We start from the raw sequence: 71254 nt of genomic DNA, 5'->3' as shown, positions 1-71254 counted from the left end.
TAGTAAAAGAGTTTTTTTAGATCACATAATTATCAGGTCTAAATTCAACCGACACAATATTTTTACTTATATTCTTTGGTCTAATAAACTATACCAAAATATTTTGGAGCTAAAATAATTTATTATACCGGTATCATTAACACTGTTATTAATGGATAATTTACATATACATAGAAATATTATATTAATAATATTTCTATAATTTAAGTATAAATACGGTACTCCAAGAGTACTCTCACGTATATCTTTACTAGGATAGAAAATTATGTATTCTAATTTGTTAGGATCGTAAATTATGCCTTTTAAGATAGAAAATATTTGATATAGTTTCATATCAAAAGTTGTATATATATGTATTCATGACTAATAGAAAAACAGGTTGAATTTTCTGTATGGTATCAGAGCATACTATAATACCGACAAACACAAAAGGAACCTAGGCTGCTTAACCATGGCAGCAGAATCAGGAAAGAATTCTGTAAATGTACTAGAGACTTCAGAAAAAGGAATTAAGAAAACTTACTCGCCATATAACCTCAATGCGAGTGACAACCCAGGAAATGTAATCACGCAAGTGCAGCTGCGTGGAGAAAATTATGAAGAATGGGTTAGAGCTGTGAAAATATCACTTCGGGCTCGGAGGATTCATCGATGGAACTCTCACGGAACCAGAACAAGGTGCATCTGATCTTGAGGATTAGTGGACAGTCCAATCCATGATTGTATCATGGATCTTGAACACGATCGAACCAAGCCTACGGTCGACCGTCACAGACACTGTGGGAAGATATCAAAGAGCGGTTTTCCGCTGTGAACGGACCACGAATACAACAACTAAAGTCAGATTTGACGAGATGTAAGCAGGAAGGAATGGCCATGACGGCGTATTATGGGAAATTGAAAGTACTGTGGGATGAATTAGCGCAGTGCGAGCAAATTTCCAAATGCAAGTGTGGTGGATGTAAGTGCGGGAATGGATCTCAACTTGAGAAGCGAAGGGAAGAAGAGAGGGTCCACCAATTTTTGATGGGCCTAGATGATGCGAGTTACGGAACAGTGCGATCAAATATTCTGGCAACCGATCATTTGCCATCACTGAATCGTGTGTACGCAATGCTAGTCCAAGAGGAGAGAGTGAAGACGATGGCTAAGGCATCAGAAGAGAGAGGGTTGGTTGTGGGACTCGCAATGCAGGCAGGGAATAGGACAAAAGGACGAGAAGATCTGAGCCAAAAATCAACAATATGTTCTCACTGTGATAAAAGTGGGCATGATGTTAAAGGATGCTTTCAGATTGTAGGATATCCAGAATGGTGGGACAATCGACCAAGGAATGAAGGAAGAGACGGTGGCAAAGACTACGGACGATAAGGCACACGTACTCAAAGAATTCCACCGCGTGCACATGTGGCACACACGGATGGAAGTGGCAGGCATGCTACCAACATGGAAGACACGAGACGTGAGATGTCAGGATTGACCAATGAACAATGGCAAGTATTGGTAGATATGATAAACAAGCAAAAACCAAATGACTCCGAGAAAATGACTGGTAAGAGAATTTTTTATTTATGGATCATTGATAGTGGAGCTTCCAACCACATGACTGGAACCCTGAAAAATTTATGTGAAAAGAAAACTATACGCGGGTGTCCAATAGGTTTACCGGATGGAGAGCAGGTGATAACGTTCAAGCAAGAAACAGTGATACTTGAAGGAGGACTTGAATTGAAAAATGTTCTCTATGTATGTCAATTAAAATGCAACTTACTCTCAGTTTCTCAATTAATAGATGAAGAACACTGTCTAGTACAATTCACTGATAAATTTTGTGTCATACAAGACCGCATTTCGAGGACGCTGATTGAAGCGGGTGAGCAGAAGGATGGGCTCTATTGGTATCGTGGGGCACACAAGATTCAAGCTTGTCATACCAGAACAGAAAATCAACTAGCACTTTGGCATAAGAGACTAGGGCATCCATCCTTTCAAATTGTGTAAATGCTTCATAATGTAAGTGGAAAATATACAGCCAATGAGATTTGTGAAATTTGTGAAAAATCTAAGCAAACAAGAGATAAGCTTTCTTTGAGTGACTATCAAGCTTCCAATATTTTTTATTTAATCCATTATGACTTGTGGGGACCCTATAGAACTCCCTCCTCATGTGGTGCTTCATATTTCTTAACTATTGTGGATGATTGTTCACGAGCGGTTTGGATATATTTGTTGAAAGAAAAGGATAAGGTATCAATCCCATTGAAAAAAAATTTCACTTTGATTGCACGCCAATATAACAAATATGTTAAAATGATGCGATCTGATAATGGAACGGAATTCATGTGTTTAAAACAATACTTCCTACAACAAGGCATTGTTCACCAATCATTATGTGTTAATACACCGCAACAAAATGGATGAGTGGAGCGCAAACATCGACATATTCTCAATGTTGCTAGATCTTTACGTTTTCAAGGCAATCTTCCTATCCAGTTTTGGGGAGAATGTATCTTAACTGCTGGCTATTTAATTAATCGTACGCCATCCTTAGTACTAAAGGGCAAGACTCCGTATGAGGTTTTCCATGGAAAAATTCCAAATTATGAGCACTTGCGACTTTTTGGCTTTTTGTTTTATGCTCAAAATCAGAATAAGCAACGGGATAAATTTGCCAGCCGTAGTCGAAAATGTGTGTTTGTTGGGTATCCTTTTGGGCAAAAAGGATGGAAATTATTTGACTTGGAAAAAGAAGTTTTCTTTGTTTCTCATGACATTCATTTTGTTGAAGATGTATTTCCCTTTAAAGCGAATCAGGTTTTGGAACCAAGGATTGAAGATATTGGACCTCCTGTGACAGAAACAATTGTTGAAGAAGACACACACAATGAGACCAATACTCCACACTTGAATGACTGTGCTGGGGACTCCCTTATTGAAGAACCTATTGACCAACAAGGTGGACATGAGCTCAATGAAGAGATTAAAGAGTACACTGCTGACGATGCATCGGAACCAAGTGTAGTAGAAACAACGCCGATTTCTGATCTACCACTAGTCACGATGGACGTTCCACTTGGTCGGAGTCACTGCATGAAGACACCCTCAGTCAGGTTGCACAATTTTGTCTCTGCTGCTACGATACCAATAGGCCCTACTGACCAACCTCCCTCTCCATCAAAATCCTCAGGTGTGTCCTATCCTATACATAATTTTGTGAATTATAATTCCTTTTCCAAACAATACCACAGTTTTCTTGCCTCTCTCCAGACAGAACAGGACCCTTTATTTTTCTCTCAAGCAGTTAGAGATGAGAGTTGGCGCGAAGCGATATCCCAAGAAATTCGTGCACTTCAACTCAATGACACTTCGAAGCTCACAATCCTTCCTCCAGGAAAGAAAGAACATGGGTGTAAGTGGGTTTATAAAGTTAAATACAACTCTGACGGGACAATAGAGAGGTTCAAAGCAAGGCTGGTAATTTTGGGAAATAATCAAGTGAAAGGCTTAGATTACAATGAAACGTTTTCTCCAGTGGTAAAGATGGTAACAATTCGCACAACACTCGTAGTGGCAGCAACCTAGGATTGAGAATTCCACCAAATGGATGTCCACAATGCATTTCTTCATGGAGAACTTGATGAGGACGTTTACATGAAGCTTCCTCCTGGTTTTCAGGTGTCTCAACAAGGACTGGTTTGTAAACTTCAGAAATCTCTCTACGGACTGCGACAAGCTCCACGATGCTAGTTTGCAAAACTTTCATCTGCTTTCCTTCGATATGGTTTCAAGCAATCCCCAAAGGACCATTCCTTGTTTAGCCTTCGCCACAATAGCGTGCAATTGGTAGTTTTGGTATATGTTGATGACCTTGTCATTGTAAGAAATGATGGTACTGCAATTCAACATTTCAAAGAGTATTTACACACATGTTTTCACATGAAAGATTTAGGCCGGCTGAAATACTTCTTGGGATTTGAGGTTGCCAGATCTCCGACTGAAATCTTTCTGTGCCAAAGAAAATATGCTTTGAACATAATCACCGAAACAAGAGTTCTAGGTGCTAAGCCTGTAGCAACACCATGCAAAGAGAATCATCGACTGGGGTCAGCTATAGGTTCTCTTTTATCCGATCCTAGCATATATCGTCGACTTGTTAGAAGACTGATTTATTTGTATTTTACTCGGCTTGATCTGGCCTACAGTGTTCACATGTTGTCCCAGTTCATGCAAAATTCACGCATCGAACACTGGCAAGCTGCTTTGCGTGTTGTACATTATTTAAAGGGACATCTTGGACAAGGAATTCTTCTCCCACGAGAAAATGATTTGCGGCTCTATGGATGGTGTGACTCCGATTGGGCTAGTTGTCCACTCACTCGCAAGTCAATCACAGGCTGGTTCATCCAGCTTGGTAACTCACCAATATCTTGGAAGACTCAGAAATAACAAACAGTGTCTGCCTCCTCTACGGAGGCTGAACATCATTCAATGGCTCAAACAACAAAAGAATTGAAGTGAATTAAAGATATACCCTCATCATGCCTCCATTCGTCTCTATTGCGACAGTCAAGCAGCTCTTCACATTGCTAAAAATCCAGTTTTTCATGAACGCACAAAGCATATTGAAGTAGATTGTCATCTTGTTTGAGATGAGATCGTGCACCAACGCCTCCTTCCATCTTATGTTCCCACTCAAACTCAGTTGGCCGACCCTTTTACTAAAGCTCTTGGTGCCAAAAAGTTTGAGGCAATATTGGTCGAGTTGGGCATTAAAGACTTGCATGCTCCAACTTGAGAGGGGTATTAATGGATAATTTAGATATACATAGAAATATTATATTAATAATATTTCTATAATTTAAGTATAAATACGGTACTCCAAGAGTACTCTCACATATATCTTTACTAGGATAGAAAATTATGCATTCGAATTTGTTAGGATCGTAAATTATGCTTTTTAAGATAGGAAATATTTGATATAGTTTCATATCAAAAGTTGTATATATATATATATATATATATATATATATATATATATATATATATATATATATATATATATATATATTTATGTATTCATGACTAATAGAAAAATAGGTTGAATTTTCTACAACTATTATATAAAACAAATGATTAAATAAAATAAAAAAAGTAAAAAATATGTGCTCAAATAATTACTACTCTAGATAATTATATCTTAAGAGTTAATTTAAACCACATGATTCACTTTATCTCTCCCTTATTACTTCGATCTTTCTCTATCATCATCATTTTTATTTATTTTTATCAGAGAGAGAGAGAGAAATTGCAAGTGCATAAGATCATTCAAGTAATACCATGCTAAGTGGATATCGTTCCCATGGGGATTAAATGATTGAGCAAACAACGTCCAATTGAATCTCAAATTAAATCGATCAAATATTGGCAAGAGGATTGTGGATCTTAAAGAAAAGAAGAAACAGATAAGAAGAAAGAATTAGGATTGTAGAATGTAACTGAAAAAGGGCTCAGAAAGTTAAGAAAGAATTCAGGAATAAGGAATGTTAAGTGGTTTTGAAGATGTTTAGTGTAAGAACCGCGATTAATTAATCGTTTAATTAAATAATTAATTGTCCAAAATAGGTTCCAAAAATTTAGAATGTTAATTTGACAATATAAATATAATTTTTGGACTCAATAGATTTTTCTGAGTTGGAGAATGTAATTTTCTGTGAAAAACCGCATAAGACTGCGAACCGGGAGATTAACTGGCTGAACCAGTTTAAGTCTGTCCAGTACTGAGCGAGAATAATAAAAACAGTAGAAAACCTTAGGAAAACATTTAGAATTGAAAACCCGGTATTAATTTTAAAGGTTTGGCCCAAAGTTGGGCCAAACGGACCAAAAATACTAACGAGTTGGACTGGGTCCAAGTTGGGCCCAAACCCAACATATATATAGCCTTAAGTGAGGCCATTTCAGCCTCACCACACTTCACAATAACACAACACAGCAGCTGCACCCTAAGTTAGAGAAGAGAGGTGAGGGTTACAAGAAGCACTATTCACATTCATCTTCTTCCTCTCGTAACTTGAGCTACGGTGCTCCAATTCGTGTGCTGTCAACGACTACCGAAACTCTCGCCAAGCCCGTCACTTCTAGCTAAGTATTGTGGTAAGCTTCTTGCAAATCTATGCCTAGTTTACTGTCCTAAGGAATTTGAAAATTTAGGCTTTTGTTTTGAGAGAATTTTTGTGTTTTGATTGATTAGGTGATCTCTAAGATTGGTGATGAGCGGAAATTTTATATGCTTTTTGACATTATTTTCATATAGTTTTTAGTAGTTTTTAGTAGTTTTTATTTAGTTTTCATTAAGTTTTTATAGGTTTTAGTGTTAAATTCACATTTTTAGATTCTACTATGAGTTTTTGTGTTTTTGGACAATTTCATATATTTTTCTGGCTGAAATTGAGGAGCTGGAGCAGAAGTCTGATTTAGAGACAGAGAAAGCACTGCAGATGCTGTCCAAATCTGACCTGCCTGCATTCGGAAGATCTTTTCTGGAGCTACAGAAGTCCAAATGGAGCGCTCTCAATGACTATGGAAAGCTGACTTCCAGAGCTTTCCAGAAATATATAATAGTTCATACTTTGTTTTGGATTAGAAGGCCCAAAACTGGCGTCTAATGCCAACTTTCTGCCCCTTCCAGGCATCTAGCGCCCAAAGAGTAGAGCCCAGCATCCAAAGGCCCAGAGAGGACCCCCTAGCTGGCATTCCATGCCCAAGGAGCCTCATAGCACATGGATCTCATTAAAACTCAGCCCATACACTCACCAAGTGGGCCTTAGAAGTGGATTTTAGCACTAAATAGACTGTTTTACCCTTTCTAGTCATTAGTTTAGTATTTAAGGGATTTAATTCACAATTTTCATGAAGATCATCACTTTTCTCATTATTTTTGTTTTCACTATTATTTTTACTTTTAGTATGAGTTTCTAAACCTCCTAGGTTGAGGGGAAGGAGCCCTGCTGAGTCCTATGAATTAATAAAAGTACTATTTCTTCTTCTTCGATCCGTGTTTGATCTATCTCTAAGATGTATATCCGATCTTCATCGTGATGAACAGGGCGATCTGACAAATTGGCTCTGTTCATCATAGTAAGACGAACGTGCCTGACAAACACCCGCATCTACTTGGGTTCGTGTCTGTACCTGGAAGAAAAGCACAAGCCAACAGCTATGTTTATACATCTCTCAGACGGTTAATCCACGATTTCGTTGGGGACTTATCGATACACCAGTTCAGCCGATCTTCGGGGAGATTAGGGTCTTCGTGGTATAGGCTAGAATCCAAAGAAGCAGTATTCTCTGATCCGGAAGATTCGACCTTGTCTGTGGCGTTTTGAGTAGGATCGCTAAGAGAATGGACTGCTATGCGCTTCACCCTTCGTCAGATTGAGTAACCACGGCCAATGGCCATGGCCGTGTTCAACCTGTAGCAGAGGAGATCAATGACCACGGGCAATGGCTTTGATCACTTACAGCCTGCCATAGAAGAAGATCATTCACAAGTAAAGAAGACAGTAGTACCAGAGTTACTTCAGAAAGACAAAGCAACTCTAACTCTCAACTCTATTCCCATCATATAATTCATAATAGCTAACTTCTTAATAGTCAACTTCTTCTGATTCCGCCAATCACGTGCGCTGACGCATGTATACGCACAGATTGTCATGTGTACACACACATGGCTGTGTGCTTCTTGTGCGTACGCATAGCAGGTTGTGCATACGCACACTCCAGTGTGTGCTTCTCCTCCACTCTCATCAAGCCATTCCAACCTATTATACTTGAAATCACTCATAAAAAATATCAAGGCATCGAATGGGATGAAAGTGGAATAAAATTGGTTAAATTAAGCACAAAATAGCATGTTTTCACAATTAAGCTCAATTTAGGAAGAGAACACAAAAGTATGCTATTTGGATGAATAAATGTTTATATGATGAAATTCACTCAAATCAATCCAAAATTTATCATCAAATACGGATTCATCAATTTTTCCATACTTAAACAATAGCATGTCCTCATGCTAATCACAATCAAAGGAGAAGGATCAAAGGGCAAGCAAATTATTCAATGCAACTACTTATATGCATGCAACTGTACTAAATGCTCTCTATCTATATCTATGCTATGGTTCCTATTAAGTTTGGCAAGAACAAACAAAAGAATTTTAATCAATCCAAAGTAGAAACTTAGGGCCAAGACAAGAAAATATGGCAATATAATCAATGTCCAAAGATTTGATTTGGAATTTTCAAAAACTAACAAGCAACTTGCAAGAAGATACAATATAAGAGAAGGAATCATAGAATCGAGCAATTGAACCCCTCACCGGATGTGTATACACTCTAGTCGCTCAGTGTTTAGGGCTTAATCACTCAATCCTCCTTTAATAATGTTTTCTAAGATTCGTAAGTCATCTAACAATCAACTAATATTTGATGCATGAATGCAAATATCATGAGGTCTTTGGAGGGTTGTAATGGGGCTAGAGTTAAGGAAGGATTAATATGGTTAAGTGGGCTAATAGATTGGATCTTTGATTATCTCAAATATCTCACCTAATCCTATACCAACCTATGTACACAAAAGAGAACAATCTAATTCCCATTTGCCTCTTTTTCTGACATCCACTCATACATCTTTTTTTTTTTCTAATTCACACACATATGCATCCTTTATTTACATTATTATCATCACTCATTCCTTTTCTTTTCTTATTTTTTTTCAAAAGATATATATACCAAAATTTTTTTTCTTGTAACATAAAAAAGAGATGCATATGTTTAAGTAAAAATGCATGAGTGTTTACCTATTCTTCCAAATATTCTCAATGAAAACCCAAAGCAACTTTCTATCAATGTTTTCCACAAATTCCCCCCACACTTGATTAACACACCCTCCTCAACCCAAACTAATCAAAGATACAATTCATGGACATAATGGCCTTTTGCTTAGGGTGAATGATGTTCTTAAAATTAGAATAAAGGGGAATTAAAAGGCTCAAAATTGGGTTACAATGGTAAATATAAGGTTGGCCATATGGGTTAGTGAGTTCAATTTTAAAAATAGCCTCAATCATATTAAATGTATTCAAAACATCAAATATAGGACATAAAGACTTAAGCAAATCTAAGATTACAATCATAAAGGAGTATAATCACACAAGAACAAAAATTGTAGTGGAAAATGTGCAACCATCCATTAAAGCTCAATTCTCACTAGGTCTTTTGTTCAAGCTCTTTTCTATGTTCCATAAAAAGAATACTTCAAGCAAGTTCAAAAACAAGTTTTCAAATCTAATCAATGGAACGCCCTAAAAGGGATTTCTTGAAAATTCCTTGTTGTTTTTAACCAAACTTATTTCCTATACTAGGTAACATGCAAATATTTATACTATAAAACTATAAGCAACTAAGATATATACAAGTAAACTAAGCAAAGTATAATGCAATGAAATGAAATAATAAACAAATATTCACAAAAACATAGCTACTAAAAACTATAAAATAGTGCAAAGTGTTGAGAAAGAAAAATTTACACCCCGAAAATTGCGGATCCTCCCCACACTTAAACGTTGCATGGTCCTCCGTGCATGCACTCAATCCGGGGGTGAAGAGGTGTGAGGCTCCACCTTCAACTGGTGGGCACTGGGGCTCGGGTTGCTGTAACAAACAACATAAATTGAGGAGGAGGTTATATGAGTGTGGATGTGATAAAAGACAATGTGTGCATTCTAAGTGTGCACGGTTTAGAACACACACATTGGTCGGGTAGAACAATAACCACACAATAAAAAAAATAGCATGTGTTCCTCAATTAAGTGGCCTAGGTTGCAAGTAAAGATAAGCAAAAGATTAAAGCACAAGCAAACCTAGGTAACCATGACTAAAGTGAAATGAATTTAAAGATTTTTTTATTGAAATTATGTAAGTGAAAGCGCTAAATTGATATGAAATAGCACAACAAACAATAACCAATGCAATGATGAAAAGCACCTACTTGTTCATCTTGAAACATAATAAAATAGTTACATGGTAAATGTACTTGCTGCAAAAAGTGACAAGTTTAATAACAATCAAGTCAAGTCACTCAAATAAATGCAAAGCATTAAAAACAAATAAGTACTGGTGATGGATGAATTTGATATGAAAATCATGATGAACAAGTAATTCAACTCAATTCACTAAAGTAAAAGTGCACAATCCATGGTTAAGTTGCCAAACAAGGATAAAGTTTAATGCATATGGTAGCTACAACATATGAATCAAACTCACAATGCAATTAGGAAATCAAATAAGGACTTAATGCTCAGTGCACATACTCATCAAGAATCATGCCAAATTTCAAGCAAGAAGCAACCCAATCAACATTAATTAAATACTTGCAATTTATTCAATTAACAACAATTAGACTAAAACTAATATACTACTAAAATGAAAAAAAATTAAAATGCAATGAAAGCTAAGTAAAACAAGTAGAAAAGCAGGAGAAAAGCAAGAGAAGGGAGGGATGGAAGGGGTGAAAGTGTGTTAGGGCTTAATTTAAAGTGCAATAAGAATTTGTCCAAAACAGCACTTGTGCATACGCACAAGAATGTGTGCGTACATACACTAGGTGGAAAAAGGAAGGTGTGCGAACGCTATCAGTAGAGAGGAAATTAAGAGGTGTGCGTGCGCACCGAGGTGTGCGCATGCACATGGGCTTTTTTTGGGAAAGATCATGTGTACGTGCGCACACAGGTCCGTGCGCACGCACAGGAGTTAAAAGGGCTAGGGGTTCATACGCACAGGCTGTGCCAGCGCTCCCAACAGAATGGGTGCAAGGGAGTGTGCATACGCACACAGGGGAATGCGCGTGCACAGTGCGTGCGAGCGCTCCCAATAGAGGCTTGGCAAGGTAGTGTGCGTACGCACCCAGTTGTGCGTACGAACACGATGCGAAATTTTGTTGTTGCGTGCGCGCGCACAAGGGTGTGCGCACGCACATGCCCTGTTTTTCCCAAAATTTTTCTTCAAAATTTAAGGCTTTAAGGCTTAACTCAACAAAAGCTCAACCCCAAAACATTCAAAAACCCATAAATTCATGATCCATACAAAAATCAACCTACTAAACTCAAAATCAAATAAATCCTAAGCTAACCAAGATAAACAAATATGCAATAAACCAAAATTATAAACAAAGAGAAAGGGTAAGAAAGATGTTACCATGGTGGGTGTCTCCCACCTAGCACTTCTATTTAGAGTCCTTAAGTTGGACTTTTTTGAGAAGCTCTCATCAAACCTCTTTGAAATCCCACCCAAGCTTGTATTCTCCAAGGCTTTTGAGATTCCAAAGCTTGTGCACCCAATTCTTGTTGTAAATTCCTTTCATTCCATCTAGGTAACAACCATTTGAAATTCCCAATTCCTATAACATAACAGCAACAAAACTCACAATGCAATGGGTGAGAATTTATAGGATAAAAAGAAAATAAAAAATCAAAGGTAATAAGAACAAATAAAATGAACTCCTAAAACTAGCAAAAACAAGCAATCAATAAAAAACAAACTATTCACATATTCACATATTAACATATTCACAATAGCAAAAAATAAGAAAGCAACATATGCACAATCAACAAAAAATAAGCTATTCACAATATTCACAATATGCACAATAACCAACAATATAACACCATTGCAACTCCTCGACAATGGCACCAAAAAAATTTGACAATGGCCTAAAGTGGGCTAGGAGTTTCATAAAATAGATTTTTGTTGCAAGTATAGCTTCGAACCAACAATTGACCCTAATCAAATTTTAATTCTAGAAATTGTCACAATCCAAAGTAAATATAAACCGAGAGTATTTAGACTCCCGGGTCGTCTTCCCTAGGAGTTGCAATTAAGTGATCAATCATTGGCTATGGGGGATTTTTGAGGGTTTTGATTATAAGAGGAAAGAATTTAAAATGGCAAGTAATTAAATGGAAAGCAAGTAAAAGCAATGAAAATGGAAATTAAATGGCAAAAAGGGGCTCTTGGCAAGAATTGGGGAATTAAGGCTTCCTATCCTAGTTATCGACCACAAACATAGTAATTGTGTAGAATTAATCCCAATTAGTCAATCTTAACATCAAGAATTAGTCAAAAGGGCATAGTTGATCCCAATCCACAAATCCTAGCCAACTCTATTAATGGAAGGCTTAGAGTTAGTGGAAACTAAATCAATTAACAATCCTAACACAATGTGGAATGGACATCCACAATTCAAGTTCACCCAATTACCCAATTTCCCAACCAAGAGTGTGAAAAACTAGGCAAAAATCCAACCAAGCATTTTATCAAACACTTGAAAGGCATAAAAAGAAAGCATAATAAAATAACAAAGAATAATAAATTCTACAACTACCAAGCAAGGAAAGTAAGAATAAAAACTTAATTAAACAATAAAGGAACATAAAACATAAATTGTATTAAATAAAAATTAAAATAACAAGAGTGCTCATAAACATAAAAAGTAACCAAATTGAGAAATTAACAAGACAAAGTAAGGAAATTAAGGCAATAGAACAAAGAAAAGTAGAAGAAACTAGATGAAAACAAGAATTAAAAAGAGAAATTACAAGGAAATTAAACTAAGAACCCTAGTTTCTAGAGAGAAGGGAGAGCTTCTCTCTCTAAAAAATGACTTACATATTGCTAAACTAACCCTAATTTCTCTCCCCCTTTCACATGGAATGATGGCCCTTTGATATAGCACTGAATCAGCTTCAGAAGGTCCCAAAATTGGGCTCTGGAGGCCCAGAAATCGCCCCCAGCGATTTGCATTAAGTGAGTCACGTGCGCTGACGCGTGCGTACGCACACTTGCTGATTTTTCACTTGTGCGTATGCACAGATTGTCGTGCGTACGCACACATGGCTATGTGCTTCTTGTGCGTACGCACTCCAGTGTGTGCTTCTTCTTTGTTTTCTTCATGTTTTCTCCCAATTGCATGCTTCTCCTCCACTCTCATCAAGCCATTCCAACCTATTATACCTGAAATCACTCATAAAAAATATCAAGGCATCGAATGGGATGAAAGTGGAATAAAATTAGTTAAATTAAGCACAAAATAGCATGTTTTCACAATTAAGCTCAAATTAGGGAGAGAACACAAAAGTATGCTATTTGGATGAATAAATGTGAGTTTATATGATGAAATCCACTCAAATTAATCCAAAATTTATCATCAAATATGGATTCATCAATGCCTCCCTATATGGCCGTCATGAAAAGCCTACTCTCAGAGAAGAAGGCCTTGAAGGGAGTTGAAACTGTGGTCTTGACCAAGGAGTGCAGTGCACTGATTTAGAGGAGGTTGCCCAAGAAGATGCTAGACCCTGGAAGCTTCCTGATTCCCTGTACCATTGGGACTATTACTTTTGAGAAAGTACTATGTGATCTTGGTTCAAGCATAAATTTGATGCCTCTGTCTGTAATGAAAGAGCTGGGAATCCAAGAAGCACAGGCAACAAGGATAACCCTACAATTTGGCTGACAAGTCTCTAAGGCAGGCATATGGGCTAGTAGAGAATATACTGGTCAAGGTTGGAGAGCTATTCTTCCCAACAGATTTTGTAATACTTGACATGGGAGAGGATACAGATGATTCTATCATCCTAGAAAGGCCATTCCTAGCCACCGGAAGAGCCCTAATTGATGTTGAGAGAGGTGAATTGGTGTTGAGGTTACATGAGGACTACATGGTTTTCAAGGTTTCTAAACCTCCACCAATCTCAGACAAAGGAGGTACTTGCATGAGTCTACTGCACAAGTCTTCTTCTTTAGTGGGAACTAATACTATTCCCCCTGACATCAAACCTAAGTTTGGTGTTGGGTATGCTTTGTCCACCAAGGAGGGAGACCCCAAGAAGAAGCTACCTAGAGGCTAGAGGAACAAGAAGATTCCTACTGAGGACTTCTCACATGGCATGAAGGTGGTGTTCACTAAAAGTCCAATTATACCTCACATAGTGAACAGAATCCTGTCCCTTAAGTATGTTGAGCTAATCCGTGATAGCACAAGAAAGAAGTTCACAATGAGGGGTGAAGATCTGAGCTCTTATAACCCTCTCCTTAGAGGAGCTGACCGTCAAGCTAGTGACGGTAAAGAAGCGCTTGTTGGGAGGCAACCCAACCATAAGTATCCCTTAGTTTATTTCCGTTTTATCTCTGTTTTGATTTCAGTTTTAAGTTCATTTGATTTTCCATTTTTATTTTCATAGTTTTCCTAGGTTTTCTAATGTTTATGATCATGTGTAGTACTCAGAACAGGGGCAGGAAGACTTAGATAGAAGAACAGAACACCCTGGATTAAAACAGGCTTGGGCGCTAAATGCCAGGCAGGGTGTTTAATGCCAGAAGAGGAGTAAAGTAGGGCGCTAAACGTTGGTGTTTAGTGCCAGAAGAGGAGCTATGGTGTGGGCGTTAAACGCCCAAAATGGACATTTTCTTTAAGTTTTGGCACCCCTTGGGGTGCTAAATGCCTGCCTCGGCGTTTAGTGCTAGATGTTTTGGCCAATGGTTAAACCCCAAATCCCAACTACCTTCACCATTCAAAGTTATCCATTCTCTCTCCTCCTTACCCACTTTTCCATCCACAATCATCCATCCCATCAACCATCAAATCCCTTGATTCTCTCAACTCACCTCACACTCCACCCAATCCACTCTCATCTATCCTAACAATCTCACCTCCCAACAACCCAAAATTCAATTCCTCCCCCCACCCTAACCCCATGGCCGAACCCTCCCTCTCCCCCACCTATAAATATCTTACTCCTCTTCCACTTTCACCACACCTCAAATCACCCTCTTCCTTCCCACTACCCCCTCTATACATTTCCCATTTCCTTTCCCCTCTTTTCACCAAGGCCGAAGCCCTCTTCTCCATTCTCCTCTATCTCTTTTATTTTTATTTTGAATTTTTTCCCTTTTCTTATTTTCTATTTTTATTTTGCTCGGGGACAAGCAAACATTTTAAGTTTGGTGTTGGGTGCTCTGCTTTTCTCTTTATTTTACTATCTCCATGGCACCCAAAACCGGAGAATCCTCTTCAAGAAAGAGAAAAGAGAAGGCTCCCACCTCTGACTTATGGAACTTCACCCGGTTCTCGTCTAAGACACATGAGGATCACTTTTATGAGGTGGTGCACAAGAAGAAGGTGATTCCCGAGATTTGCTTTTATCTAAAGTGGGATGAGTATCCGGAGATCCAGTACCAGATTCTGAGATGGGGTTGGAAAGTTCTGGCCAACCCTGTAACTGAGGTTAGAGCACTGATGGTGCGGGAGTTCTACGCCAATGCTTGGGTCACTTACAAGCATGTTCGTAGCGTGAACCTAGAGCCGAAGAACTGGCGTAGCATGGTCAGAGGGCATATCATGGATTTTAGCTCTAAGAGTGTGAGGGTGCATGGGACTGCAGTTACCACCATCCGGAGAGGACCCTCATTCATACACTCGGAGAGTCAACACTGACCAAAGGTTGTATTAGATTCTCGCTGACATTTGCCTCCCCGAAGCTTAATAAAGGAAGGATTCTAGAGGTCAACCATACCAGCTGGGTAGGAATGACCTCAGGCCAGTTGCTCGAGGATGGTTGGAGTTCATCCGACGCTCCATCATCCCTACGAGTAACTGTTCTGAGGTTACAGTTGAGCGAGTACTGATGATCCACTATATCATGCTCGACAACGAGGTGGAGGTGCATGAGATGATCCCTCAGGAGTTCTACAAGATAGTTGACAAGTCCTCTACCTCTGCGAGACTAGCTTTCCCTCACCTCATCTACCATATTTGTGCAACAGCTGGAGTCACATTGATGGAGATACCCCGATCAACATTGATAGACCGATCACAAGGAGGGGTATGGAGCACGTTCACACTAAGGAGCCCGGGCATGGACCACAACAGGAGCCAGTTCCACCGCCTCTACAGGATCTACCGGAGATGCCTCAGAGATTCTATTTTCTCCCCGTGACTACTGGGACTAGTTGACAACATCCATAGGAGAGCTGACATCATCTGTTGATCAGTTGAGGATAGAGCATCAGGATCACTCTGCTCTCCTCCACCAGCTGATGGAGGAGCAGATGAGCCAGGGGCATGGCATAGAGGAGTTGAAGCGCTAGAGAGGATTTCCTCGGAGGGTGCAGCAGCCACCATGACTGAGGTGGTTGAGTTTCATTCTCCTTTCCCTTATCTTATTTTTGTTTATCAGTATTTCATTCTATTTTCTGGTTTCTATTCTGAGTTTCATGATCACTAGTAGGATTTCCTTGCTTTCTAGTTAGTTATTTATTTTAGTAGTTTATGTTTATCTTTAAAAGATGTCTCATGTATTACTCACTGAGCTTAAAAATAAAAATAAAAAAGGAATAGTAAAATGCATGAGATTTTGAGTTATATATATACATTGAGTTGTTCCAGTCACTTTGATGTGGTGGCACTATATTTATTTCTGAATGTATGAATTGACCGTACATGTTTGATATTGGAGTTGAGAATATTGGTTCTTGAGGACCAAGGACTTAGACAAGCATTATTGATTCTCTGCAATGAGTAAAAGATTGATTCTTAAAACAAAACAAACAGCAAAAAAAATCAAAAGAAAAAGGTCCAAGGCTTTGAGCATCAATGGTTAGGAGGGTCAAAAATTGATCTAAAGCTCAAAAGAGTGGTTTTTCCTAACCATATGCTTGTGGTGGAATGTGTCAAGTAATCCTTGAGACAAGACACCAAGAGTCGTGACCTATTGCTGTTATAGAGTATGCCAAAGGCTCTGAGCACCACTGTCTGGGAGAAATAAAAAGAAAAAATTAGAACTCAAGGAGTTCCCCAGTTAAGTGCTTGTGGTGTTCTTGTATCAAGTTAAGCTTGAAGACAAAATATTTAGAGTCACGGCTAGGCTCAAGGTGCAAAGCACCAAAGAAAAGAAAGATAAAGCTGTGTTCAAGAATCAATTAGAGCCTAAAGAAGAGAATCCATAATATCATCTAAGTTCTAGTTTTAAAGAATATTAATATTTCTTAGCTTCAAAGGATAGTGAGATGCTGAAGCTATTCAGAGATAGAGTGTCATTAGCCATACTCAGTAACTAGACCTGAGCTTAAATGACAACTCAAGTCTTAGGCATTTTCTCTTCTCAGTCCTATATTATTTTTGGTTGCTTGAGGACAAGCAACAGTTTAAGTTTGGTATTGTGATGCGTGAGCATCTTGTACCCTTTTTTTCCTTTTATTTTCTAGTTGTTTTTAGTTAGATTTTTTTAGTTTAACTTTATTTTAGTGCAAAAATCCTCTTTGGATGCTACTTTGAGTTGTTTTAGTGTTTTTATGATTTCAGGTGAAATTCGGAGCAATTTGGCAGAGTTTTGAGCTGAAAAGGAGAAGCTGGCAGCATCCCCCCTGGGCGCTAAACGCCCATCTGGCATTTAGCGCCAGTAGAGCCGCAATTTAGAATCGTTGTGCTCCCTCTAGGGTGCTAAATGCCAATCTGGCGTTTAGCGCTAGGCTAGGCAATCCGAATTCACCCTCTTTGGGCTTCTCAAGCGGATTTAGCATTTATTAGTTATTTTATATTTTCCTTTTGTAAACTTTATTTAAAAAAATATCTTTAGTTTTAGGATTTATTATTTTATTTTATTTTCGGAATCAAATTAGGTTAGATATAAAAGAGAAAAGATTCACCCTTTAGGGGAGCATCTTGGATCTTCTCTCTTCTGCACATTCACTTTTCAGAACCCTAGTTTTTCTCTGTAAGTAATGAGCCACTAAACCTCCTCAGTTAAGGTTAGGAGCTCTGTTTATTTCTATGTATTAAAACTATAGCTTTTCTATTTTCATTAATGTATTGATTCAGTTTCAAAGATTGTTTTCGTTCTTAATCTTATGAATCCAGGTGGAACAAGAGTATGACCCTTATTCTACATGAGTTCTTGTGATTCTCGAGAAAGTTATCTCGCTTGAACAACAGCTTGAAAACAAATTCCTCCTAAATTGCTAATTACATGAATTAATTGGGATATGTGACATATAATCCTCTTAGCTTTGGATAAATAAGGTTTTTGTGGCCATAAACTAGTTTTTGAACTTAACCCTCTAATCGAAATTAAGTGACCACGAAAGTGGTGGTTAATGAAGGTTAGAGGAGACTGATTCACTAAGATATTAGGGTTCAGTCATTTACAGTTTGCCATGGAATGAATCATGCATTCTTAAAATAGTTGGTAAGAACTTTTAATCCGGAAAAGTAAACATCTCTGAAACCTTAACTGTTTTCTCTCACTGTTTTACACCAAACTTTTTAATTGCTTTCTTACTCTCTTATTTACTATTCTATGTGATTTCAACCAACAAACAATCTTTTCTGTCTGCCTAACTAAGACAATTGGATAACCATTATTTCTTAGTCCGATAATCCTCGTAGGATCGACCCTCACTCACCTGAGGTATTACTTGGATGACCCGGTGCACTTGCCGGTTAAGTTGTGCGAGTTCACAATTTGCGCACCAAGTTTTTGGCTCCATTGCTAGGGATTGTTTGTGATTGACAACTACTAGTTGTCTGGTTGCTTAGATTAGGTATTTTTCGTAGTTTTGTTTATTTAGTTTTTTTCGTTTAATTTTCAATTTTAGTTTTATTTATTTTTCTTAATTTCTGATTTTAAGTTTGGTGTCCCTTTAATGTTTTCCTCTTTTTATTTTCAAAAATTTTAGTGTCTTTCTCTTTTTAGTTTTAAAAAATTTTTTAGGTCACTTTCTCATTCTTATTTTCGAATCTCTTTGTTTAATTGCTTGCTTTGTTGGCTTTTTTTTTTTACATAGGATATCTCACTGGGAGCTCTCTATACTTTGACATAGAGACTCCCACTTTTTTTGGTCTCATGTTTGTTTATGAGCAGGAACAGGAATAAAGAGTCCCTTCTTGAGTTTGATTTTGAACCTGAGAGGATCTTGAGGCGGCATTTGCAACAAGCTAGAGCTTACAAAGCCAGAGAGAATCTCAGGGAAACTTTTGAGAAGAAAGTTATAGACGCTAATTGTGGAAACCCGAATGATAATGAGCATGCAAGGAGGACGCTGGGCTCATACATTGCACCCACTCTTGACTTCTATAGGTGCAATATAACTGTACCTTCCATTGGTGCCAATAAATTTGAGCTCAAGCCACAGATGATCACTCTAGTGTAGTAAAATTGCCAGTTTCACGGATTCCCATAGGAAGATCCTAATTTATTCATCTCTAACATCCTACGGATCTGTGACACTGTGAAGAAGAATGAAGTGAATTCTGAGGTCTACAAGCTCATGCTCTTCCCATTTGCTGTGAGGGATAGAGCAAAACAATGGCTTAATTCTTAGCCCAGAAAAAGCCTGGACATGTGGGACAAGGTGGTCATTGGATTTCTGACCAAAATTTTCCACCTCAGAAAGCTTAGGGTGGATGTCCAGACCTTCAGATAGAAAGATGGAGAGTCCTTCTATGAAGTCCGGGAGAGATACAAGCTGATGATTAGGAGATGTCCTCCTGACATGTTTTTTGAATGGACCAGGTTGCAGATATTTTATGATGGCCTCTTTGAGATGGCCAAGATGTCACTGGACAACTCTGCAGGTGGTTCCTTGCACATGAAGAAGACACCTGAAGAGGCTAATGAGCTTATTGATATGGGTACTAACAACCAATATCTATACACTTCTGAGAGGAACCCTGTGATTTCTGGAACTACTCAGAAGAAAGGAGTCTTGGAGGTGGACACACAGGATGCCATCCTAGCTCAGAACAAGATCATGCCCCAGCAGATTACTTGGATGACCTAGTGCACTTGCCGGTTAAGTTGTGTGAGTTCATAATTCGCGCATCAGCGCCAAACTTCACCTGGCTTAAGTTTGGCGCCAGAACCCTGATCAAGAAAGACACCAGCGTGATCTTTTTGATATTATTTGATTTAATTAGGTTTTAGAATTTATTTTAAATTAAGAAAAGATATTTTTAGGTTTTAGAAAATATATTTTATATTAATTAGGATTAGATATAAAAGGAGAAGAGATTTTTTGATCTAGCTCTTCTTCTCCTCTTTTTCTCCTATTCCGCACTTTACACTTTTTCTCTACTAGGATTTTTCCGTATCATGAGCAACTAAACCTCCATTATTAAGGTTGGGAGCTCTGTTTGCTTTGATGGATTAATATTATTTGTTCTTCTACTCTTTGATTAATGCATTGATTTACATTCAATAATTGGTTTCGTTCTTCATCCTACGGATTAGAGTATATTGAAAAATAACTCTATTCTAAATTGAATTCTTGTTGAATCTTGGAAAAGTTATATCACTTAAATTATAGCTTGAAACTGATTTCTCATAACTCTCTAATTATTTGGATTTAACGCGATATGAGACATATAATCGGCTTATTTTGGGTTTTTAGGATTTTGTGTGGCTATTAAACTAAAATTTGAACTTAAACCCTCTAATTAGATTAAGTGACCAAGAAATTGATGATTGATTGAGTTAGAGGAGGATTAAATTACCAATGAATTGGAGTCTAATCACTTAAAGTTTGCTATGAATTGAATCTTTGCATGATCAAGGTAAAAGACAAGAATTGTTAATCCAAAAATTTAAATATCTCCAAAACCTTAACTATTTTCCCATATAATTTTCACAACCTCTTTGTTATATGCTTTTTTAATTTTTTTTAATTATTGTTTAATGCAATGAACCCAAATCACCCTTTTTTTTCTTGTCTGACTAAGTTGATCACTCAATTATTGTTGCTTGATCCATAAATTCTCGTGGGATCGATCCTCACTCACCTGAGGTATTACTTGGTATGACTCGGTGCACTTGCCAGTTAGTTTGTGGTTTTCGAAATCTGCACCATATATATGCATAGACTCTTGGAGATGCACGCACGCAGGGACTGTCTAGGGTTCACTACCAGACATGTCGAGTTTGGCTATATAATAGACAGATGAGACTCATCAACCATAGGGCAGGCATGCATCATATGCACTAGTATGTTTTGTTTGAGTATGCGATTGTTTTGGCTTGCCTATTTGCTTAACTGTAATTAACTGCTACCTGATCTAATTGTTGTATCAGTCTCCTTAGATATAGTCACTATATTTCTGATTTAGTAAAAACTTTAGGATTTAATGGGTTGTTAGAGTTTTGGAATACCTCTGGCTTTCCAGGACATTATTTATTATCTATATGGGCGCCTTTACCATATTGAGAACCTTCGGTTCTCATTCCACACATATTCTATTATTTTTAGTTGCAGGATGTGAGGCACCATGCTGAGCGTGCTAGAGACTCACTTGAAGCGAAGATCTACGAGTTTTGGGGACTTAATTGTGTATCTAGTTTATATATATGTATATATGTTCTCCACTTTGTATGTATTTGTATTTTGTCCTTCCTAGAGGTTGACTTGGAGAAATAGGATTTATATTTTGTCTTTTGGTAAACTTTTGGGTTATATATATGTATATATATATTCTGACCGGCCTTTGCTTCATAGGTCGAGTCTGGAGCTTGCTATATGTATTTTGTTGGAACTCTCTATATATTTGTATATATTTTGTCTCTTCTACCTTCCATTATTCCACTTTATATTCTTAACGTATTGAGTGCGATGTGGTTTTCTGTTTGTTTTGTCCAATTTTTCTTCAGGTCTCCTAGTTAAACTATTCTTCATATATATATATATATATATATATATATATATATATATATACGTATTTTACTTTTATAGTTCGTAATACTCCACCACCTCTGATTTACGAACTTAAGCGTAAAGCTTTGTATGGTAGGGTGTTACAAGGTGCATCACGCCCTACATCAGAAAAACAGAAAATCCAAGATAGGTGAGAACCCAAAGGTTCCTAGAAGCGTAATAGTTCCAAATAAAGACTACATAAAGAGACATGAACCCACTAGGCAATCCTAAATCTCTAACTTCACCAAAGTTCAAGCTTAGGATTTTAACTAATTCCAACGGGGTTAGGTCACTAAAATCTTGGTTCTGTAACTATCTCTAGTCTTAGTCGTTTCCAATGCGTCGTCATCACTCGTTAGTCATATTTATTCCCAATGTCACAATTTCTCAGTTCAGTATTCAGTGCAGCAGTAACAATCACAAAATAGTCAATGCAAGACAAACACAATCAAAGAGCAAGTACAACAAATATTACATTTAGTAATTAAATAGAAATATACAGTTAGGCAAACCAAAACGAATATACACACTCAAGAAATAGCAAACAAATACACATGATGCGTGCCTGTCCTACTGGTCGTGAGCTCACATGTTGGTTATACTGCCAAACTCGACACATCTAGTAGCTAACCCGGATATTGTCTTTCTGTCGAGCATCCCCAAGAGATAATTATCTCAAGCATGTATATATAAAATAGTCTCATAGGAGAGTGCCTATCCACCTTCTCTTGGAGGCTAGCTAATCCGGGGATTGCATGCCCGACCACACTTACGAATAGAAAGAATGTGGGCGGGACAAAATCACCATCCCCACATCTACACCGCAACATTGAGTAAGCAGGATAATACCACCATCCTTGCATCTACCAGGTGCAGGTGTCTTATCAATACGCAAGCAGCACAATACCAACGTTCTTGCCAATACAATTTTCATATTATATTCAGCTATAATTTCCAACTCATTCAATTTAATAAGTTATGATGTTCATTAACCTCAATTTTTTTTATCAATTTACTAATTTTTTTATTTCGTGAGCGGGATAGCGCCACCGTCTTCACCATGGGTGGAACGAACCACCATCCCAACCACATTTTCATTCGGTTAACCAAGTATTTATCCGAAAATTAATCAATTCAATTCATTAGAAATATCTCCACTCTTTTCAAAGCTTAAAAATTTGTTATCAGATGTCACATGTAGGTTACAGGGGTTACAAGCTTTTTATGAAGGCTAAACAGTCAAAAATAGCATTTTTGCATAAAACAGGTCGTGTGCAGATGCACAGATCAGCAAGCTTCCTAGAATGGTGTATACACACAACCCTGTGCATAGGCACAAGTTCATTTTTTTCGTCTTGTGCGCACTCACACATTAGAAAGTTTTTTTGTGTGCTGCAGAATCTCTTATTTTCAATTTTTGACACCGATTTTTAAACTTCTATAACTTTTGCTGCAAAATTCATTTTCCTCCCATTCTTCAACAATTTTAAAGTACACATCACCAAATTTAATTCAATGTAAGGTTCATTCAAATCCGAACTCTGAGCACCAAGTTATGTCCCGTCAAAGTTAGTCAAAATTCTAACTTTATCCAAAATTCTGCATAATCCAGTTCTTAACCATTTCTACCAAATCCTTATATCACTATAAAAAAAAGGCCTATAATCACGGTAAAAAATCGTGACCATAGCTAGTGAAAAGGGTGACCATAGATCTATAGTCACGGTTTTGGACCTATGGTCACGGTTTTTTACCGTGGCCTATTCCGCCATGGCCATAGGTCTATGGTCACAGTTTTTTTACCTATGGTCACGGTTTCTATGGTCACAGTTACAATTTTCAAATTCTGACACTTTACGCCACGGTTTTTAACTGTGACCATAGGGCAATCTATGGTCACGCAAAAAAATCGTGACCATAGCCATATCTATGGTCACGGTTTTGGCCGTGACCATAGCCTCTATGGTCACCCTTCCTTAAAACCGTGACCATAGCCTTATCTATGGTCACGGCAAAACCGTGACCATAGCTTCTATGGTCACCCCTCCTCAAAACCGTGACCATAGCCTTATCTATGGTCACAATTTTGGCCGTGACTATAAAGCCTATGGTCACCCCTCCTCAAAACCGTGACCATACCCTCTATGGTCACCCTTCCTTAAAACCGTAACCATAGCCTTATTTATGGTCACGGTTTTGGTCGTGACCATAACCTCTATGGTCACCCCTCCTCAAAACAATTACCATAGTCTTATCTATGGTCACAGTTTTGGCCGTGACCATAGAGTCTATGGTCACCCCTCCTTAAAACCGTGACCATAGCCATACCTATAGTCACGGTTTTGGCCGTGACCATAGCCTCTATGGTCACTCCTCCTCAAAACTGTGACTATAGCCATATCTATGGTCACGATTTTTTACCGTGACCATAGCCTATTTTGTTTTATGATATTTAATTTTATTTTTTAAAGCATAATCACATTCCAAAATGATGATAATCACAAAATAAATCTAAAAATAAAAAATGATAATCAACAATTAAGATAAATTGTGATTAAAGTAACTAACTAACATATCAATAAAATCAATAAAATTATACATAAATTAAGTTATAAGTAATAACATTTTTAGATCTATACTACTATATAGTATAAGTAATTCAGCTCCATGTGCATTGGGCTGGTCTTAGTCTAATATTATACAATGCGTGCGTGAGTGTGTTGATTGATGGTGTTAAGGTTGTCTACACATGCCAGCCTCTTCTTGTTAATTAGGCCTCAAAGTGGGAGCATGATCGCCACCATTGTAGCTTCTGAATCCAGACACCATTGCTGAGAGTTGGTACCAGACTCTGTCATGAAAAATACATCAGTAGTTGCACATGCAATAAAGTCCAAAGCAGCAAGCTGCATTAACATCAAACCTTCATTGTTAAGTATTAGTAATCATGCTTCAACTGAATTTGAAAATTATTAACATGAATATTTATTACCTGAGAAGAAAAATTCTTAAAAGGTTCAAGTTCGTTGGGAGCAACCGAGCAAGGAAATCTTCCTTTGTAATAGCATTGACATGAATTATTTATTGCAAAAGTATTTAACTCACTTGGGGTACATCTCCATTCTTCCTTTCAAAACTAAAGCTCAGTGATATGTTCAGCAACAATTCAACATACGACAACAAATTCATCTCAAATCATAATTTGCAACAACAAATTCAACTATGATAGTTTTCAAATCCCTAGTTTATCAAATTCAACAAATTCAACTATATTTTTTATCAATTTTTTTGAAAATGCTCTTGGTCTTACTTTAAATAATTACCTCTTTTAAAATCTCTAAACTCAAAACAGATTCTAAATATAAAACTAGTCACATTAACCATCTCTTAGCCACATAATTAATTATTAATCAAAACAGCAACTCGTAATCACTTTAATACATTCATAAACTAATAGTACAAGTAAAAGATTCAATTCAACATACAAGCAAGTCACAATAAGACAAACAGCACAATCACAAGGAAATAAAATAAGCAAACTTTTCAGAGTAATTCAGAACCACATCCAGCTTCAATCATAATTCAGAGTAATCACACTAACTAACTTTTCTCAAATATATTTCATTCAATAATTAACTAATCATATTTCAATTTAATGACAATTAAGCAACCTTACACTCCCACTTTTGTATCTAAGCCTAGAACTCTTCCAATATCACAATTCTAACTTCCATTTCATTAAACATATTTATTAGAATTAGTAGTATAGTTCTAAGAATTCGAAATCAATAATTCACAAAATTACACATACATATTCATAATAGTTCATCAACTTCCAACAGCATTTCAAGCATACCCTCATCATCATCAAATCACATAACCAACACAAATCATCATCCTCAAACATAACTACAAATCAATCTCATCATAATTTCATCACATTCAACCATATTCACAATCACCAATAATCTCAATTTCATCAATTTTCATCAATTAACCAAACAAGACATTTATGAATTATTTGCAATTACTCACTAAACTTCATTGGTATTCATTAATTAAAACAGTTAATTTTAAAATAAATCCCCTACCTCAAATAACCAGAACTCGAAGAATTCCTTAACCGCGACAAATTCCTTTTTCCTTTCTCACAACAGCAGTAGCCTCGAACAAAACCAGCAGCAGCCACAACAGTTCCAAAACCAATACGAGTTACAACAGCAATTTTGAAGCAAAGTAGCATAACTAAAATAAGAATATGTGACTATGATTAGAACAAGAACATGGCAAAGGAACAAGTTTGAACCAGAACAAGAATGAGTGTTACAGTTTTAGAAATGGAGGAATCGGAAGCAGAACAAGAAGGCTGATACTGTCTTCTGACTCTGATGACGGTGCACGACTCACCAGCGACCGTGGTAGCAACAGCGAGGACAGTGCCTCCTCTGGCTCGCACGGCTTTCTCTTCCTCTCTCCCTCGTGTCGTTCTCTTCTCCATGGTGGAATCCAACAGGGACGGCGGCGACACCAACTGCGACGAGTTGGCTGCGATGGAACCCTTGGCGGCAAGACGCGACGAATTTCAACGCACGACTCCTCTCCTCTCGGACGCGTCACAGCAACGACAACTCATCGGCGGCAGCGGCTTCCTCTGGTGAGCACGAATTGACGATGATGGAGGCTCTGCTCCCTCTCGGTGCTGCTCTGTCTCAACGTCTCTCTCTCTCCTCATTGCGAACAGTGGCGGCAACGACGTGGAGAATGGCGGTGAGTTGGGAGCGACGATGGCGCAGTGGCAGCACGACGGTGGTGGCGAGGCGGCTGGACAATGGCGGCAGCGTGGCTCTTCCTCTCTTTCGATCACAGTTCTCCTTCTCTGCTGCTGTGTTACGTTTGAATGGGATTAAAGGGAAAGGGGATGCGGCTGAGTGTGGTGAGGAGGGATTAGGGTTAGGGTTCTTCAATTTGGGAATTAGGTTTCTAATTCAATTTGAAAATTAAAGTTAAAAATTAGGGATTTTATAAAGGAATAAAAATAGATATGAATAGATATTTTAATAAAATTGGAGGGTAGAGTAATTTTAAAATTAAATATATTCTATCAAAAATATTTAAGAACATTATTTATTAACATATTACTAAATTTAATTAATTATTTTTAATTTAAATTATAAAATAAACATATTAATCACATTTTATAAAACATAGTTTATTATCAAAATATTAATTATTCAAATTAAATGATATAAATTTTTTTTCTATCACCGGAATTTTTTTTTACCAAAGATAGGAGACTCGAACCCGCAACCTCTTAATTGAGTATGGGGAGACTATGCCATTTGAGCTATAACTCATTGGCTATCACCGGAACTTTAATTTCAACAAATATAATCAATTTAATTATTCAAAAACATGGGATGTTACACCAACTCACGACAAAGAAAGCATTGATGGCCGAAGCAGAAAGACGAGCTTGCGACGGTGACAGAGCGAGACAAAGGACGACGAGCTGCGACAGCGACGACAAGGGCGACAATGGCGAGGCGGGATGGATGGCGGCAGCAGCGCGGCTCCTCCCTCTCTCATTTAATTAAAAGTATTTTATTTAATATTTTTATTTATAAAATTAAATTTAAAATGTTAATATTTAAATTAAATTATATAAAATTCGAATTAGTTTTCAATTATTAAAATTTTTAAATTTTAATTAATTTAAATTCAAATTATCAAAACTCAATTTAGCTACAAAAATATTCTTGAATAGTAATTAGGCTTAAGATTAGGTTAGAACTAAGGTCATCCTTTCGTAAAACTGTGACCATAGACCCTTTTAGGTCACCCTTCAAAACCGTGACCATAGACCCTTTAGGTCACTAAAGAACGAAACTCTCACGCGATCTAGAATTTTCACAAATAAATTTCCGTTGTAAGTATAGCTTCTAGACCGACAAGAATTCCTTTCTTACAAAAGTTTGGTTGTCACAAGTAACAAAACCCAATAAAATTTATAACCAAAGTATTGAAACCTCGGGTCGTCTTCTCAAGGAATTGCAGGGAGGTATGATTTATTATTGGTTATGTAAAAAGTTATGTTTTTGGGTTTTTTTAAATAAGAAACAAGTAAATTAAATGACAAGAAAAATAAATTAATAATTAGAAAAATCTCTTGGCAAGGTATGAGAAATTGAGGTCCTATCCTAGTTATCCTTATCAATTGTGATGAAAATTAGATTTTACTCCCACCTTGTTATCCTCTAACTATGAAGGTAAGTCAAGTGGATGAATCAATTTGATTCCTCTGGTCCTAGTCAATTCCTATGGAAAGACTAGAGTTATTGGAATACAAATCAACTAGCAAAGATAACAATCATCAAACACAAGGAGTTTGATAACTCAAGTGTCTCCAATTACTTAACCAAAGAAAAAAGAGAGAAAATCTACTTGAATAAAAATGCCTTCAAATGGGAAGCAATAGTAACATAAATAAAAGAAAGAAATCTTAATTATGAAATATCTCAAATTATATTAAATAGAACATTCAAATCTTAACATGGAAAAGTTTATAAGCCAATTTAGGAACATTAACAAGTAAAAGCATTGGAATAAATAAAAGTAGAAAATAAATTAAAGGAACTTTGAACCTGTGATTGTAGAAGCAATCCTAAAATAAGAGAAATCCTAATCCTAAATCCTAAGAGAGAGGAGAGAACCTCTCTCTCTCTAAAACTACATCTAAAACCTAAAATTATGTGAATATGAAAGTTGTATGAATTTTTCAATGATGAATGGATGCATTCCCCCACTTTATAGCCTCTAATTTGTGTTTTCTGGGCCGAGAACTGGGTCAGAAACAGCCCAAAAATCGCTGGGGCGAAATCTGCTACGCTGATTTTCGTCACTGCGACGCATCCGCGTGGAGCACGCGTTCGCGTCGCCTATCTGTACGGCCATGGTGCACGAAATTGTGATCTCAGGCAACGGCGCCAGAAACTCTGTACGCACGTCTTAATAAATCATTTTTCATTCACAACTTCGATACAACTAACCAGCAAGTGCACTAGGTCATCCAAGTAATAAATCTTACGTGAGTAAGGGTCGATCCCACGGAGATTGTCGGTATGAAGCAAGCTATGGTCATCTTGTAAATCTCAGTCAAGCGGATATAAAATAGTTATGGAGTTTTTGAAAATAAATAATAAAATAAGGATAGAAACACTTATGTATATCATTGGTGAGAATTTCAGATAAGTGTATAGAGATGCCTTTCGTTCCTCTGAACCTCTGCTTTCCTGCTGTCTTCATCCAATCAGTCTTACTCCTTTCCATGGCTGGCTGTATGTAAGGACATCACCGCTGACAATGGCTACTTTTAATCCTCTCTGGAAAATGGTTCGATGCGCTGTCACTGCATGGCTAATCGTCTGGAGGCATCACCCTTGCCAATGGCTGCATCCTATCCTCTTGTGAAAATGGTCCAAATGCACTGTCACAGCACGGCTAATCATCTGAGGTTCTCGATCATGCTGGAATAGGATTTACCCTCCTTTTGCGTCTGTCACTACGCCCAGCACTCGCGAGTTTGAAGTTCGTCACAGTCATTCAATCCCAGAGTCCTACTCGGAATACCACAGACAAGGTTTAGACTTTCCGGACTCTCATGAATGCCGCCATCAATCTAGCTTATACCACGAAGATTCTGATTAAAAGATCCAAGAGATACTCATTCAATCTAAGGTAGAACGGAAGTGGTTGTCAGGCACGCGTTCATAGGGAATGATGATGATTGTCACGTTCATCACATTCAGGTTGAAGTGCGAATGAATATCTTAGAAGCGGAATAAGTTGAATTGAATAGAAAAATAGTAGTACTTTGCATTAATCTTTGAGGAACAGCAGAGCTCCACACCTTAATCTATGGAGTGTAGAAACTCTACCGTTGAAAATACATAAGTGAAAGGTTCAGGCATGGCCGAATGGCCAGCCCCCAAAACGTGATCAAAGATGATTCGAAGATCATAAGATGTCTAATACAATAGTAAAAAGTCCTATTTATATTAAACTAGTTACTAGGGTTTACAAAAGTAAGTAATTGATGCATAAATCCACTTCCGGGGCCCACTTGGTGTGTGCTTGGACTGAGCTTGAATGTTACACGTGTAGAGGCTCTTTCTGGAGTTGAACGCCAGGTTGTAACGTATTTCTGGCGTTCAACTCTGGTTTGTGACTTGTTTCTGGCGTTTAACTCCAGACAGCAGCGTAGAACTGGTGTTTAACGCCCTTTTACGTCGTCTAAACTCAGCCAAAGTATGAACTATTATATATTTCTGGAAAGCCCTAGATGTCTACTTTCCAACGCAATTGGAAGCGCGCCATTTTGAGTTCTGTAGCTCCAGAAAATCCACTGAGTGCAGGGAGGTCAAAATCCAACAGCATCAGCAGTCCTTCTTCAACCTCTGAATCTGATTTTTGCTCAAGTCCCTCAATTTCCGCCAGAAAATACCTAAAATTACAGAAAAACACACAAACTCATAGTAAAGTCCAGAAATATGAATTTAACATAAAAACTAATGAAAACATCCCTAAAAGTAACTAGATTCTACTAAAAACATACTAAAAACAATGCCAAAAAGCGTATAAATTATCCGCTCATCACAACACCAAACTTAAATTGTTGCTTGTCCCCAAGCAACTGAAAATCAAATAGGATAAAAAGAAGAGGATATACTATAAATTCCAAACTATCAATGAAACATAGCTCCAATCAGATGAGCGGGACTTGTAGCTTTTTGCCTCTTGAATAGTTTTGGCATCTCACTTTATCCATTGAGGTTCAGAATGATTGGCATCTATAGGAACTCAGAGTTCAGATAGTGTTATTGATTCTCTTAGTTCAGTATGATGATTCTTAAACACAGCTATTTTATGAGTCTTGGCCGTGTCCCTAAGCACTTTGTTTTCCAGTATTACCACCGGATACATAAATGCCACAGACACATAACTGGGTGAACCTTTTCAGATTGTGACTCAACTTTGCTAGAGTCCCCAATTAGAGGTGTCCAGGGTTCTTAAGCACACTCTTCTTTTGCTTTGGACCTTGACTTTAACCGCTCAGTCTCAAGTTTTCACTTGACACCTTCACGCCACAAGCACATGGTTAGGGACAGCTTGGTTTAGCCGCTTAGGCCAGGATTGTATTCCTTTAGGCCCTCCTATCCACTGATGCTCAAAGCCTTGGGATCCTTTTTGTTACCCTTGCATTTTGGTTTTAAGGGTTATTGGCTTTTTGCTCTTGCCTCTTGGTTTTAAGAGCTTTTGGCTTTTTCTGCTTCCTTTTTCTCTTTTTTTTTTCTTTCTATTTTTTTCGCTATTTTTTTCTGCAAGCTTTGTTCTTTGCTGCTTTTTCTTGCTTCAAGAATCATTTTTATGATTTTTCAGATTATCAAATAATATGTCTCCTTATCATCATTCTTTCAAGAGCCAACATATTTAACATTCTTAAACAACAACTTCAAAAGACATATGCACTGTTCAAGCATTCATTCAGAAAACAAAAAGTATTGTCACCACATCAATATAATTAAACTAAGTTCAAGGATAAATTCGAAACTCATGTACTTCTTGTTCTTTTGAATTAAAACATTTTTCATTTAAGAGAGGTGATGGATTCATAGGACATTCATAACTTTAAGACATAGTTACTAAATACTAATGATCATGTAATGAAGACACAAATATAGATAAGCACTTGACATAGAGAAAACGAAAAAATAGAGAAAGAACAAGGAATGAATCCACCTTAGTGATGGTGGCGTTTCCTTCTTGAGGAACCAATGATGTCCTTGAGCTCTTCTATGTCTCTTCCTTGTCTTTGTTGCTCCTCCCTCATTGCTTTTTGATCTTCTCTAATTTCATGAAGGATGATGGAGTGCTCTTGATGTTCCACCCTTAATTGTCCCATGTTGGAACTTAATTCTCCTAGGGAGGTGTTGATTTGCTCCCAATAGTTTTGTGGAGGAAGGTGCATCCCTTGAGGTATCTCAGGGATTTCTTGATGGTGAGCTTCTTCATGTGCCTGTTGAGATCCATGAATGTGCTCTCTTGTTTGCTCCATGCTTTTCTTAGTGATGGGCTTGTGAGATGAATCTTTCCATCTCCCATGGCTCAGAGGTGGAAGCATTTGTCTTCCCTTTCTTCTTTCTTGAGGTGCCATTAATGGTTATGGAAAAACAAAAAAAGCTATGCTTTTACCACACCAAACTTAGAAAGTTGCTTGCCCTCGAGCAAAAGAAGAAAGAATAGAAGAAGAAGAAGAAGATATGTAGGAGATGGAGGGATGTGTGTATTCGGCCATATGGGTGGGATTGGGTGGGTGTATGGATGTGAGTGGTAAAGTGGTGATAGGGAAGAGAGATTGAGGTGATTGGTGAAGAGTTTTGGGGAAGAGTGTTTATGGGATTGTGTGAAAGAGGGGTGAGAAGAAGTGAGTGGATGTAGGTGGGGATCCTGTAGGGTCCACAGATCCTGAGGTGATCCTATGGGGTCCACAGATCCTGAGGTGTTCAAGGATTTACAACCTTGCACCAAATTAGGCATGCAAAATGCCCTTGCACACAACTCTGGGTGTTCAGCGCCAGATTGGTGCTTGTTCTGGGCGTTAAACGCCCATTTGTTGCCCATTTCTGGCGTTGAACGCCAGAACCATGCTTGTTCTGGGCGTTCAGCGCCAGCTCTTCTCCAGGGTGCAATTATGGCGTTCAAACGCCCAGATGCTGCCCATTTTGGGCGTTCAGCGCCAGAACCATGCTCTGTTCTGGCGTTGAACGCCAGCCAGATGCTTCTTACTGGCGTTTAAACGCCAGTGAGCTCCTCCTCCAGGGTGTGATTTTTCTTCTGCTGTTTTTGATTCCGTTTTCAATTTTTATATTTATTTTGTGACTCCACATGATCATGAACCTACAAAGACATATAACTAATAAAAATATAATTAAATAAAAATTGGGTTGCCTCCCAACAAGCGCTTTTTTAATGTCAATAGCTTGACAGTGGGCTCTCATGGAGCCTCACAGATGTTCAGAGCATTGTTGAGACTTCCCAACACCAAACTTAGAGTTTGGTTGTGGCCTCCCAACACCAAACTTAGAGTTTGACTGTGGGGGCTTTGGTTGACTCTACAGTGAGAGAAGCTTTTTATGCTTCCTCTCCATGGGTACAGAGAGAGATCCTTGAGTTTTAAACACAAGGTTGTCCTCATTTAATTGAAGGATCAATTCTCCTCTGTCCACATCAATCACAGCTCTTGCTGTGGCTAGGAAGGGTCTTCCAAGAATGATGGATTCATCCTCATCCTTCCCAGTATCCAGGATTATGAAATCAGCAGGGATGTAAAGGTCTTTAACCTTTACTAACATGTCCTCTACTTGTCCATAAGCTATTTTCATGGATTTGTCTGCCATTTCTAATGAGAAATTGGCTTCCTGTACCTCAAGGGTTCTCAGTTTCTCCATTACAGAGAGTGGCAAGAGGTTTATTCCTGACCTAAAGTCACACAGAGCCTTCTCAAAGGTCATGGTGCCTATGGTACAAGGTATTACGAACTTTCCAGGATCCTGTTTCTTCTGAGGCAATCTCAGTTGATCCAGATCATTTAGTTCATTGGTGAACAAGGGAGGTTCATCTTCCCAAGTCTCAATACCAAATAATTTGGCATTCAGCTTCATGATTGCACCAAGGTACTTGGTAACTTGCTCTTTAGTAACATCCTCATTCTCTTCAGAAGAGGAATACTCATCAGAGCTCATGAATGGCATAAGGAGGTTTAATGGAATCTCTATGGTCTCTAGATGAGCCTCAGATTTCTTTAGTTCCTCAGAGGGAAGCTCCTTATTGATCACTGGACGTCCCAGGAGGTCTTCCTCCTTGGGATTCACGTCCTCTCCTTCCCTTACAGGTTCGGCCATGGTGATCAATTCAATGGCCTTGCACTCTCCTTTTGGATTTTCTTCTGTATTGCTTGGGAGAGTACTAGGAGGGATTTCAGTGATCCTTTTACTCAGCTGGCCCACTTGTGCCTCCAAATTTCTAATTGAGGACCTTGTTTCATTCATGAAACTTACAGTGGCCTTAGATAGATCAGAGACTAAGTTTGCTAAATTAGAGGTATTTTGTTCAGAGTTCTCTGTCTGTTGTTGAGTGGATGATGGAAAAGGTTTACTATTGTTAAACCTATTTCTTCCACCATTATTAAAGCCTTGTTGAGGCTTTTGTTGATCCTTCCATGAGAGATTTGGGTGATTTCTCCATGAGGGGTTATAGGTATTTCCATAAGGTTCACCTATGTAATTCACCTCTGCTATTGCAGGGTTTTCAGGATCATAAGCTTCTTCTTCAGAAGTTGCCTCTTGAGTACTGTTGGATGCAGCTTGCATTCCATTCAGACTCTGAGAAATCATATTGACTTGCTGTGTCAATATTTTATTTTGAGCCAATATGGCATTCAGAGTATCAATTTCAAGAACTCCCTTCTTCTGAGGCGTCCCATTACTCAAAGGATTCCTCTCAGAAGTGTACATGAACTGGTTATTAGCAACCATGTCAATGAGTTCTTGAGCTTTTGCAGGCGTTTTCTTTAGGTGAATGGATCCACCTACAGAAGTATCCAATGACATCTTAGCTAATTCAGAAAAACCATCATAGAATATATCCAGGATGGTCCATTCTGAAAGCATGTCAGAAGGACACTTTTTGGTCAGTTCCTTGTATCTCTCCCAAGCTTCATAGAGGGATTCACCTTCATTCTGTCTGAAGGTTTGGACATCCACTCTAAGCTTACTAAGCTTTTGAGGAGGAAAGAACTTGGCTAAGAAAGCCTTGACCAGCTTATCCCAAGAGTTCAGGCTATCCTTAGGTTGAGAGTCCAACCATACTCTAGCTCTGTCTCTTACAGCAAAAGGGAAAAGCATGAGCATGTAGACTTCAGGATCTACTCCATTAGTCTTAACAGTATCACATATCTGCAAGAATTCAGTTAAGAACTGAAAAGGATCTTCAGATGGAAGTCCATGAAACTTGCAGTTCTACTGCATCAGAGAAACTAATTGAGGTTTCAGCTCAAAATTGTTTGCTCCAATGACAGGGATGGAGATGCTTCTTCCATGTAAATTGGAATTAGGTGCAGTAAAGTCACCAAACATTCTCCTTGCATTATTATTATTTTCGGCTGCCATCTCCTCTTCCTGTTCGAAAATTTCTGAAAGGTTGTCTCTGGACTGTTGTATTTTAGCTTCTCTTAGTTTCCTTTTCAGAGTCCTTTCAGGTTCTGGAACTGCTTCAACAAGAATATTCTTGTCTTTGCTCCTGCTCATATGAAAAAGAGGGACAGAAAAATAATAATAATAATAGGGATCCTTTTTACCACAGTTAGAGGTCCCTGTGTGAATAGAAGAAAAGAAGAAGAGAAAATCTGAACTCAAAGAGAGAGAGGGGGTTCAGATTTTTGAAAATAATTTTTGAAAAAGAGTTAGTGGTTTTCGAAAATAGTTTTTTGAAAAAGGTTAGTAATTTTTGAAATTTTAAAATCAAAAGTTAAAATAATTAGTTAATTAAAAAGAAATTTTGAAAAAGAGGGAAGATATTTTCAAAATTTAGAGAGAGAGAGTTAGTTAGGTAGTTTTGAAAAAGATAAGAAACAAACAAAAAGTTAGTTAGTTAGTTGAAACAAATTTGAAAATCAATTTTGAAAAGATAAGAAGATAAGAAGTTAGAAAAGATATTTTGAAATCAGATTTTTGAAAAAGATAAGATAAGAAGATATTTTTGAAAAGATATGATTGAAATTAGTTTTGAAAAAGATTTGATTTTTAAAATCACAATTAATGACTTGATTCACAAGAAATCACAAAATATGATTCTAGAACTTAAAGTTTGAATCTTTCTTAACAAGTAAGTAACAAACTTGAAATTTTTTAATCAAAACATTAATTGATGATGTTATTTTCGAAAATTAGGAGATAAAGATAAGAAAAAGATTTTTGAAAAATATTTTTAAAATTTTCGAAAATAACTAAGAAAAATGAAAAAGATTTGATTTTTGAAAAAGATTTTTAAAAGATAAGATTTTTAAATTGAAAATTTGATTTGACTCATAAGAAACAACTAGATTTTAAAATTTTTTTGAAAAAGTCAAATCTAATTTTCAAAATTTTAAGAGAGAAAAAGGGGAAGATATTTTTTTAATTTTTGAAATTTTTAATGATGAGAGAGAAAAACATGCAAAATGATGCAATGCATGAAAGTTATGGATCAAAGCAAGAAATGCATGCACGAATGCTATGAATGTCAAGATGAACACTAAGAACACTTTGAATGTCATGATGAACATCAAGACTTATTTTTAAAAATTTTTATATGCAAAGAAAACATGCAAGACACCAAACTTAGAAATCTTTCATGTTTAGACTCTATGGATGCAAAAATGCACATGAAAAACAAGAAAAGATGCAAAACAAGAAAACATCAAGATCAAACAAGAAGACTTACCAAGAACAACTTGAAGATCATGAAGAACACCATGAATGCATGAATTTTTCGAAAAATGCAAGATGAACATGCAATTGACACCAAACTTTCAACTTGACTCAAGACTCAAACAAGAAACATAAAATAATTTTTTGATTTTTATGATTTTATGAAATTTTTTTGTATTTTCTTTTAATTTTTTTTTCGAAAATCATTTTGAAAAAGAAAAATAAGGATTCCAAAATTTTTTATATGAATTCCAGGAATCTTATGCTCTTTAGTCTAAAGCTCCAATCAAAGGGTCAGGCATGGCTTAATAGCCAGCCAAGCTTTAGTATGTAACTCAGACATGACACGCCTGACATTCCCTACCCAGAAGGATTAGACATGGCTTTACAGCCAGCCAGACTTCAACATGCTTCATGAAACACTAGAATTCATTCTTAAAAATTCTGAAGAAAAATATATTTTTTTGAAATCATTTTTATTTTAAAATTTTTTTTTCGAAAACAAAGGAGAAAATTTTTGAAAGATTTTTGAAAAATTTTTTGAAAACTTTTTGAAAAGAAAACGAAAGGAAAGTTACCCAATCTGAGCAACAAGATGAACCGTCAGTTGTCCAAACTCGAACAATCCCCGGCAACGGCGCCAAAAACTTGGTGCACGAAATTGTGATCTCAGGCAACGACGCCAGAAACTCTGTACGCACGTCTTAATAAATCATTTTTCATTCACAACTTCGATACAACTAACCAGCAAGTGCACTAGGTCGTCCAAGTAATAAACCTTACGTGAGTAAGGGTTGATCCCACGGAGGTTGTCGGTATGAAGCAAACTATGGTCATCTTGTAAATCTCAGTCAGGCGGATATAAAATAGCTATGGAGTTTTCGAAAATAAATAATAAAATAAGGATAGAAACACTTATGTATATCATTGGTGAGAATTTCAGATAAGTGTATAGAGATGCCTTTCATTCCTCTGAACCTCTGCTTTCCTGCTGTCTTCATCCAATCAGTCTTACTCCTTTCCATGGCTGGCTGTATGTAAGGACATCACCGTTGACAATGGCTACTTTTAATCCTCTCCGGAAAATGGTTCGATGCGCTGTCACTGCATGGCTAATCGTCTGGAGGCATCACCCTTGCCAATGGTTGCATCCTATCCTCTTGTGAAAATGGTCCAAATGCACTATCACAGCACGGCTAATCATCTGAGGTTCTCGATCATGCTGGAATAGGATTTACCCTCCTTTTGCGTCTGTCACTACGCCCAGCACTCGCGAGTTTGAAGTTCGTCACAGTCATTCAATCCCAGAGTCCTACTCGGAATACCACAAACAAGGTTTAGACTTTCCGGACTCTCATGAATGCCGCCATCAATCTAGCTTATACCACGAAGATTATGATTAAGAGATCCAAGAGATACTCATTCAATCTAAGGTAGAACGGAAGTGGTTGTCAGGCACGCGTTCATAGGGAATGATGATGATTGTCACATTCATCACATTCAGGTTGAAGTGCGAATGAATATCTTACAAGTGGAATAAGTTGAATTGAATAGAAAAACAGTAGTACTTTGCATTAATCTTTGAGGAACAGCAGAGCTCCACACCTTAATCTATGGAGTGTAGAAACTCTACTGTTGAAAATACATAAGTGAAAGGTTCAGGCATGGCCGAATGGCCAGCCCCCAAAATGTGATCAAAGATGATCCGAAGATCATAAGATGTCCAATACAATAGTAAAAAGTCCTATTTATACTAAACTAGTTACTAGGGTTTACAAAAGTAAGTAATTGATGCATAAATCCACTTCTGGGGCCCACTTGGTGTGTGCTTGGGCTGAGCTTGAATGTTACACATGCAGAGGCTCTTTCTGGAGTTGAACGCCAGGTTGTAACGTATTTCTGGCGTTCAACTCTGGTTTGTGACTTGTTTCTGGCGCTTAACTCCAGACAGCAGCATAGAACTGGCGTTCAACACCCTTTTACGTCATCTAAACTCGGCCAAAGCATAGACTATTATACATTGCTGGAAATCCCTGGATGTCTACTTTCCAACGCAATTGGAATCGCACCATTTTGAGTTCTGTAGCTCCAGAAAAGCCACTCTGAGTGCAGGGAGGTCAGAATCCAACAGCATCAGCAGTCCTTCTTCAACCTCTGAATCTGATTTTTGCTCAAGTCCCTCAATTTCAGCCAGAAAATACCTGAAATCACAGAAAAACACACAAACTCATAGTAAAGTCTAGAAATGTGAATTTAACATAAAAACTAATGAAAATATCCCTAAAAGTAACTAGATTCTACTAAAAACATACTAAAAACAATGCCAAAAAGCGTATAAATTGTCTGCTCATCAAGCCACTATAGCAAATTATATATCACTTCAAAGCCCCAGATATTAGCTTTCCAACGCAACTGGAACCGAGTCATTTGGATCTCTGTAGCTCAAGTTATGACCGTTTGAGTGCGAAGAGGTCAGGCTGGACAACTTAGCAATTTCTTCAACTTCTTGTATTCCTTCCATTTTTGTATGCTTCCTTTCCATTCTCTAAGCTATTCCTGCCTTATAAATCCTGAAATCACTTAACACACATATCAAGGCATCGAATGGTATAAAGAAAGAATTAATATTTGGTGATTTAAAGGCCCAGGAAGCATGTTTTCAATCATAGCACAAAATCAGGAAAGAAAACGTAAAACATGCGAATTGTATGAATAAGTGTGTAAAGAGTTGATAAAAATCACTCAATTGTGCACAAGATAAACCATGAAATAGTAGTTTATCAACCTCCCCACACTTAAACATTAGCATGTCCTCATGCTAAACTCAGGAGAAGCTATAAGGGAGTGAAGAGGAATGGTAGATGTATGAAATGCAACCTATCTATATGAATGCAACTACATGCTAAGATGTTTCTATCTACTTGGTTAAAAGTAAATAAGCTCTTCAAGACAAACATAAATCAGATTTTACTAATTCAAATTATACAATAAAAGACAAGTAAACTTATAAGAAGATAGCTCATGAAAGCAGGGAACATAGAATTAAGCATTGAACCCTCACTGGTAGTGTATATGTACTCTAATCACTAGTGTATAGGGTAATTCACTCTACTCTTCTCTAATCATACTTTCTAAACTTTGTTCTTCATCTAACCAATCAACAAGTATTTAATGTACCAATGCAAACATCATGAGGTCTTTTCAAGGTTGTAATGGGGATAAGGTAAGGGTGAGGGTATATATATGGCTAAGTGAGCTATAAATTGAATCTTTAATTAACCTAAGCTTTCACCTAACATACATATACTCTATATAATTCTAATTCATGCCTAGCTACCCAAAATTTCTACTTTTGCATCACATACTCATGTATCAACTTTTCTTTAATTTTATCACATATGCATTTATTTTTCATTAACTTAATATTGGGGTAATTTTGTCCCCTTATTTATTTACTTATTTATTGAATATTTTTTTTTGGATTTTTTTAATTTTTTTTAATTTTTAATTTTTTAAATAGAAAAATAAACATAACTTATCAATGCACATGGATTTTTAATTTTTCTAGTCTCACATGAGTAGGTACCCAAATTCTCAATATTTTATCAAAGTAAAAACATAACACATTCCCTTATTAACCCATGTTCCTACAGTTTCCCCACACTTAATTGTTACACAATCTCTATCTTAAGCTAACCAAAGAATCAATTGGGATATTTAATTGTTTTTCTGCTTAAGGCTAATGATGTGGTTATAGAACAGAATAAATGGGGATAAAAAGGTTCAAGGTGGCTAACAAGGGTGATGTAGAAGGTAGGCTTATTTGGGATAAGTGAACTAATAACAAATAATGGCCTCAATCATATACAAGCATTTAAATACACTAAATAGTGGACATATAGAATGGAACAAAGCAAAGATTGCAATCATAGGGAAGAAAACACACAAGAATAAAAATTTATGGTTAAATAATGTAACCATATAAATAAGTTCAAAATCTCACTGGTTGTGTATTCTTAGCTTTTTAAACTATGTTCCAAATACAACTTCAAACAAGTTTTAACATAAAAATTTTTTCAATTTAAATTAGTGAAATACTATAAAAATTTATTGAAAAAGAAAATATTACTTCAACCAAGTAGTAACTAAATACATAAAATCAAGAAAACATGTAATCAAATATGCAAATGCAACAATGAACTAATAAAGAAAATAAGACATTGGTGTTGAGAAGGAAATAACTAACCCACGGAAGTCGGTATCGACCTCTCCACACTTAAAGATTACACCGTCCTCGGTGCATGCTGAGATGTACAAGTGGACGGGTTGCTACAACTGATGCTTTTCTCTAGAGATTGTGCAGATGGACTTGTCTGTTGCCCAATATAGAAGTTTCTCTTTCCCTTTCTCGGTGGCCAACCTGAAAGAAGAGGAAAAAGTAATTCAGAAATAAAGATAAGAAAATAAATAAAGTCTGGGTGGGTTAATGCCAAATAATGAGGGTCTCAATTACATGGTAGCTACAACATGCAAGAGGAAAGACAGTAGAAACAAACGGCATATCAATAGTGCAAAAATTGCAACAAAGGGGAAGAGAGTGTGGGTAATGCAAGATAGTATAAGCTCATGTCAATGCAAAAGGAATACAGGTATCCGAAAAGATTAACATTGACTTAAATAATATTACCCAACAGTGGAAAACAAGTCACTAAGCACCAAAATAATACCAGAAAAGATGTAACAGTTGAATAAGAAAATTTAACACCATTGGAAAAATAATAGACCTAGAAAAGAAAATAAAAATATGCGCAAAATTAAAATGCAATGGATGAAAGTACGCAAATAAATTAAATAAAATAGAATGGAAGTGAAGAGGGATGAGAGGTTAAAGAGATGAAGAAGAAGTAAGTAAGAAAGAAAGAAAAAAGAAGAAAAGATAGAAGAAATTAGGTTTAGAAAAGAAAAGAAAAGATAATTGGCGCTGATCTGGATAAGTTGTGCGACACAGGCGACGCGGACGCGTAGGTCACGCAATCGCGTGGTGTGTGATATTTTCCAGGTGACGCGGATGCGTGGGTCACGCGATCGCATGACCTGATTTGTGCTATTGGCGCGAGTGCAGCCGTGCATTCGCACAACTCTCTGTTTTATATGCATTTTGCCAAAATCTGGGTGACGCATGCGCGTGGGTGACGCGATCGCGTGAATGGCCATATTTTGAAAAATGATGCGGATGCGTGGGGCACGCGGTCGCGTGATAGGGCTGGTGCTTCCAGCATCATTCCAGCCCAGCTCCATCATAACTGTCTGCCATACACCTATTTACGTCGATTTTGCAGGGCCACGCGTTCGCGTGGTTGACGCGGACGCGTGGGGAGGCTATTTCGCAAACGACGCGGTCATATTTGTGCCTAAGGCACGCCTCCAGCCACGCTTTCGCGTGACTTTCTGTTCAATTCTCTTTTCTTCAGAATGTACCTATGACGTGGACGCATCAGCGACGCTGACGCGTCGCGTGCTTCCCCTCTTTTTTTTATGCAATATGCAGATGCAAATGCAGAATGCAGGTGAATATGCAGAAATTATGAATGAACACGAATAAAAATAAAATAAAATAAAACTAAGAACAAAAAGGAAAGAATATACCATGGTGGGTTGTCTCCCACCTAGCACTTTTAGTTAAAGTCCTTAAGTTGGACATTTGGGGAGTCCTTTGTTATGGTGGCTTGTACTTGAACTCATCTAGAAATCTCCACCAATTTTTGTGATTCCAATGGCCTCCGAAATCCCAAACTAGGCACAAAAATCCTTCAAGCAGGTTAAAGCAAGTGACAAGGCCCCAAGAGTGTTGATTTCTAGACTGAATTCTGGGGTCCCAAACCTTACCTTTGCACCCGTCTTCTTGTTGACCATCTTTGTTCCAACCGGGTGGTAAGCAATCTGAATTCTCACTCAGGCATCCAAACAGCTTCCTAGACCCATTCAATTTAGTATTCTTCCAACCTTGATAACTCAGCCGTGATGGCTTTGGAGAAGAGGTCTTCAACAACTTTGGCAGGGTGATTTCCAGCTCCATTCCCTTGGGCTCTTCTTTGACAATTTCCACCTCTTTGCAAGCTTCTTCAATATCAACCTCTTCCTCTTGGTAGCTTTTTTCCAATTCAATCTCTTCTTCATTGTTCACCAAGGGCATGGGAGGTTGTGCTTCTTCTTCTTTAATTTTCATGTCAAGTCCAATGGGAGAGGATTCAATTGTAGATAAGAATTAATCAATGATTGAATCCATCTCTTGATCAACCTCTTCAAAGTCTTCAACCATGATATGCATTGGAGGTTGTACACCCTCTTCAACATCAATTTCAATCATCCTTGAAGGAGGCTCTATAACTTGACTTTCCCATGGAGGTTCAGCATCTCCTATGTCTTCAACCAATTCTTCTTCTTTGATAATTTCAGCTTCCTCCACTTGTTCCAGTACAAAATCATGCTCCTTAGTGTCCATTGGAGTTTCTAGTATCTCCTTCATGCTGCGTTCTTCAGTAGATTCTCCACATGAAGCCATGGGGATTCCTTGAGTGTCTGAACGTCGGAAAGGTAATCGATTTATCACATGATTTAATTGGTGAAGTGTGGCATGAAATTTTTCAAATGTTTCCTTGAGTTGCTCCCTTGATTCTTGGGGTGATGGATATGGACATGGTGCATTGGGAAGTGGTGGTTCTTGGGAGTAATTGGGTTGGAATTGGGGTGGATAAGGGTTAGGTCATATGGAGGTAAATGGTGGTAGTTGGCTTGTGAGTGTGGTGGTTCAAAGCTGTGTTGAGGAGGTAGTTCATAGGCATATGATGGGGCTTGTCGGTAATTACAAGGGGGTCCACCATAACTGTTGTTTTGGTATGCATCACAGAATGGTTGTTGGTTATAGCACACTGGAGGGGGTTGTTGCCAAGAGGGTTGATCAAATCCTTGTGGCTCCTCCCATCTTTGATTGCTTTGACCTTGATGCATGTTCCTATTATAGATTCCATTCCTTACAACAACATTGGAACCAAACTCAAAAAGACGGGGGTGAGAACTCATAGTAACTAATAAAAATTAAAAACAAAAATAAATAAACAAGAAAAGAAAAATAAAATAAAATAAAATAAAATAAATAAGAGAAAAGGTTTGAAAAAGATTTGATTTTAAGATTAGAAAAGATAAGATAAGTTAGATAAGAGAAGATAAGTTTTTAAATTAAAAGGTTTTGAAATTTAATTTTTTGAATTTGAAAATTAAATTTTGAATTTTAAATTTTGAAATTTGAATTTTGAAAAAGTCAACAATATAAGATAAAGATTTGAAAAAGATTTAAATTTTGAAAAGGTTTGATTTTTAAAATTTTAAATTTAAATTTTGAATTTTGAATTTTGAATTTTGGAATTTAAATATTGAAATTTGAAATTTGATTTTGAAATAAGATAAGATAAGATTTTGAAAAAAAAGATATGATTTTTGAAAAAAAATTTGAATTTTGAAATTTGAAACTAAGATAAGATAAGATAAAAAATTTTAAAATAAAAATATGAAATTTTTTTTTAATTTTTGAAAAAAATCAATTAAAATAAAGATAAAAAATATTTTTGAATTTAATGAGGAAAGAGAAAAACAATAAAATGACACCAAACTTAAAATTTTTAGATCAAAACGAAGAAAATAACCAAGAATAACTTGAAGGTCAAGATGAACACGAAGAACAACTTGAAGATCAAGAAAGAACAAGGAACATTATTTTCGAAAATTTTAATAACTAAATAAAAATCAATAACCTCTTAATTTACGAAAAAGCAAAAATAAAAACAAAAATAAAAACAAATAAACAAGCAAAAAGCAAATATTTACAATAACCAATAATAAGGCACACGTTTGCAATTCCCCGGCAACGGCGCCATTTTGAAGAACAAAACTCTCGCGCGATCTAGAATTTTCACAAATAAATTCCCGTTGTAAGTATAGCTTCTAGACCGACAAGAATTCCTTTCTTACAAAAGTTTGGTTGTCACAAGTAACAAAACCCAATAAAATTTATAACCGAAGTATTGAAACCTCGGGTCATCTTCTCAAGGGATTACAGGAAGGTATGATTTATTATTGGTTATGTAAAAAGATATGTTTTAGGGTTTTTTTTAAATAAGGAACAAGTAAATTAAATGACAAGAAAAATAAACTAATAATTAGAAAAATCTCTTGGCAACGTATGAGAAATTGAGGTCCTATCCTAGTTATCCTTATCAATTGTGATGAGAATTGGATTTTGCTCCCACCTTGTTATCCTCTAACTATGAAGGTAAGTCAAGTGGATGAATCAATTTGATTCCTCTGGTCCTAGTCAATTCCTATGGAAAGACTAGAGTTATTGGAATACAAATCAACTAGCAAAGATAACAATCATCAATCACAAGGAGTTTGATAACTCAAGTGTCTCCAATTACTTAACCAAAGAAAAAAGAAAAAAAATCTACTTGAATAAAAATGCCTTCAAATGGGAAGCAACAGTAACATAAATAAAAGAAAGAAATCTTAATTCTGAAATACCTCAAATTATATTAAATAGAACATTCAAATCTTAACATGGAAAAGTTCATAAGCCAATTTAGGAATATTAACAAGTAAAAGCATTGGAATAAATAAAAGTAGAAAATAAATTAAAGGAACTTTGAACCTGTGATTGTAGAAGCAATCCTAAAATAAGAGAAATCCTAATCCTAAATCCTAAGAGAGAGGAGAGAACATCTCTCTCTCTAAAACTACATCTAAAACCTAAAATTATGTGAATATGAAATTTGTATGAATTTTCCAATGATGAATGGATACATTTCCCCACTTTATAGCCTCTAATCTGTGTTTTCTGGGCCGAGAACTGGGTCAGAAACAGCCCAGAAATTGCTGGGGGCGAAATCTGCCACGCTGATTTTCATCACTACAACGCATACGCGTAGAGCACGCGTTTGCATCACCTAGCTCTATGGCCACTATGAGAAATTATATATCATTTCAAAGCCCCATACGTTAGCTTTCCAATGCAACTAGAACCGCGTCATTTGGACCTCTGTAGCTCAAGTTATGACCGTTTGAGTGCGAAGAGGTCAGGCTGGACAGTTTAGCAATTTCTTCAACTTCTTGTATTCCTTCCATTTTTGTATGCTTTCTTTCCATCCTCTAAGCCATTCATGCCTTATAAATCCTGAAATCAATTAATACACATATCAAGGCATCGAATGGTATAAAGAGAGAATTAATATTTGGTGATTTAAAGGCCCAGGAAGCATGTTTTCAATCATAGCAGAAAATCAGGAAAGAAAACGTAAAACATGCAAATTGTATGAATACGTGTGTAAAGAGTTGATAAAAACCACTCAATTGAGCACAAGATAAACCATGAAATAGTGGTTTATCAGTCACCCCCCAAAATCGTGATCATAGGCCCCTTTTAGGTCACCCTTTTTTGAAAAACCGTGACGATAGTCTCTTTTTGGTCACTGTAAAAAACCGTGACCATAGACCCCTTTAGGGCACCCCTAAAACTGTGACTATAGACCTTTTAGGCCACCCCCAAAAACCGTGACCATAGATCCCTTTAGGCCATCCCCCAAAACCGTAACTATAGACCCTTTTAGGCCACTCCCAAAACCGTGACCATAGATCCCTTTAGTTCACCCCCCCAAAACCGTGACCATAGACCCTTTTAGGTCACCCTTTTTTACCATAGACCCTTTTAGGCTACCTCCAAAATCGTGACCATAGATCCTTTTAGGCCACCCCTCAAAACCATGACCATAGACCCTTTTAGGTCACCCTTTTTTGAAAAATCGTGACCATAGACCCTTTTTGGTCACTGTAAAAAACCGTGACCAAAGACTCCTTTAGGTCACCCCTCAAAACCGTGATCATAGACCCTTTTAGGCCACTCTTTTTTTAAAAAACCGTGAGCATAGGTACTCTATGATCACCCTTTCCAAAAAAACCGTGACCATAGCTTTTTTTTTTTGTCACCCTAAAAAACCGTGACCATAGAGGGTCTATGGTTATGGTTTTTTACCGTGACCAAAAAAACCGTGGCCATAGACCCAAAATATTGTAGTGTATTTTAATACTCATATCAACCAAACCTCATTCATTATTAACACTACATTCATTCATCAAATATTCCATCCTTCACCAATCATAAGTCTTTACCATCAAAACCACATTGTTTCTCATTAAAAATCGTAACCCATAATTTAATCATCCAAACAAATTTCATATCTCAATAACACATCACAACATATCATTACCACCCAAAATTATCAACACTTACCAAATTACAGCTTTCGGCCCAATTTTCATTCAACAACCATTAACCAACCAAATTCACACATTCAATCATCATTCAACACAATATTCAATCAACAATTCACTTTCCTATTTCATTGACAATAATTCAACCTCAACAACATAACATACCACAACTCAGCATATGTCACCCAACCTCAAAACATACCAAAACACATAATTCATTTCAATTAAGGCCTCTAGCCACAATTTCACTCAGAATCATCAATTAACCATCATAAGCATTTTCACTAAACCAATATCAAACACATTAATTTTTCCAATTCATCACTAACCTAGGGTCATCTAGCCTAGGTTTTCACATAACGTTATATAATATTTACCCAAAATCAAGACCCTACCTTCGTTGATGACAATTTTCATATCCTTTGAATCTCCTCTCTAATCATACCCAAGCTTTAATCAACGCAACCAAACCTCACTCGATCCTCCTCCAATCAAGTGGTGCACCCAAATTCTCACCAAAACTATCAAGCAACTATACTCAATCTAATTAAACAATTCTTCAAACTTTCAAGCTAGAATTTTTGCATATAATTGGAGAAAATCAAAAGAAAAGAGTTTTCTTACCTTATATCACATAACCTTGGGTCAAAATCTTGCTAGACTCGATACTAAGCTTCCCTTATATATCAAAATCACAAATTTTTAACACCTTAAATCCCAAACTCGAAATAGAGATAAATAGAGAAATAGGATAAGGTTTTTGGGATTACTCACCACAAAAGTTAGATAGAATCGAAAAGGATGATGATGTGATCGCGTGGCCACAAATGGATCTTCGATCGGAGCTCTGGATTGAGAGAAAAGTGGAATTGAAGAAGGGAATGAATAGTAAGTTAGGTTTTCTCTTCTCTTCTTTCTATGTCTCGAGCTCTCCTCTCTCTCTTTGTGAAATTGGTGATTTTTGTGAAATAGGAGGAGAGGGTGAGTCACGCCCTTACCCTTTAAGTGAGGGCAATTTCGTAGTTTTTGTCATCGGGCCCATCTAGGGCCAAAATCTTTAAGATAAGTGTTTTGGTTCGTATCCTAATTATTTTTTATCAATCTTACTTTTTTATTTTTCTTATACACAGTACCAGACAGACTTAAGCTTATACTGTTAATTATAATGTTAGTACATATTTTCTGCAATTAATAATATTTTCGCACTCCAATTAATTTTCTAATTAAATTTTATCAATAATTTTTCAAATTATAAAATTTAAATCGTTTAACTCCTTTTATTCACTTTTAATTTATTAATTAATTATTATTTATCTGGATTTTACAAGTGGCATAAATCGCCATCATCTAAATCATCATTTCATCCTTCATGAGCATTGATAAGCAAAAAATTAGTGTTGAGAGTAAAATATTAATTGTCATATTATCATTATAGTTTCTTTGAACGTGAAATTCCACGGGATATAATTCAATGGTTCCAGGACGTTTGGACCATTAAATGGTCCAATAATAAAACATGTTTTTCTTAGTTTTTAATCATTATTAATTAGTCCTTATTTAATTATAGCTACAATTTAATTCTTTATATATTATTTAATTATTAAATATACCTTCTATTTTATAAATTATTATTTTATTATTCATCTATTATGTTTATTAAGCATTAGAAACAAAAACAACAACAAAATAGATCTTTCATTAATCATGACCTTCATAAATATTTTGGCAATGTAAATCAACGAGTATTTTTGTCCTTGATCCGTTACATCTATAAACGCTAGAAAAATCGTGTTTCTTGGAAATTCAATCGATTAGACGTACAACACAATCAATTGAATATCGCAAATTTTTTCAAAATTCAATTGATGGGAAATGTAACACAATCGATTGAATTTCGCACGGCAATATGGGTTTTCTTAAAATTCAATCGATTGGATATATAAAAGGCTTTAATCACGTATAAATTTTAATCGATTGTATTATCATACCAATGGATTGAATATGAAAATACCCTTGTTGCTTTGCGATATTCAATCGATTGTGTAATAATTTCAATCGATTAAATTTTGAGAAAACCCATATTGCCGTGCGAAATTCAATCGATTGAATTTTGAAGAAACGTGTGATATTCAATCGATTGTGTTGTACGTCCAATCGATTTTTTTTGGCTAAACAGAAAAGAAAGAAAAAAAATAGAGACAAAACTAAATTAATTGGCTAGGTTCATATCTAAATCTATTACATGTTGAAGCTCACTCCGAGGTTGACTCCAATTAGAGTGAATGTCTACACAAGAAGCAGCTGCTTTAGCCATACAATCTGCAACACTATTTCCATTCCTCTGAATTAAAAGAATAGAGACTCTCCAATTCCAATTCATAACCTCCTGTATATGCTTTGTCAAATCCCATTCCGGAATATCCTTACCAAGCATTCTTTGGTTTACCAAGAAAAGAGCTTCTAAACAGTATGATTCACAAATAACCTCACTAAATCCACTATCCCAAGCTAGAAGTAAACCTCTCCAAATCGCATACAATTCAGCAAAAAGAACACTGCACACTTCGACTTTCCTAATGCAACCTTTCAACCAACATCCAGCAGAATTGTGAATGATACAACCAAAACCAGCATAGCCAAAATGAGCAAAACAACTAGCATCACAATTCAATTTAACAGAATTAACTGGTGGTGGAACCCAATGCAAACAAAGCGAAGGAGGAAATAAAGATTGATGCATAGCAAAAATAGTGTGGAACTCCCTTACTGAACTATGAATCAAACTCACAATTTTACTAGCACTCCAAGAGTCATCTGTATTAAATAAATCATTATTCCTGCTTCTCCAAATCCACCAGATGGTCGAAAAGAAAAGAAAAATATCTCCACTCCTTGCACCTCTGTATAGCCAATCACGTAAATCCGAGTTATCTGAATACATGCCTAAAAGGTTCCAGACCTCCATGGCACTAGAGGACTCCCGAAGACAATGAAGAATGAATTCAAAACCATTCTGACATCAATGACAAGTGCTAGATAAAGCTAAGTCACGACCTAAACAAAACTCTGCCGTAGGAATAGCGTCATGAAGACTGAGCCAAATTAAGAACTTTTACTTCTCAGGAATATGCAGTCGCCATACCCACAACCAATTATCACGCTCATTCCAGTCAAACTTTCTTTTGACTAGCCAACTGTATCCACTCCTAGCTGAGTAGAGTTTAGAAGATGCCACACCCTACGACCAAACCAAACTCTCTCCAGCATTTAAATCCGAATTATAAGCATTCAAACGCTATTTGACATCTTAGAAAATATCATGGAGATTCTATTGACCATCTTTCCAAATATCTCTAATAGTTAAATCAGAGTCAGATATATGTATAAAAGGGATATCTTGAGCAATTGGGTCCTCAATACTCCAATTGTCAAACCAAAAAGATTGATCAAATGACCCAACACACTAAGAGAAGGCATCCTTAAGAGCACCAAAAGCCTTTGAGATACTCTTCCAAACATGAGAAGCGTTGCAAGGGACAGGGCCATCTAAAACTTTCTCATTCCTCAGATACTTCGTCCTCAATAGAGCAATCCAAGGCTTGTCCTGATAATGAACAAGTTGCCAAACTAATTTACCAAGTAAAGATATATTAACACATGCATGATCTCTAACACCCAGGCCACCAAATTTCTTTGGAGTGACCCAGTCCTCCAATTAATAAGAGAAAGACCTCTGCCACTGTCTCATCATAAAAGATAATTTATCGCAAACCCAATTTGGAAAAAAAGATACATGCATATGATAGACAGGACTGGATACTGCAACAGAATTGATCAGGCAAAGTCTCCTTGCTTTATTTAGAAGCTTTTCTTTTCAATTAGCTAATCTTTCCCTCACCTTTTCAATCACCGAATGAAAAGAAACGCTACTTGTATGAGAATGATTAAGTTTAACTCCAAGATATCTTCCTAAGTCCAAATCAAAACTTATTGAAGAAACACTAGTAAAAACATCTCTTCTATGAGCAGTCACATTTTTAGAACAAAAAGCTTTATACTTTTCAAGATTTACTTTCATGTCAGATACCTTGCAAAAAATGTTAAGAGAATGCATGACCATTTGGACTTGACTCTTTGTAGCCTGACAGAAAAGTAAGAGATCATTTGCAAACTTCAAATGAGAAAATTTCGAGCCACCCCTAGTGAGAGAAACTGGTTTCCACACATCCTCGACCACCTTATGAGATATATAGCATGCAAGTCTTTCCATACAAAGCACAAATAAGTAAGGAGACATTGGATCACCCTGTCTAAGCCCCCTTCTAGGAGCAAAACTATCCAATCTATTCCCATTCCACATAATAGAAAGAGATGATGCACGGACACAATTCATAATCAAATTAACAATGATGATAGAAAAATCAAAAGCAATGAGAGTACTCTCCAAAAACCTCCAATCCACCCTATCATAAGCCTTTTCAAGATCAATTTTAAAAGCAAGAGTACCTTTCTTGGATTTCGTGTGCTTCATGAAATTCAAAATTTCTTGAGCCACAATAATATTATCAGGAGCACCACGACCCAGAATAAAACCTCCTCGTAAAGGACTAATACTATCTGGAAGAAAGGGCCAAAGTCGATTAGTCAATACTTTGGTGATAATTTTATAAACAACATGACACAAGCTAATAGGCCTGAAATCCTTCATAAAGGTAGGGTTATCAATTTTAGGAATAAGCACAATAAGAGTTTTCATGATGCTAGGATTTAAGTACTCTCCTAAAAAAGTGCTCCGGACAATATTCCAAATCTCAGTGCCTACTATCTCCTAATATTCTTTAAAAAAATAAGCTTCAAAGCCATCTGGACCAGGAGCCTTAAAAGGGCTCATACTGAATACTGCTGACTTAACTTCTGCAAAAGAGACAAGGTCAATTAACTTAGCACAAGCCTCGGTACTTAGAGTGAGCATCGGAACATCGCTTAAACAATCAACCTCAACCTCTTTCGTTGTACTAAAGAGATTCTTGTAAAAAGAGATGGCTTCCTCCTGGAGAATATTTGTATTAGTAGACCAAGACGCATCTCTAACATACAATCCATGTACTCTATTATGGTTTCTATGCACCAAAGTTTGAAGATAAAATAATTTAGTGTTTCTATCCCCATACTTGACCCACTACTCTCTAGATTTTAGGTACCAAAAAAGTTTCTCTTGCAATAAAAGCCTATTGTAATCTTCCCTCGGTTCAGCTTCTTTAATTCTCAAAGACAACACATCGGTAATCTCCAAACGCCATTGAATCTGATCAATATGATATTCCAGCTTAATTAGGTAATCTGATCAATCGGTAAGTTTAGTAAGGTACATCTAATCGATTGAATTATCAAGAGACACGATTTTCCTGGTATTTACAGATGTAACGGATCAAGGACAAAAAAAATCTCATTAATTCGCATTGCCAAAATATTTATGAAGGTTATGGTTAACAGAAGATTTATTTCATTGTTATTTTTGTTTCTAATGATTAATAAGCATGATAGATGAATAAAAAAATAATAATTTATAAAATAGAAGGTAGATTTAATAATTAAATAATATATAAAAGATTAAGTTGTAGTTAAAATTAAATAAAAATTATTTAGTAATCATTAAAAGACTTAAAAATATATTTTATTATTAGATCATTTAATAATCCAAACATTATGGTACCTTCAAATCCGACCACAATCAAAATTGAAAAGGACAATGGTTGTTTAAATTTTTTAAAAAGTTAAAGCATGAATTTGGGCCCGCATAATATCTACAAAAAGGTGCATATAGATTGATCATGAAAACTAAAAAAAAAAACTCGATAGCAAGAAAAAAATAAAAAAAATAAAGAATGAAATTAAAAATGAAACTTAGGGCAATTAAAGCGAACAAAGATAAATTACCCAAAAAAAAAAAAGCGAACAAAGATAAGCAAAAGTAAACTAAACTTGTATTAGGAGTACTTTCTGGGATGATCTAGTATTGTTACTTTATCAAATCCGATTATACACCGTCGGCCAAACTGTAAATCTGGTCACCAAATTATCAATTTAAATTGGGTCATCATTTAAATTGGTTAAATAATTAATTCAATCAAATTCAATAAAATTAGTCAAAATTAGATAAATTAATCCGGTCAAATCTAATTAAATTAGACAAAGTTGTTAATTGTTATACATGATATTTTTTTTATTAAATATACTTCGTGAATAAAATTAAATTATATTCACAAATTTAAAAAAAATTAATAATTATAATATATTTTTTATTTCTATGATTATGATATTTATTTTTTTATAAATATTTAAAAAATATAATAAATATAAACTAATTAAGAAGTTTTTAAAATTTAAAAATAATAAGTAATTTAATACAAAATAAATTTATTATAAAAATAAAAAAAATAAAAATTAAATTTTGTATAATTATTTAATTATGACTAAATTAATTGGTTCAACTCCTAATTATCAATTGAACTAATAATTTAATGATTCAATAATATGATATTAATTGATTCTAATAATTATAAAATAGAGTAAATTATCCTAATAAATCATACAAAATATTGTGATAGTAATTATTTTAGTTATTAACTATTTTAATATAGTCCCTGACCAGCTAAAAAGTAATTGTTTCCTATTTTATATACCTACATAACTATACTTTGTACCTCTTATTTTTCTCTCTTCCAATTTTTACTCATTTTATTTTATTCTAATTTTTTTACATAAAATCTCTCTTATCTTGTTTTTTTAAGTTATAGTGTTCATATCTTTTTCATATGGTTTTGATTTGTTTTTTTTTTTTATGTTTAAGGGAAAAAAAACATTCACATCTTTGTTTTAAGTTACTACTTGTTCTTTTTAGGAGTTACTACATGTAAACACATTTTGAAGAATTATAAACTGTGATAGACCCAAAAAAAAATATTTTCACTCATAAATATTTTAAATGCTAACAAAATTATTTATAACTATAAAAGTTGAGTTATATGTGATAAAAATACCCTATTCTTAAAATTTTATTAATCTTTTTAAAAAAATAATTAAAATCTCTAAATTATTCATATATCTTTTACCCTCAACTTCACACCACCATCGTCTTTTTTTTTTTAATTCCAAATTTTTGTGACCTTCCATTACCACTCTCTTAATCACTTGCAACACCATTACTACCACCACGAAAGGACCCTGAACTAAGTGTGTTCTTCACACCAAAAATTTTATATGTTGGAAAAATAATGCTAATATATTTTGCAAAAAAAAAAATTTTATCTCAAGTTTTTTCGCGTAGGAGAAACGGAACAGATTCAGTTCTTATAAAAAAAACTTTTTTTCCTTTTCAAAATTTTCTCATTTTCAAAACACTCGCCACACGCCAAGGTCATGAAATACACACTCAAAATTTGAGAATTTGAACCTATGGATGGACAGACCAATTTTTGTGCTACTTCATTGGAATTCCTTTTTGATTTTGCACGCTACCTCTTCGGATCCAACATGCAATTCAAGACTTTAACCACAACATACCTGACGAACTTAATAATGGTACTACACAATCAGAGAATTGAAGGAGATTTCAGTTCCAGATGTGTTAGGATATCACCCATGTCTTATCCTTGTGTAGATTTTTTAGACTCACTCTAAAAAGTAGGTTGGAGCTCCAAAAGGGTTTTGTTGTTGATAGTGATGCTAGTGGTGATGGTAAAGTTGACGATAGTGGTAATAGTAGTGTTGCATGTGGTGATAGAAGGTTATAAAAATTTGAAATTTGAAAAAAAAAAAAGATGGTGGTGTGAGAGATTGAGTATAAAAGATAAGAATAATTTGAAAATTTTGATTAATTGTTTAACAAAAGTCAACAAAACATTAAAAGTTAGATACATTTGTCAAGAAAAACTCATTTTATATGAATATAAGTTTAGTTACGTTTTCTTTTTAGATAATTTTATTTTTAAATATTTGTGGATCGAAATAATATTTTTTTATACATTTTTCAATAACATTATAGAATACATTTCTAGCCACATTCTGATTGTTGACAAATTTACCCAATAAAAAATAAAAAAAAACTTTGTGCTTATAAAAAAATGAATTTTGATTGACAAAATTATTCGAATCTTAAAAATCATTCAAAGTTTTTAAGCTAGCCTTCAATTCTAACTTTTCCTGTCTAATCCTTTCTACTGCCACTACCCAAATCCTTCTTCATCCAACTCTCATTCTAACTATCACCGCTACCACCATTAGGGGTGGCAAGCGAGAAGCCCGCTCCACCCCGTCTCGTCCCACCTAATGAGGCGGTCCTAAAATCCCACCCTGCCCTGTTTAATTGTGGGCTGGCGGGTTAAGCCCACCAAATCTTCTCTTTTTTTTATTATTAACTATTAAATAATATATATAATTTTACAATTATTTTAATAAATTTATCATTTCTAAAAGTATAAAAAAATTATAATTTTTATATTCACAAACATTAAAATCTTTGTAATTATAAATATCTAATAAACATAATTATAAACTAAGTTTTCATTCAAAACATATTGTCTCCAAAGCAAAATAAACATAATCCAAAACATTCAATTTTCATCTTCATTCCCTTGGAAGTTAAGTTGGGGGAAGTTGAATTTCGGCAAAAATATTGCAAAAATACTCCCTTGCCAAAAACACTAATCCCGACGGGGAAGCCCGCCCGCCAAAACCTGTGGTTTAAACGATGGGGTTAGGTGGGCTTTTGCTATTTGGCTGTCCCAATTTTCTAGCTCGACCCGCCTTTTTTGGCGGGTTACGCAGGCCGGATGATGAGTCCATATTTTCCGATATGTTTTAGCTCAATTTGCATGGATTTCATCATATAAACCCACATTTATTCACCTAAATAGCATGCTTTTGTGTTTTCTCTCTAGATTGTGCCTAAATGTGAAAACATGCATTTTTGAGATTAAATTAGTGATTTTAATCCCACTTTTATGCCATTTGATGCCATGACATGTTTGTTGAGTGATTTTAGGTCCTAGAGGCAAGATTGGCAAAGCAAAAGTGGAAGGAAGCATGTACAAAGGGAGAAAACATGAAGAAAACAAGGAGGAAGCACACAGCCATGCGTGCGTGTGCACAAGGATGCGTGCGTACGCACGAAAAGGAAATCAGCATGCGTGTGTGCGCACAACCACATGTGCGTACGCACAAGTGGAAATTCGGCGAAGTGTGCGGACGGACACATCTGTGCGTCCGCACAAGTACTAGCGTATGCATCTATTAAAAAGTCACGTGCTGCGCGGTTTTGGGGGTCTCTAGGCCCATTTCTGAAGTGCTAAAGGCTGGTTTGAGAGGCTATATTAAGGGCATATCAACACATAACAAAGGAGAGCCATCTTAGAATAGGAAAAACACATAGTAGGAGTAGGAGTAGTGTAGATTAGAAAATTCTCTCTTAGGGTTCTTAGTTAGGTTTGGAGCATTTTATACTTCAAGTTTTGATTTGGAATTATAGCAATTTTATTGTAAGTATTTCTTTAATTCTCTCTTTTATTATACCACTTGTTCTATACTTGCTTTTATTTTCATCTCTTTTGTCTATATTTACATAGTCTTGCAATTTTGGATTCCTAGTTGTTTAATTTGATGTTTGATGGCTTTTATATGTTTGTTTGAGTTGCCTTTATTGATTTTGAGCATTTGTGGTTCATAGCTTTCCTTAATTTTCCAATTTTGCCATATTTTATGTCTATGCCCTCTATGTGTTTGATGAAATGCCAATTTTGATTATGGGGTAATTTCCACCCCTTGGCTTGGGAAAAATGAGTGTATGGATTACTAGAGCCATAATGTCCAACATTTAGTGGTAATTCTTGGGTTGTTAATTGTTCTTATTCCCACTAATGCTAATTTGTTGCTAAGGTAATTAGCAAGCAAGCTAGGATTTGTGGGTTAAGAACATTTATGCTCATTTAACTTACTCTCCGATGTGAGGGTTGACTTAGTGAGATTAATCCATCATAATTATCATAGTTATGGTTATGGCAAGGAAGGAATTCTATAACTTATCCCAAGTCAAGGTTTCATTTATGTTTTAAACCACTTTTCCATCACTTTATAGTTTTACTTGTCCATATTACATACATAGTTCTTTTGTTCTTTTATTACTTTATTAATTGCAATTTTGGATTGTTCTTTTATCTCTTTATTTGATTGTTTGCTTCCTAATCATTGAAAACCCCATTTGTTCTTGCAACCAAAGTTGTGCACTTGTTGGCATTAGTTCCTAGGGAGAACGACTCGGGGGTCTAATACTCTCGGTTTATATTTGCTTTGAATTGTGACAATCTTTAGAATGATAATTTGATTGATGATCAATTGTTGGGTTTGGACTATACTTGCAACGTCAATCCTATTTTTAGTGCGAAAATCCAAACATATACAACTCGGTCCTTGTCAAATTTTGGTGCCGTTGCCGGGGAACTAGCACCATGAGTGCTATATTTTGGTTGTTGTAAATATGTGAATAGTGTGAATAGATACTTTTTGGGTTGTTTTCTTGTTTTTGCTATTAATTGGAATTTTGTTTCTTTTGTTACTTGATTTTTTTTGAAGTAAAAGAAGCTCAACACCAGAGTGGAGCGAATGAAACAGACAACCAAAAAAACTTAAACCAACACCTATTGTAACCACCTGGTGACTATCTAGACTAGTAACTTATCTCACTTGTCATCTCCGGCATTGCCATCAACAACAAATGGGATCCTTACACCTCCACTCCTTGTAGTTGCATAGAGACATGTTGAAGATTTCCTTAGCACCTACTCCGGTATTCTGAAACAACCTCCTATTCCTTTCCAACCAGACGTTCCAAACAACTGCGAAGAAGCTGACGAACCACTTCTTGTGCTCCTCCTTCCTCATTGTAGCACCTGTCCAACTTTGGAAGTGTTCCTTTAACGTACCGGGACAGGACCATTGTCTCCCAAATTCACATAGCCAAGCACACCACACCTGCCAAGTAAATTTACAACCAAGAAACAAGTGGTGAATATATTCTACATCCCTATTACATAATACACACAAATTATCATTGATCAACAATTCCCAGTCGACACAGACTTTCCTTTGTGTTCACCCTGCCTATCAAGACAAACCAGGCAAGCAGCTCTACTCTTGGAGGGACCAATCATTTTCAAATAGTTTTAGTGAATCTATAGCTTGTTACATCATCCGGAAGCGTTTCTTCCTGTAGCACCTACACAAAAGAGTTAGTAGAAAAAACACCTTGCCTGTCAAACTTCCAAACAACTCTATTCTCTTTGTCAGAGGTTAGTTTGACCGGTCTCAAAGTCTCATGTAATTGATTCACAAGTTCCAACTCCCATTGGAATAATTCTCGCCTCCATTGGAAGTTCCATATCCACTCTAACCCGTCCCAGAACCCACAAACCCCTATGAGAGAGCCTTTTTGATTTGAAACCGAGAAGAGCCTTGAAAATCTATCCTTAAGAGGATCACAACTTAGCCAGTTATCTTCCCAAAAACGAGTTCTTCGGCCATCGCCAATCTCCATGGACAAGCCAGTTATCATTTTTTCTCTTATATGTTGCTCCTTGATCTGTATTTGGCAGATATCCTTCCATGGACCCCCTCTAGTAGGTAGAACCTGGGTGGACAGAAGCTCATGAGAGGATAGATTGTTACATGAGCATATCACCTTCTTCCACAACGGACACTCCTCCTTAGCAAATCACCACCACCACTTGAACAAGAGTGCTGTGCTACTGATGAGCGGATAATTTATACGCTTTTTGACATTGTTTTTAGTAGGATCTAGTTACTTTTAGGGATGTTTTTATTAGTTTTTATGTTAAATTCACATTTCTGGACTTTACTATGAGTTTGTGTGTTTTTCTGTGATTTCAGGTATTTTCTGACTGAAATTGAGGGACTTGAGCAGAAATCAGATTCAGAGGTTGAAAAAGGACTGCTTATGCTGTTGGATTCTGACCTCCCTGCACTCAAAGTGGATTTTCTGGAGCTACAGAACTCTAAATGGCGCGCTTCCAATTGCGTTGGAAAGTAGACATCCAGGGCTTTCCAGAAATATATAATAGTCCATACTTTGGCCAAGAATTAATGACGTAAACTGGCGTTCAACGCCAGCCTTCTGCCCAAATCTGGCGTCCAGCGCCAGAAAAGGATCCAAAACCAGAGTTGAACGCCCAAACTGGCACAAAAACTGGCGTTCAACTCCACAAATGGCCTCTGCACGTGCAACACTTAGGCTCAGCCCAAACACACACCAAGTGGGCCCCGGAAGTGGATTTATTCATCAATTACTTACTCATGTAAACCCTAGTAACTAGTTTATTATAAATAGGACCTCTTACTATTGTATTTGACATCTTTGGACGCCTGGTTCTTAGATCAGAGGGGCTGGCCATCTCGGCCATGCCTGGACCTTCACTTATGTATTTTCATACGGTAGAGTTTCTACACTCCATAGATTAAGGTGTGGAGCTCTGCTGTTCCTCAAAGATTAATGCAAAGTACTACTGTTTTCTATTCAATTCTTCTTATTTCGTTTCTAAGATATCCATTCGCACCCAAGAACGTGATGAAGGTGATGATTATGTGTGACGCTCATCACCATTCTCCCCTATGAACGCGTGCCTGACAAACACTTCTGTTCTACATGAATTAAGCTAGAATGAGTATCTCTTAGATCTCCTAACCAGAATCTTCGTGGCGTAAGCTAGAATGATGGCGGCATTCAAGAGAATCCAGAAGGTCTAAACCTTGTCTGTGGTATTCTGAGTAGGATTCAATGATTGAATGACTGTGACGAGCTTCAAACTCGCGAGTGCTGGGCGTTAGTGACAGACGCAAAAGGAAGGTGAATCCTATTCCAGCATGATCGGGAACCGACAGATGAATAGCCGTGCCGTGACAGGGTGCGTGAGCATATTATTCACTGAGAGGATAAGATGAAGCCATTGACAAGGGTGATGCCTCCAGACGATTAGCCGTGCCGTGACAGGGCATTGGATCATTTTCCCGTGAGATGACCGAAAGTAGCCATTGACAGTGGTGATGTATCACATAAAGCCAGCCATGGAAAGGAATGAGACTGATTGGATGAAGATAGCAGGAAAGCAGAGGTTCAGAGGAACGAAAAGCATCTCCACTCGCTTATCTGAAAATCCTACCAATGAATCTACATAAGTATCTCTATCCCTTTTATTGTTTATTTGAATCTAATAAAATATCATGTTTAAATCCGCCTGACTGAGATTTGCAAGGTGACCATAGCTTGCTTCATACCAACAATCTCCGTGGGATTCGACCCTTACTCACGTAAGGTATTACTTGGACGACCCAGTGCACTTGCTGGTTAGTTGTATCGAAGTTATGACAATTATGAATTAAGATCAAAGCACCAAGCTTTGGAGCCATTACCAGGGATTGTTCGAGCCTGGACATCACAATTTCGTGCACCAAGTTTTTGGCGCCGTTGCCGGGGATTGTTTGAGTTTGGACAACTGACGGTTCATCTTGTTGCTCAGATTAGGTAATTTTCTTTTTATTTTCTTTTCAAAAAAAAAATTTTCAAAAATAATTTCAAAAATCTCTCATCTGTTTTCGAAAAAAAAATAAAAATGTTTTCAAAAATTTATTCAAAATTTTTAAGAATGAATTCTAGTGTTTCATAAAGCATGTGAAGCCTGGCTGGCTGTAAAGCCATGTCTATTCCTTTGGTAATGAGTATGTCAGGCATGTCATATCTGAATTACATGCTAAAGCTTGGCTGGCCATTGGCCATGTCTAGTGTTTTGGACTGGAGCTTTCTTTGAAAGCTTGGCTGGCTAGTGAGCCATGTCTAATTCCTGGACTGAAGCTTTAGACTAAGACTGCAAGATTCCTGGAATTCATATTAAAAATTTTGGAATCCTTATTTTCTCTTTTTTTTCATATAATTTTCGAAAAATATAAAATAAAAATCCAAAAAAATTAGAAAATCATAAAAATCAAAAATATTTTCTGTTTCTTGTTTGAGTCTTGAGTCATATCATAAGTTTGGTGTCACTTGCATATGCATTTAAGCATTTTTCGAAAATATCATGCATTCATAGTGTTCTTCATGATCTTCAAGTTGTTCTTGGTAAGTCTTCTTGTTTGATCTTGATGATTTTTTGTTTTGTGTCTTTTCATGTTTATCATATGCATTCTTGAATTCTTAGTGTCTAAGCATTAAAGAATTCTAAGTTTGGTGTCTTGCATGTTTTCTTTGCATTAAAAATTTTTCAAAATTGTGTCTATGATGTTCATCATGATCTTCAAAGTGTTCTTGGTGTTCATCTTGACATTCATAGCATTTTTGCATGCATCACATGTTTTGATCTAAAAATTTCATGCATTGCATAATTTTCATGTTTTCATAAAAAAATTCAAAAATCAAAAAAATATCTTTCCCTTTTTCTCTCCTCAAATTCGAAAATTTGGATTGACTTTTTCAAAAAATTTTAAAATCAAATTGTTTCTTATGAGTCAAATCAAATTTTCAATTTTAAAATCTTATCTTTTTCAGAATCTTTTTCAAAATTCAAATCTTTTTCAAAATTCTTAGTTATTTTCGAAAATTCCAAAAATATTTTTCAAAAATCTTTTTCTTATTTTTATATCAAATTTTCGAAAATAACATAATCAATTAATGTTTTGATTCAAAAATTTGAAGTTTGTTACTTGCTTGTTAAGAAAGATGCAAACTTTAAGTTCTAGAATCATATCTTGTGATTTCTTATGAATCAAGTCATTAATTGAAATTTTAAAAATCAAATCTTTTTCAAAAACTAATTTCTATCATATCTTTTCAAAAATATCTTCTTATCTTATCTTTTTCAAAAATATCTTTTCAAAATATCTTTTCTAATTTCCTAACTTCCTATCTTTTCAAAATTTGTTTCAACTAACTAACTAACTTTTTGTTTGTTTCTTAACTTTTTCAAAACCACCTAACTAACTCTCTCTCTCTCTCATTTTCAAAAATATCTCTCCCCTTTTTCAAAATTTCTTTTTAATTTATTAATTATTTTAATTTTTAAAACTTAAATTTTGAAAAAAAAAAATTTACTAACCTCTTTCAAAAACTATTTTCAAAAACCACTAACTCTTTTTCAAAATAATTTTCGAAAATTATTCCTCCCCCATCTCATTCTATTTATTCATTCATATCCTAACATCTCATCTCACATCTCTTCCATTGGTACAGTTGTGTTTTTTCCTTTACATCACATCCTTTATCTCCCCCTCTTCTTCTACTTACAAAGGGATCCCTATACTGTGGTATAAAGGATTTCCATTACTATTATTATTTTTCTGTGCCTTCTTCTTTGTCATATGAGCAGGAGCAAGGATAAGAACATTCTTGTGGAAGCAGATCCAGAACCTGAAAGGACTCTGAAGAGAAAATTAAGAGAAGCTAAAATACAACAATCCAGAGATAACCTTTCAGAAATTTTTGAACAGGTAGAAGAGATGGCAGCCGAAAATAATAATAATGTAAGGAAGATGCTTGGTGACTTCACTGCACCTAATTCCAATTTACATGGAAGAAGCATCTCCATCCCTGCCATTGGAGCAAACAACTTTGAGCTGAAACCTCAATTAGTTTCTCTGATGCAGCAGAACTGCAAGTTTCATGGACTTCCATCTGAAGATCCTTTTCAGTTCTTAACTGAATTCTTGCAGATATGTGATACTGTTAAGACTAATGGAGTAGATCCTGAAGTCTACAGGCTCATGCTTTTCCCTTTTGCTGTAAGAGACAGAGCTAGATTATGGTTGGATTCTCAACCCAAAGACAGCCTGAACTCTTGTGATAAGCTGGTCACGGTTTTCTTAGCCAAGTACTTTCCTCCTCAAAAGTTGAGCAAGCTTAGAGCTGATGTTCAAACCTTCAGACGGAAAGAAGGTGAATCCCTCTATGAAGCTTGGGAAAGATACAAACAGTTGACCAAAAAGTGTCCTTCTGACATGCTTTCAGAATGGACCATCCTGGATATATTCTATGATGGTTTATCTGAGCTATCAAAGATGTCACTGGACACTTCTGCAGGTGGATCCATTCACCTAAAGAAAACGCCTGCAGAAGCTCAAGAACTCATTGACATGGTTGCTAATAACCAGTTCATGTACACTTCTGAAAGGAATCCTGTGAGTAATGGGACGCCTATGAAGAAGGGAGTTCTTGAAGTTGATACTCTGAATGCTATATTGGCTCAAAATAAAATATTGACTCAGCAAGTCAATATGATCTCTCAGAGTCTGCATGGAATGCAAGCTGCATCCAACAGTACTCAAGAGGCTTCTTATGAAGAAGAAGCCTATGATCCTGAGAACCCTGCAATAGCAGAGGTAAATTACTTAGGTGAACCTTATGGAAACACCTATAACTCAACATGGAGAAATCATCCAAATTTCTCATGGAAGGATCAAAAGCCCCAACAAGGCTTTAATAATGGTGGAAGAAACAGGTTTAACAATAGCAAGCCTTTTCCATCATCAACTCAGCAACAGACAGAGAACTCTGAACAAAATGCTTCTAATTTAGCAAATCTAGTCTCTGATCTATCTAAGGCCACTGTAAGTTTCATGAATGAAACAAGGTCTTCCATTAGAAATCTGGAAGCACAAGTGGGCCAGCTGAGTAAAAGGATCACTGAAATCCCTCCTAGTACTCTCCCAAGCAATACAGAAGAGAATCCAAAAGGAGAGTGCAAGGCCATTGACATAAGCGCCATGGCCGAACCTGTGGGGAGAGGAGAAGACGTGAATCCCAAGGAGGAAGACCTCCTGGGACGTCCAGTGATCAATAAGGAGCTTCCCTCTGAGGAACCAAAGGACTCTGAGGCTCATCTAGAGACCATAGAGATTCCATTGAACCTCCTTATGCCCTTCATGAGCTCTGATGAGTATTCCTCTTCTGAAGAGAATGAGGATGTCACTGAAGAGCAAACTGCCAAGTTTCTTGGTGCAATCATGAAGCTGAATGCCAAATTATTTGGCATTGATGCTTGGGAAGTTCAACTCCCTTGTTCATCAATGAACTAAGTGATCTGGATCAACTGACATTGCCTCAGAAGAGACAGGATCCTGGAAAGTTCATAATCCCTTGTACCATAGGCACCATGATCTTTAAGGCTCTGTGTGACCTTGGTTCAGGAATAAACCTCATGCCCCTCTCTGTAATAGAGAAACTGGGAATCTATGGGGTGCAAGCTGCTAAAATCTCACTGGAGATGGCAGACAGCTCAAGAAAACAGGCTTATGGACAAGTAGAAGATGTATTAGTAAAGGTTGAGGGCCTTTACATACCTACTGATTTCATAGTCTTGGATACTGGAAAGGAAGAGGATGAATCCATCATCCTAGGAAGACCTTTCCTGGCCATAGCAAGAGCTGTGATTGATGTTGACAGAGGTGAAATAGTCCTTCAATGGAATGAGAAATCCCTTGTATTCAAAACTCAAGGATCTCCCTCTGCAACCATGGAGAGGAAGCAAGAAAAGCTTCTCTCCAAGCAGAGTCAACCAGAGCCCCCACAGTCAAACTCTAAGTTTGGTGTTGGGAGGCCACAACCAAACTCTAAGTTTGGTGTTGAACTCCCATATCCAAACTCTAAGTTTGGTGTTGGAGAGTCTCAACAAAGCTCTGCACATCTGTGAGGCTCCATGAGAGCCCACTGTCAAGCTATTGACATTAAAGAAGCGCTTGTTGGGAGGCAACCCAATGTTTATCTAATTCTTATTTTTATTGTTTTTCATGTTTTCTTAGGTTCATGATCATGTGGAGTCACAAAATAAATAGAAAAATTGAAAACGGAATAAAAAACAGCAGAAGAAAAATCACACCCTGGAGGAGCATCTGTCTGGCGTTCAGCGCCAGAACAGAGCATGGTTCTGGCGCTGAACGCCCAAAATGGGCAGCTTCTGGGTGCTGAACGCCAGAACAGGCATGGTTCTGGCGTTCAACGCCAGAAATGGCACACAGATGGGCGTTAAACGCCCAAAATGGCCACCAACCTGGCGCTGAACGCCCAGAGTTGGATACAAAGGCATTTTTACATGCCTAATGGGTGCAGGGATGTAAATCCTTGAACACCTCAGGATCTGTGGACCCCACAGGATCCACTCAGGATCTGTGGACCCCACAGGATCCCCACCTACCTCCACTCACTTCTTCTCACCACTCTCTTTCACACAACCCCATAAACACTCTTCCCTAAAAACCCCTCACCAATCACCTCAATCTCTCTTCCCCATTAAACCTTCACCACTCACATCCACCCACTCTTCCCAATAAACCTACCTCATAAACTCCACCTACCTTCAAAATTCAAAACCAATTTCCCACCCAAACCCACCCATATGGCCGAACCAATACCCCACCTCCCCACCCTATATAAAGACCTCCATTCTTCATCAAATTCACACAACACACCCCTCTACACTTCTCTTGGCCGAAACCTCATCTCCCTCTCCCTCTCCATATTTCTTCTTCTTCTTCTTCTATTCTTTTATTTATTGCTCGAGGGCGAGCAATATTCTAAGTTTGGTGTGGTAAAAGCATAGCTTTTTTGTTTTTCCATTACCATTGATGGCATCTAAGACCGGAGAATCCTCTAGAAGAGGGAAAGGGAAGACAAAAGCTTCCACATCCGAGTCATGGGAGATGGAAAGGTTCATCTCCAAAGCCCATCAAGACCACTTCTATGATGTTGTGGCCAAGAAAAAGGTGATCCCTGAGGTCCCTTTTGAACTCAAAAGTAATGAGTATCCGGAGATCCGACATGAAATTCAAAGAAGAGGTTGGGAAGTTCTAACAAATCCCATCCAACAAGTCGGCATCCTAATGGTTCAAGAATTCTATGCCAATGCATGGATCACCAAGAACCATGATCAAAGTAAGAACCCGGATCCAAAGAACTATGTTACAATGGTTCGGGGGAAATACTTAGATTTTAGTCCGGAGAATGTGAGGTTGGCGTTCAACTTGCCATACATGGAAGAGAACGCACGCCCCTACACAAGGAGAGTCAACTTTGATCAAAGGTTGGACCAAGTCCTTATGGACATATGTGTAGAAGGAGCTCAATGGAAGATTGACTCCAAAGGCAAGCCGGTTCAACTAAGAAGATTGGACCTCAAGCCTATAGCTAGAGGATGGTTGGAGTTTATTCAATGCTCAATCATTCCCACTAGCAACCGGTCTGAAGTTACTATAGACCGGGCCATCATGATCCATAGCATCATGATTGGAGAAGAGGTGGAAGTTCATGAGATTATACCTCAAGAACTCTACAAGGTGGCTGACAAGTCCTCCACCATGGCAAGGTTAGCCTTCCCTCACCTCATTTGCCACCTATGCAATTCGGCTGGGATTGACATAGAGGGAGATATCCTCATCAAAGAGGACAAGCCCATCACTAAGAAAAAGATGGAGCAAGCAAGAGAGCCCAGTCATGGAGCTCAAGAGGCGTATGAAGCTCAGCACCATGAGATTCCAGAAATGCCTCAAATGCACTTTCCTCCACAAAACTATTGGGAGCACATCAACACCTCCCTAGGAGAATTGAGTTCCAATATGGGACGACTAAGGGTGGAACATCAAGAGCACTCCATCATGCTGCATGAAATAAGAGAAGATCAAAAAGCAATGAGGGAGGAGCAACAAAGACAAGGAAGAGACATAGAAGAGCTCAAGGACATCATTGGTTCCTCAAGAAGGAAACGCCACCATCACTAAGGTGGATTCATTCCTTGTTCTTGCTTTCTCTGTTTTTCGTTTTCTATATTATGTGCTTATCTATGTTTGTGCCTTCATTACATGATCATTAGTAGTTAGTAACTTTGTCTTAAAGTTATGAATGTCCTATGAATCCATCACCTCTCTTAAATAAAAAAACTGTTTTAATTCAAAAGAACAAGAAGTACATGAGTTTCGAATTTATCCTTGAACTTAGCTTAATTATATTGATGTGGTGACAATGCTTCTTGTTTTCTGAATGTATGCTTGAACAGTGCATATGTCTTTTGAAGTTGTTGTTTAAGAATGTTAAATATGTTGGCTCTTGAAAGAATGATGACTAGGAGACATGTTATTTGATAATCTGAAAAATCATAAAAACGATTCTTGAAGCAAGAAAAAGCAGCAAAGAACAAAGCTTGCAGAAAAAAAAAAGGGGCGAAAAAAATAGAAAAAAAAATAATAATAATAAAGAAAAAGAAAAAGCAAGCAGAAAAAGCCAATAACCCTTAAAACCAAAAGGCAAGGGCAAATAAAAAGGATCCCAAGGCTTTGAGCATCAGTGGATAGGAGGGCCTAAAGGAATAAAATCCTGGTCTAAGCGGCTAAACCAAGCTGTCCCTAACCATGTGCTTGTGGCGTGTAGGTGTCAAGTAAAAACTTGAGACTGAGCGGTTAAAGTCAAGGTCCAAAGCAAAAAAACAAAGAGTGTGCTTAAGAACCCTGGACACCTCTAATTGGGGACTTTAGCAAAGCTGAGTCACAATCTGAAAAGGTTCACCCAATTATGTGTCTGTGGCATTTATGTATCCGGTGGTAATACTGGAAAACAAAGTGCTTAGGGCCACGGCCAAGACTCATGAAATAGCTGTGTTCAAGAATCATCATACTGAACTAGGAGAGTCAATAACACTATTCGAAATCTGAAGTTCCTATAGATGCCAATCATTCTAAACTTTAATGAATAAAGTGAGATGCCAAAACTATTCAAGAGGCAAAAAGCTATAAGTCCCGCTCATATGACTGAAGCTATGTTTCATTGATAGTTTGGAATTTATAGTATATTCTCTTCTTTTTATCCTAATTGATTTTCAGTTGCTTGGGGACAAGCAACAATTTAAGTTTGGTGTTGTGATGAGCGGATAATTTATACGCTTTTTGACATTGTTTTTAGTATGTTTTTAGTAGGATCTAGTTACTTTTAGGGATGTTTTTATTAGTTTTTATGTTAAATTCACATTTCTGGACTTTACTATGAGTTTGTGTGTTTTTCTGTGATTTCAGGTATTTTCTGACTGAAATTGAGGGACTTGAGCAGAAATCAGATTCAGAGGTTGAAAAAAGACTGCTTATGCTGTTGGATTCTGACCTCCCTGCACTCAAAGTAGATTTTCTGGAGCTACAGAACTCTAAATGGCGCGCTTCCAATTGCGTTGGAAAGTAGACATCCAGGGCTTTCCAGAAAAATATAATAGTCCATACTTTGGCCAAGAATTGACGACGTAAACTGGCGTTCAACGCCAGCCTTCTGCCCAAATCTGGCGTCCAGCGCCAGAAAAGGATCCAAAACCAGAGTTGAACGCCCAAACTGGCACAAAAACTGGCGTTCAACTCCACAAATGGCCTCTGCACGTGCAACACTTAGGCTCAGCCCAAACACACACCAAGTGGGCCCCGGAAGTGGATTTATTCATCAATTACTTACTCATGTAAACCCTAGTAACTAGTTTATTATAAATAGGACCTCTTACTATTGTATTTGACATCTTTGGACGCCTGGTTCTTAGATCAGAGGGGCTGGCCATCTCGGCCATGCCTGGACCTTCACTTATGTATTTTCATACGGTAGAGTTTCTACACTCCATAGATTAAGGTGTGGAGCTCTGCTGTTCCTCAAAGATTAATGCAAAGTACTACTGTTTTCTATTCAATTCTTCTTATTTCGTTTCTAAGATATCCATTCGCACCCAAGAACGTGATGAAGGTGATGATTATGTGTGACGCTCATCACCATTCTCCCCTATGAACGCGTGCCTGACAAACACTTCTGTTCTACATGAATTAAGCTAGAATGAGTATCTCTTAGATCTCCTAACCAGAATCTTCGTGGCGTAAGCTAGAATGATGGCGGCATTCAAGAGAATCCGGAAGGTCTAAACCTTGTCTGTGGTATTCTGAGTATGATTCAATGATTGAATGACTGTGACGAGCTTCAAACTCGCGAGTGCTGGGCGTTAGTGACAGACGCAAAAGGAAGGTGAATCCTATTCCAGCATGATCGAGAACCGACAGATGAATAGCCGTGCCGTGACAGGGTGCGTGAGCATATTATTCACTGAGAGGATAAGATGAAGCCATTGACAAGGGTGATGCCTCCAGACGATTAGCCGTGCCGTGACAGGGCATTGGATCATTTTCCCGTGAGATGACCGAAAGTAGCCATTGACAGTGGTGATGTATCACATAAAGCCAGCCATGGAAAGGAATGAGACTGATTGGATGAAGATAGCAGGAAAGCAGAGGTTCAGAGGAACGAAAAGCATCTCCACTCGCTTATCTGAAAATCCTACCAATGAATCTACATAAGTATCTCTATCCCTTTTATTGTTTATTTGAATCTAATAAAATATCATGTTTAAATCCGCCTGACTGAGATTTGCAAGGTGACCATAGCTTGCTTCATACCAACAATCTCAGTGGGATTCGACCCTTACTCACGTAAGGTATTACTTGGACGACCTAGTGCACTTGCTGGTTAGTTGTATCGAAGTTGTGACAATTATGAATTAAGATCAAAGCACCAAGCTTTGGAGCCATTACCAGGGATTGTTCGAGCCTGGACATCACAATTTCGTGCACCAGCTACGAACCACTGCATTTCCGACTCCTAACCCCCTAGCTTTTTAGGAGCTTGGACCACTTCCCATTTGACCAAAGCCATACCATTCCTACCATCCTCTTTACTCCACAAGAATCTTCTTTGTAGCGAAATCAGTTTCTCTGCGACGGCCTTCGACATCTTATACAAGCTTAGATAATAAACTGGCAAGCTATTTAATACTGCTTTGATGAGCACCAACTTTCCCGCTTTGCTTAGGATCTTCGATTTCCATAAGCTTAGCTTCTTCTCCACTTTATCTATGATTGGCTTCCACGTCTTTACCAACCTCGGATTAGCTCCTAGGGGAACTCCAAGGTATCTAACCGGGAGAGTAGCTTCCTTGCACCCTAATAAGCTACACATACGTCGACTCCACTGTTGCTCACAATTGATTGGGATCAGGTTGGATTTGTCAAAATTGATACTTAACCCCGACATCAACTCGAAGCATCGTAGGAGTCTCTTATAATTCTTAATAGTCTCCTCCTCCAGTGGGCAGAACAACACAGTATCATCGGCAAATTGGAGATACGACAATTCTATATTATCTCTCCCAACAAATAAAGGTGCTATCCGGCCATTCCTAACTGCCTCTCCAATCATTCTATGTAGTACATCAACAACCAGTACAAATAAGAATGGAGATAGGGGGTCACCTTGTCTCAGACCTCTTTCCATCTTGAATAGCTTTGTTGGTGAACCGTTAATCAACACCGCCATAAAAGAAGTGCCTATACACTCCATAATCCATGCCCTTCACCTTCGCCCAAATCCCATCTTCTGTAACACAATGTCCACAAAGCTCCACTTGACCCTATCGTAAGCCTTTTGAAAGTCCAGCTTTATTATTACCGCTTCCTTTTTTCTCATTTTGAGCCAGTGTACAGTTTCACATGCGATAAGAGCCCCATCAAGTATTTTCCGACCCTTAACAAATGCACTCTGAGTCTCTCCCACCAGGCCTTGCATGACTGATCTCATCCTTCTAACCAGTACCTTAGAAATCACCTTATACACGCAACCCACCATACTAATTGGTCTAAGGTCCTTGATCTCCTTAGCCCCAATGAACTTTGGCGCTAATGCAATCCAAGTGATGTTGGAGTCTGTTGGTAATTTGGAAGTCTGAAAGAATCCCAGTACAGCAGCCGTAAACTCAGCCCCAATCTCATCCCAGCACTTCTTGATGAAATTCATGTTATACCTATCGCTTCCAGGTGCCCTTGTTGATTCACAGTCCCACACTGCATCTCTGATCTCCTCCACCGACGGCATCACCTCTAAAGTCATAGCGTCCTCGTCAGCTATCCTGTCTACTAGTCCATCCCGATACCCTACCATATGAGACTCCTCTTGGTGGTATAACTTCTTGTAGAAGTCTCTGATAGCTATTTTGATTCTTACTTGATTCCTTACCAACCTTCCATGAATTACCAACGCATCAAGCCTGTTATTCCTCCTTCTTGTTGAAGCTATGTTGTGGAAGTACCTGGTGTTTCTGTCCATGTCCTTCGCCAGTCGGGAACGTGATATTTGTTTCCAGTGCAGTTCTTTCCTCACATACCACTTTTTACAACAAGTCACTAACGCCTTCCTTCTTGCCTCCATCGTTCCATCATACACCACGTTGGTAACCATGTCATCAATCTTCTTGATCTCATCCTCAAACTTCATAATCTTCTTATCCATGTCGCCAAAGTTGTCTCTGTGCCATCTTCCCAGTGGAATCATTAAGGCCTTTAATTTGTTTATAAACTGCATTTCCCCTAGCCTCCTCCATTCCTCTTTAACCATACTTAGAAAATTTGTGTGTGTAAACCATGAGTCAAGGCTCCGGAACGGTCTTGGTCCACATCTCAATTTTGTATCTTCCACTATCATCGGGCAATGATCTGACAGGCCCCGTGGTCCTCCTC

General features: G+C 37.0%; 2 non-coding genes across 2 annotated transcripts; one reads left to right on the top strand and one right to left on the bottom strand.

The window, feature by feature from the left end:
• The first annotated feature begins 34516 nt into the window (after positions 1 to 34516).
• LOC148571511 (small nucleolar RNA R71) lies at positions 34517 to 34624 on the top strand. The gene has a single exon (XR_015880349.1). It is a non-coding gene; the product is annotated as a small nucleolar RNA R71 (small nucleolar RNA).
• A 27960-nt stretch (positions 34625 to 62584) lies between these two features.
• On the bottom strand, positions 62585 to 62692 carry LOC148571510 (small nucleolar RNA R71). Its single transcript, XR_015908776.1, has one exon. It is a non-coding gene; the product is annotated as a small nucleolar RNA R71 (small nucleolar RNA).
• Positions 62693 to 71254: the final 8562 nt, after the last annotated feature.

Source organism: Arachis ipaensis, chromosome B3, assembly GCF_059453495.1.
Source record: "Arachis ipaensis isolate K30076 ecotype BB chromosome B3, ASM5945349v1, whole genome shotgun sequence".
In the NCBI taxonomy this organism is placed as follows: domain Eukaryota; kingdom Viridiplantae; phylum Streptophyta; class Magnoliopsida; order Fabales; family Fabaceae; genus Arachis; species Arachis ipaensis.
Note: the sequence above shows the minus strand (reverse complement) of the source record. Positions and strands in the feature narration are given on the sequence as shown.